This window comes from Pteronotus mesoamericanus, unplaced genomic scaffold (genome assembly GCF_021234165.1).
Source record: "Pteronotus mesoamericanus isolate MK-2021 breed Mesoamerican mustached bat unplaced genomic scaffold, CSHL_Meso_final contig_202, whole genome shotgun sequence".
NCBI lineage: Eukaryota > Metazoa > Chordata > Mammalia > Chiroptera > Mormoopidae > Pteronotus > Pteronotus mesoamericanus.
The window spans coordinates 1,631,439-1,698,665 of NW_026555086.1; the positions used below are offsets into that span (position 1 = coordinate 1,631,439).

Below are 67,227 nucleotides of genomic sequence, written 5' to 3' on the forward strand. Positions count from 1 at the left end.
GTGCCAGCGCCGGTGCTCACAGGAGCCATGGGGGAAATTTCCAGCACAAAGACCATGTGCCCGAGAGCGAGGGGAACGGTGCGGCAAGCTTCAGAAGTGATCAAAATGTCCTCCCGCAAAGTCGCGGCCTAACAAATGTTCGCAGGTGCGCGCACAATAGCGATCAGCCCGGATGGGCGACTATAGAATTCCGCTTCCGCTCGTGGCAGACACGAGTGCAGGGCATAATTTTCTGGAAATTGTCATTCTTGTCGGGTAGGGAGGCTCGTTCTTCCCGCAGGCAGAAACACACAGCGCTGCTGTCCTGGGCGCTCCCGCCCGCACCCCGGCCTGCTGGCACCCTGCCTCCCTCCGGGGACCCCGGGGTGGGGGTGACCCCGTGGTCACAGAGACACTTAAATCTCCCATTCCCGTGGGGAGAAGCAAGCAATCAACGGGGGGCAAAGGGAAGGAGGGAGCCACAGTGACTGAGGGGGTGACGAGCAAGGCCCCCGGGGAGGTGACCTGGGTGCCGAGCAGCTGGAAGAGGGCCAGCTGGGAGGGGCCTGCCCCACAGGGCCAGCGGGGTCAGCGGCATTCCCTTCGAGCTAAGTGGGAGGCCTGGAGGTGAAGCAAGCTGCTCATTTCTAGATAAGAGCGCAGGCCAGAGAGGCCGCAGCCCGGGGAGGAGGGGAGAGAGCAGAGGCCCCTGCCGGGCACAGCCTCGGGGCAGGAGAAGGCACTGGACGGCTGCGGGCAAGGGACAGACAGGGCAGGTTTCTTGCGGGATCCCCCGGCCCTCTGCTCCTTGAGCGCCGCCTCACTGGTGCCTCCGGGGGTGAGAGTGGGGGGCTCTGGCCGGCGGCCACCTCCTCTCCTGCTGGAACTCGAGGAGGCCAGCCCCTCCCCACCGGGCACAGTGGTGCCCCTCCCAGGAAGGACCCACATTCACCAGATTCATTCCGACAAGAGGGACCGCAACTGAGTCCACAGGCTCCAGGGAAGCCGGAGACAACACTGACCAACCATCTGCTCTTGCTTTAAAACGGTTTCGGACTTCAGGCCTGGCTGGCTCCAGGGGCTTAAACGAGATCGACGGGAGCCTCTCTCCGTCCCTGCTTTTCCGTGTTGGCTCCCTCCTCAGGCACATGGTCCCCAGGTGGGATCCGGTCAGAGCCCACCCTGGTCTCTCCACACTGTGAAGGGGCAGCAGGTGGCAGGCAAAGGGAGTGGCCCTCTTACCACGACGACACCCAGGAGGCACAAAGGGACACACTGGAACCCAACCCCGCACATTCAGAAATGATTTAAACGTCATTTTTGCAGGCCCTGCGCAGCTCTCACTGGCAGCAGCGGGCGCCACAGGGGGCACAGCTGGCGAAGCCGGAGGCCCGCTCCTCCAGGGGCCTGCGCGGCCGCCGCCCATCCGCGCTGAGCTTGGGGCGCAGCCCCTCCTTGCGGGGGGCCGAGGCGCACGGTTCAGGGCGCAGGGCGCAGGAGCATGAGACAGGGCCTGCGGCGGGCCGCCTGAGGAGGCCAGAGCTCCCACCTTTCTCCCGGAATGTCTGGAATCTGGGGCAGAGGCGCGGGGGCGGTCCCTTCCGCAGACGGTCCTCTCCTTCCCATCTGCGAAATGGGGGCGGCGCGCACCTCCCGCGCACCCCGGCGCTGCGGCGATCCCACGCCGGGTGCGCAGAGCGTCGCTCCCAGAGGCCCCGCGGACGGCCAAGGTGCTATGGCCGTCACTATAGACCCATTTTAGACCCTGAAACTGGATGAACGCAGGCGGGCTGCAGGCCGGGAGGGCGCCTTCTTCCTGGGGAGCGATTTGGGCGGGTGGAGGCATCTTATGGAGCCTCAAACCCCGCCGAGGGACCAGGCCCCACGGAAGCCTTCCGGAGCAGAGCTGTGCGGGGCCAGGAAGCCTTTGATTACCTACATCTGTTTTTGTGGAAACTTCTGGGAGGCTCAGAGGGGAAAGGAAGTGTAAACAGCCAGACTGGATGGTAAAAAGCCGCGGCGGCGCGGCGGCGCAGCGGCGCGGCCGCCCAGCGGCCCGCGGCCCGCGCGGAGTTACTACGTGATGTGAACGTCCTGAGAGCGGGGTCAGGGCTTTATGCCCCGCGGTTCTGCGCAATTAAAGAAAGATCCCCCTTAAGTGCGGCTTAATTGGCTCCTGTAATTGGCAAGCAGCGTTGCCTCTGGCCTCCTGGGAAGTGGGAGGGGCGGTTTGCGGAGGCCGGTTCCCCTCTCGGCAGAAGCCCCGAGGCCACGAGATGGTGGGAGTCCACGCAGGCCCCCTCGGCGACCGTCGGCCTCCTGTTTTCTGCGCCCCCGCCCCCCCCCCCCCCCGCCTGCGTGCAGGTCCCTGGCTCTGAGCAGCGGGGCTGCGCCCTCGCTCCTGGCTGCGTCTTCCTGCGTGGCTCGGTCCCGGTTGGGCACCGTGGGACACTTGCTCTTTGCCTCCAGATGAACCAGGACCTCACCGGCCCTGACATCGCGGTCGGGGCGTGGCAGATCTGGCCAAAGCCACCCCGCACCCCATCTACCGTGCTGGGAGCCTCTGGACAGTGCTGACTGGGAGGGCCCCTTTTCCTGAGGCACCATGCCAGCTAGCAGAGCCCGGGTCCTGGTGCCGGACATGGGTCACGCTGTCCACAGCGCAGCCACACCCACGTATCTGTCCCCCAACTCTGCGCTGCACCACCCCTCCGTGGTGGTCTCTCCGGTCCCTGTGGCTGAGCTGAGCCGGGCCCGCCCCTCAGAGCCACTGCAAAGGCCGCCTCCCCTCCAGGCCCCTCCTGCTGGGCTTGGCCTGTTGCCCGCCTTCCTTTGGGGACGCGTAACCCCCTCACCGCCCCCAGACGCACTATCTTGGGGGGGGGATTGCTCCGCCCTTGCTGGGCAGAGGCTGCCCCAGCAGGGTGGACACCCGAGCCTGAGTCCCGGGCTATCCTGATAGAGCAGCTGCACAGAGTCGCGGTCCTTGGACGGGGAGCTAGGCTGTGAGGGCCCAGGGCCCGGGCGGAGGGGCCGGCATTCGGAGAGTGAGGGAACTGCCAAGACCCGGGGGTCCGGCTGCAGAGGCTGGTCCTGGCCCTGAGATCCCTCCGCCGCCAAGACCCTACCCGGCGACTGGCGGGTGTTGCAAGCGCGGCCTGTGCTTGGCTGGCAGTGCCCACGGGCGGGGGGAAAGGCGGAACGAAGGTGTAGGAGAGGGGGCCGCAGAGGCGCAGCCCGCAGCAGCTCCAGCCCCCTCTGCTCCCTTCCGACAGGTGCAGGACAGGAACGGACCTTGGGCAAAAGCCCGCAGAATCTTCTCCGGACGTCGGGGACCAGCTGCCACCCTCCCGTGGCCATCCCTCGAGGCTGTGGCCGTGGGCCTGTGAGGCGGCCCTGGGAGGCGGGGGCTGTGACTCCCGATGCGGGGCAGGGGCGGCTCCCAGGGCCACTGGGTCCCCAGCCTCTCTGCTCCCCGATCTGTCTCCCGGGAGGGCGCAGCAGGAGCGGCGCGCCGGCGGCCGCGGGCGCGGTGAGGCCGGTGCCCTGGGCGCTAGGGCAGGAAGGAGGGGCTGGCGGTGCCCGCGGTGCCGAGGCCTGGGCCCTCCGGAGCCGGATCAGGCTGTCTCCCCGATGCCTCTGCGCCTCCCAGCTGCGAGCGCTCCTGCCTCACGGTCCCCATCACCACGGCCCAGCGAAGTCTCCTCTGAACTGAGCCCAGGGGGGCGAGTGGCGGCTGCACACGCCTATCCCCACCTTTAGGAGGCAGGGGTCCCTCTTACAGGTTTCTGCCTGTTCACACGCGAGGACCCCTCCTCTCTACCGATCCTGCACCCCAAGGCACAGCTGGGGCCCTGGTCAGAAAGCCCCTCTGGGGGACCGTCAGCGGCCCTGACACTGGGCACCAGCCTGGGACCTGGAGGCCACTAGGGACACGGGGACATCGCTTCCTGCTTGGCCGCAGAAGCAGCCCGGCCCCGCCCCTGTGGGCTGGGTTGGATGGAGTCTGCGGAAATTATAGTCTGAGCAATATGTTGAAAAGTGTCCAATTGTGTCTACAATGTCTCAGAGGTCCTCATCGCTACCCAGGGTGTGAGAGCTCCGCTCTAGGTCCCAGGAGCCTGCAGGGGCCTCCCCGACCCAGGTCTGAAAGAGCTGCCTGCGGAGGCGGGGCCTAGGGCCCTGTGCGCGGGGACCCCCGTCTGCGCCCTGCTCCTGCTCCGGGAGGGCCGCGCTCCGGCCACGCGCCCCGCGCCTGCAAGGCAGACAGCACACTCCTGGCTGCCAGGGGCCCCGGAGGCACTGAGCCCGCCCCCGGGCGCCCTCCTCAGGCCTGGAAAGCCCGCGGGCAAGAACGGGCTGAAACGTACGTGCAGGTGAAGTAAGGTCTGCCTGTGCTGGGAGAGGGGACCCTGGCAGGGCCGCGACGCTCCCCTTCTAAGGACACCAGTCGCTGTGGGCGGGGCCGCCCTCACCCAGCATAACCTCGGCTTCACCTGGGGACATGGGCAGTGACCCTGCTTCCGAACAAGGTCACGGTTATAGGTATTGGGGTTAGGGCTTCCACACATCTTTTGGGGGACACAATTCCAGTCCCCGCATCTCCAGGCCAGGAGCCTTCCCCGCGGCCTAGGGAGGCGACGGGGTCGGCCTCACGTTTACCCAGCCAAGCCGGGATGGCGTTGGTGTCGCAGCCAGCCGAGCCGGAGCCACGGACACTGAAAATGCGCATGCCTGGAGGCCAGCGTGGAGGGGCCGCACCTCCCGGCCTGGAGAGATGACGCCGAAGGCAGGGCGCAAGGGACTTTCCCTGCAGGCACATCCATGTGTGTGGAGGCACACACGGGCAGGGGGTGGGACAGACGCCCCCAAAGACACCAGTGTCAGGACGAGGGCCTTCGGCCTCACCCGTGGAGTTTCTGTGCTACTACGTGGTGAACAACTTGATAAAAAACTTCTCGCCCGCACCGGCCAAGGTGGCTCCCAGCTCAGGCTCCTTCCCCCCCTGGCCTCCTACGAAGGGGGTCCGGGAACAGCTCCAAGGCCCAGGGCAGTGCAGAGGCGGCAGGACGGGGTGGGCAAGAGGGCTGGGTGCCCTGGAGGGGGCCCTGTTTTTCCCAGCGGGTCCCCGTGCGCGCTGGGAGCGGAGGAGAAAGCCCGTGCCCGTGCTGCTCTCGGAAGGTGCCGCGCGTGTCGCTGCTTCCAAGCGAGCCGCCGGGAGTCCATCACCGTGGTCTGCGGGTGGCCGCGTCGTGTTGGTTTGGGAGCTGTCACTCATGTGCCGGTCATGACTCTGGTGGAAGAGGCTGTTTTTAAACCGCCCGAAGTGGCTAAACGTCCCCTCCGTTACGGGAAAGCGGAAACCTAATCTGTCACCCATGTGCCGGCTGTCCCAGTACTTCCTGGAGGTGACGCCTCGGTGAATGGGGACATGGAGCTGGCCTCCAGCCTGCGCCAAGCCAGGCCCTTTGGACTGGGCTGTGGGGGTCCCTGCAGACGGGGAGGAGTGGAGGGACATGTGGGGACACCCTCCAAACCGTGTCCTCCTGGGTCCGGGGGCGCCTTCCGGACGTAGGCGTGCTTCGCTGAGTCACTGGCCGTCAGTCACGGATTCCAGCTCTTCCCAGAGGTCAGTCTCGCGGCGGATTCCCTGGGGAGCAGCCCCCACCCATGGGTGGCCTGGGAGGGTTCCTCCAGTTACTCATTAACGTAAAACGGGACCCAGTTAGCGCCCTCATTGCTGAGGACAGCACCGAAGGTTTCGGAGCTCAGGGCCAGACACAGGGGCACAGGGACAGAGACCAAGTGTGCGTTTCTCGCCCCAGGGCAGCGTCACAGAACACGGGCTCGGGGGCCTGCTGGCATCGCTCTGCGGGGTGGTTGGTTAGAAAGGACACGGAAGCCCACCTCGTGACGGGCATGTCCCTCTCCACCGTCCCAGCCCGCGGGACACAGTTCCCCCGCTGGGCACACAGTTCCTCACAAGTCCCTCGCTGGTTCGGCGCTGATGTCCCGGTCACAGGGAACCACTCGCTGCAACAAGGAGGCCATAGGAAGACCTCCGAGCTTTCTCCCGGGTCAATGGAATGGACCTGCCGGGCTGAGAGCGCGGTTACCAGGTGTAAATATACCGCCAGGGACAGCAAAGAGGCATAGTTCACGCCGCCAGCCCAGGGGGCATTCTCCCCACCCTCTCGAAGCCTTTTTACATTTTCCCTTTCTTCTCACCCAGTCTCTGCGGTTACTTCGTATCCACGCCTCGGCCCCTCCAGGCTCTCTGCTGGGTTCTGGGCGGACGTCGGTCCGAGGGCTCCGCACCGAGGCCACACTGCGATGAAGGCTGCTTCCCCGAGGGGGTGGCGTGCGGGGAGGAGGCAGCCGGGGCTGGGCGGGGGCGGAGCTGGGGCGCTGGGGGTGCTGGGACCCGCTGGGAAGCCAGAGCAGAGCAAGCACGCGTGCATGGAGGCCGGGGGCCCGTGGGGCCTTGCAAGCTGTGCTGGGGCCCCAGGGCCCCCCGAAAGATTCTGAGCCAACAGGGTCAGGGGCTCACAAAGCCACGCGCCACCAAGAGAGTGGCCGGCTGCGGTCTCCGGGAGGCAGGCTGGGCAGCTTGCGGCCAGGTGGGCACCTGGCCGTGGCTGCCAAAGCCACGGAATCCCGTCGTGCAGACGAGGAGCTCACTAGGTCTTTGACTGTGACCTCCAGCTTCCCACCTGCGGTCTCAGAACTTTTGGAAAGTTCTGCGTGGGCCTGCTCTGTCTCCTGGGTCCTCGGGCCGCCCCTCTGTTCTGACGCCACAGCCGCCCCTCACACGGTCAGGCTCAGCCCCCGGAGCACTCCCCGCCACGCGCCGTGGGGACCTCACACCAGCCCCGCCGGAGGGTCTGTCCTTCTCCTTCCTCAGCCGTCCCAGTGGACGCTCAGAGGGAGGCGCCCATCCCAGGCCAGGTCAGGCGGCCGGTGAGCTGCGGCCGGTGGGAATTCCTCGGCCGCATCCTTCCTGGGCCGGGTGCTCGGTTGCACCCCAATGCGCCTGCTCTCGGACTTGCGACCCCCAGTCCTCTGCTCACCGTGTCTGAGCCTCCATTTGCTCATCTGTGGTGTGGGGATAATGCCCCCCATCCTCCCATCTTGGAGTGCCCTTTGGGGCCTGAGAAAGCACCCTGAAAATAGCCCTGCGCTGTGCCCGAGAGAGCACCCCCTTAGCGTGCATTTAGGGGGGTTCTGTTCCTGCTGTACCTGTTGCAAACCCAGGAGACCTGGCAGGGACCCAACGGTGCTCCTGCCTCGTCCTCTCCCTCCCTACGTCCCTCAGAGTCGGGCATGCGGGGAAAGGCTGCGTTCTCCAAGGGCAATTTTTCTCTGAACCACGGAAGCTTTGCAACCACCAGATGAAGAAGAGAAAGTGCATGACGATTTCTCAGAGCATGTTCCTGTCCCTGGGTTAGAACCTCACGCATGAGGATGAGCGTGTGTTGTGTGTGTTTTTAATCCCGCTATCATGAGCAGCAGGTAGCAAAATGTTGATCTTCGATGTGTCAGTAAAACAGCATACATTTGAATCCTGGCTTTTCCTGCCATCTGCAGCGTTTGACACTGTTTTTCATACCAGCTTATTACATTTCTTGTACAAACATACTTTTGGATGTCTCTGTTGGTTTATGCTATAGTTGCTCTGGTATTTGTGTTAAAATAGCATTTTAAAAACTCTAAAATATTGCTATGTATTCCGTCCTTGATTCTGTGCCACTTGACAAGCTCGGGAGCCACGCCCCTCCCAAGGCCCAAGTTGCCGAGTGTGGGCCTCTGGGGAGGGCGGCGCTGCAGGCCGCGCTGGCGCAGCCAGGGCGGCGTGGGACGGGGCGGGCCGGGCGCTTCGAGGCGCTGGCCTCAGGCACTCCTTCAGCAGGTCTTCGTATTACTCAGCGTTATTTTTAACCCCCCTCGGGGGAAAAACAAAGACAACATGGTGGGTCTTCACAGAGCTAAACGTGCTCCGTGTAAAACCCGTGAATTCTGGCCTCCTTCCTTTTTCTGTCTCCAACTTTCTGTTCTTTGGTGATTGAAAGGGACGGCGGACCATCGGATTTTTTTCTTCTAGATCAGCTTTCCTTGGGAAAATCCTAAATTCTCCAGTTGGGTTTCTTGGGGGAGGGGCAATTTTACTGGTCTGCAAAATCCACACACCTGGGGCCCACTTGCGCCAAGCCGGGGGCGCTGCGCTTCCCGACTGGCCCGAAGGCGCACTCTGCACACCCAGCAGTCGCGGGGGCTGGAGCTGGGGCGGGATCGGGGGCGGGGGCCCTCCCGGCGGGGGGCGGCTCTGCGGCAGCCGGCTGGCGTGCGGACGAGGCCTTCTGCCACTCTACGGAAATCTGTGCGCACCGCCACAGATGGGAGAAGGAGCCAATATTCAAATTGGAGGCTGTTTTGCTAACACGTTAAAGATTAACGTGCTTTTACTGGCTGCCGCATACTGTGGCAAGATGGGTTTCTTTCTAAAAAAGAACAAGGAGAAAGAGAAGCAGCCTGTGTAGGGCCAGTGGGGGGGCTGGCAGCGGGTGCTGGGCAGCCCCTCGCCACCTCCTCTTGTCCCCACTGGAGCCCAAGCGAGCCCAGGGCTCTGAAACGCAGCCCATCTCCAGCTCCAGCGCCCTTGCCCTGAGTGCGCAGAGACTCGGCCCGCCTACGGGCCTCTGCGCAGCCGGTGCCCCTTCGTGCTGGCTGTAGGTTCCTGTCCCTTTTCTAAAGACTCAGACCGCCTTGGCCTGGAGATTCAGTTGGTTGGAGCGTCGTCTCGTACACCAAAATGTTACAGGTTCGATTCCTGGTCACCACTAAGTTGCTGGTTTGATCCCTGGTCTGGGTGCACATAGAAGGCAACTGATCAATGTTTCTTTCTCACATCGATGTTTCTCTTTCTCTCTCTCTCTCCCCCTTCCTCTCGCTCTAAAATCAATTGAAAACATGTCGTCTGGTGAAGATTAAAGAAATCTTAAAAAAAAAGAAAAAGGGACTCAGACCATGCTGGCTGGGTAGCTCCGTTGGTTAGAGTGTCCAACCACCAAAGTTGCTGTTCTGGTTTGATTCCTGGTCAGAGCACACACAAGAATCAACCAAGGAATGCATCGCTAAGTGGAACTCAGCCCAAATACAAATATATGTATATGTCTGATACATATACGCACAGCCACGTGTAATGACTGCGTGAGCCACGACGTATCACAGGCCAACACGGTGCTCAGCGCCTCCCTGAGCAGCCTTGCTGAACCCCCCAGGGGACACTCCAATTATCCTCGTTTCTCGGAAGCGGAAACCGAGGCACAGAGAGATGAAGTAACCTGCCTGAGGCCCCGCGGCCAGGAAGGGGCTTTGAGTGCAGGCAGAGGGACTTCTACGGCTAAGCTCAGCACCTCCTCCACAGCCAACAAGTCCCTCCCTCCCCTGGGGTACAGCCCAGCCAGCTTGCACCTGGGGACAGAGCAGGGGTTCTGCGGGTCTTTGTGGGTTGAAATGGGCTCTTTGAGGGGTCTAATTGCACTTTTTGCAAAATGGGGCAAAAGGTGGAAACCTGGGCAGGGAGGTTGAGCCCCTAACAGGAGTGGCTGCAGAAAGCCTGGTGGGCAGAACTCACCGCCCCCCAGCGCAGAGCGAGCGGGACCGCCCCAGGTCTGCGGTTCCTGTTTCTTCTAAGAGCAGCCTCAGGGCCGGGCGCCCTCTGATGGCCAGTGGCAGTAGTGCAGCCAGCTGAGCCCTGGGGCGTTCGGCGCAAGGAGAGAGGAGACGCAGGGCCGGCACCCTGTGAAAAAGGGCCTCTGGTGGGGCCCGAGGTGGGCACTTGCCCTTGTTCAGGGCTGCTCAGGGAGGACTGAGGCCGCCGACGACCTCCTCCCCCGTGCCCTCTGGGGGCAAGGGCCAGTGGCGACCCATAACACAGGCTGGTCTAGGACAGGGCCCCTGAGGGTGGCTTTCTAGTTTACTGACGCTGAATGAGGACCATTCCTCCGAGATTCCAGAACAGCGGTATCTGCAAGAGGCCTCCCACCCATGCCCTGGAGGCAGCCACGCTGGCGGCCAGGAACTGGCGGATCTGGCTCAGCCGCGTTCTGCTGCACCACCGCACCCGCCCCCGCCCCCGCCCCAGGCAGGCTTTATGCAAACGGAGCCTTGCTTTCCTTATCTGTGAGCTGGGCACAGTGGTGATCTCAGAGGTTGGGGGCGCAGATTCCAGGGGGCCCCTGTCCCCAGGGTGATCCTGATCATGTGCCAGGCTGGTCCGGAAAGGAGGGACTTCACCGGTGGGCACAGGGGGCCCGAAGGGGCCGCACGAGGGAAGGGCTCCGCAGGAGGCAGCCAGGGACCCCACCGAGCCCCAGCCAGGGCCTGGAGCCCGCGCCCTGGGCTCCCACTGCGCCCCCGTCCCCCTCACATACCCCACGACGGCCAGCATCAGCGAGCTTTGCCCAACACTCGCCTCTGGGCCAAGACTGGGAGCGTCCCTGCGGCCAGCGGGCTGCCGGCACGTGGTCGGGTTCAAGGACCTGCTGACTGAGCAGTGACCCTCAAGAATCACCTGGCCAAGCCCCTGCCCCCGGGGCCCCTGCAGGGACCCCCGCCCCCCTCAGGTCTCGGGCCCTCCCCTGGGGCAAGAGCACAGCCAGCAGCGGCTGTGTCCTGCGCCCAAGTGTGTCCGCTGTGACCCAGCCGGAGACGCTTCCGTGAGATGCGTCCTGCCTCCGCAGCCTGGGCGGGGAGGGCCGGGAGGCAGGGAGCCCTGGGCAGAGCTCGGGGCCTGGAGTTCCTCCTGCGCGCGGGCCGTCCGGCCGCCCTCTCGCCACCCTCCCCTTTACCCTGCGTCGTCCCGCTTATGTGTGGGCACCCTGGGCATGTCCAGGGCTGACCCTTGGCCCCACGCGCGTGGCCTCGGCTGGCCCTGGGCTTCCCTGCCGGACACGGCTGAGCTCGGGGTCCCTGTGCAGCAGGGTGCGGTCCTCGCTCCCCCCGCCCCCGCCTCTGCCCCCCAGACAGCCCGCGTGCCCCTCCCCAGCTGTGGGAGACAAACCTGCCTCCAGACGCGGCCCAACGCGCCCCCCACCGGGGAAAGCCACGCCCCTCCCCGCCCCAGGACGGCTGGCCTGGGCCTCTGCGCCCCGGCCCCTCTCCGTGTGCAGCCCCAGCCCGCGGGCCGGCCCCTCCCTGCCCCCATCAGCAGGAGGGGCTGGGCCCTCTGCCCGTGAACTTGCTTCTGTCGCAACTGTCCCCAGCGTCCTGGCTGGCACCCCGGACCCTCCCCCCCGGCCATGCCCAGTCAGTCCCTGGGTCAGCAGATGCCGGCTTCTCCATCTCACCGAGGTCCGCTGCAGGAGCCCGGCTGCCCGCCCCCGCCCCCGCCCCCGCCCTCAGAGTCTGGCTCCCTCGGGCCCAGCAGGGCTGCAGCCTCCCCCTGCCGCCCACAGCCCTGAGTGCTGGCCGGGACCCTGGCCAGGGGGCCGCCCCAGGCCCCTGGAACCAGGAGCCGTCCCAGGGCCGGGGCGGGTGGGGACAGGTGTCAGACCCCCGGCAGCCAGGCATGCAGGGCTGCCACTGGGCAGACGGGCTCTCCGGGACCCAGGCCGGGGCCCGACCAGAGAGCTGGGGAGCCCCACGCTGAGCGCTGTGGGAAGCGGCTTCGCTTTGATTGCAGCATTTGTTGGTTTTTTTCTTTTTAACGTTCAAGCTGTCAGAAAAGTATGTTTGCTGAATCGGGATGTTTGTTTTGGGTTGTTCTCTGGAACAAGATGGAAAGCAGCGGAAATAACTGTTCTGCGAAGCCAGGGTGGTAGGTGGCACACGGCAGGGTGGCCGGAGCACCCGGGGTGACATATGCCTGGCTTGAGGGACCCGGTGCTTAGAGCATGCCACCCCCACCCCGCCCGGCCCCGAACCTGCCCTTGACGGGGCCTCACAACCAGGGCCGATGGGGGGCAGCGTGGGGCTGGGCAAAGCCGGCCCTGGGATGTCGCCGGGCCCGGCCCCCGGCGGCTCCCCACCATCCCTCCGCCTGCTCGGTGTGGCGCTGTGCTGTTGACCGGGAGGCGGACCGGGAGACTTAGGAGAACACAAGAAACAAGACGAGGTGCGTGTGGACCAAGATGTGGCTACTTCAGCCAGCGAAGGGGCCGTGGGCAGGGGGGCACTCCGAGCTCGGTGCGCGGGAGGCGGCTTCTGCGCGGGAGGCCCGTGGCCGTGAGCTGTGCTGCTCCGGACCCACAGCCTCGCACCTGCCCCGACGGCCCCCGACCCTGCTGGGCGTGTCCTGTGTCCCCAGGAGGTGAAGGGAGGCAGGGGTGCTCTGAGAGGACAGGCGGGGGCGGTGGACAGACGCGACCCCTGACTGAGGGCCGCAGAGCCCGGGCCCGGCCCAGAGCTCCAGGGCGACCGCGATGCTGGGGGACCGCGGGCCTCCTGGGAAGGGGACCCGACTCTGGTTCCTTTGTCTCTGAAAATGGGACATTTCCTGGGGCGTGTGTGTCATCCTTCCGCGCTGAGGTCCCCAGGTCCCCTTCCTGCTTCATTGCTGGCTAACTCGACGGGACCTTCAGAGCCCCCTGCGCCCTGTAGGGAACGGCTGGTCCCAGAAATGGCAGGAGGGAAAGAGGGGGAGGTGCCGGCCCCGAGCCCGGGGTCCCCCGGCTCTCCCAGCAGCGCAGGGGCCTCCGGAACCTGAGTGTGCGGATGCGCAAGGTCCCCAGGCAGGTCTGAGGACACACAGGTCTCTCCCAGGGCTCGGAGGGCCCTGGTCCAGGAGACATCCACCTGGGCCCCCCAGGGTCAAAACACCCACATCCACCAAAAGACACGGAGCAATAGGTCAGCCCCTAAGGTCCCCATGGGCTCCCTGGGAGACTGTGCACAAGGGCCAGCCCTGAATGAAGGGGCGGGGCCGGAGGGGCTGGAGAGGGAGGGGTCCTGCCTTGGCTCCAGTGAAGCAGGAAGAGGCTCCTCTGTGTTGTGATTTCCGATCTGGACACGTGGGGGCCCTGCAACCCCAGGACCCAGAGCAGAGCCTGCCTGTCCACGCGGCCCCTGGCCTGTTGTTTCCTGGAAGCAGGCCTCCCATTTCCTAAGAGCCTGGAGTAGCGGCAAACAGTCTCCTACCCGAGAGAGTTGTTCTGACTTCATTGTTCCAAAGGTCGATTCCTCCTCCGGTCGTCTCCCCACAGACACGCCAGGCCCTGGAGTTGTTTCGTTTCTTTCGTCCTCTGGCTGCTCCATCTTTCTGCCTCATCCGTCCCGTGAGTAGAAGTGGGTGGCCTCCAGGGGTGGCCTTGGAGGCCAGGGGTGTGGACTGGCACCAGGATGTGGCCAGGAGCCGCCACGTCTGGGGGTCTGCGGGGTCCCCGCTCTCCAGGCGCGAGGCACCCGTTCCCCCCGCCCCTCCGGGCCCAGCCTGCACGTGGCTAATCGCCCCACAGCCAGGACCCGACTCCCCGCTCGGGGTCCAGGGCGGGCCGGGCGGGTGTGAGGGCAGCGTGGGGGCCGAGTCCTGTGTCCCCTCCCTGGCTTGGCCTGAGCCCGGACCTCCTGCCACCCGAGAGGACTCAGGCTGGGCCTTCCCACACTCTGCCAGGCTTCGCGTCACTTGGGATGAACGGGGACACTTCTTACTCTGTCCCAGTCGGAGTCACGGAGATGGCAGAGGAGACGGGTTCCGTCGGCTCCGCTGCTTCTATTTGCTTAGGAAGTGACCGCAGTCCTGCTTTCTCAGTGACAGGGAGCTTGTCACATGACGGTGGGCTGTCCCTCATGCACCCAGTGGAGCAGGGTGCTCTCCCCAAAACGGGGACCGGCCCGCAGCGCTCTGGGGTGACTGGCGGTACCGTTGGAAATACGCTAACGCACCTGAACGTCTCCCCCGAAAGGCTCCCTCTGCGGCTGCCAGGATGCCCGTCGCGATGCAAGACGTCATGAGGATGCTGTGCTCCATTTCGGAGAAGAAGAAAATGTTAGTGGCTGTTGAGCCCTCTAACAGGTGTCGCCGACTTGCTATAGGTGGGGCCATCTTGGGTGCCTTGCTCGGCGGTCCCCCAGGACTCGCCGTTGGTAAGTGCCGTGCCTCGCAGGGGCCGCCGGCCTGGCGGCTGAGGAACAAAGGCCTCCCGTCCCAGACACCTCAGAGCGGCCTGTGTGCTGCGTGAGGAGCTTCTATGAAATGATCTTTGTGTACAAACCGCGTCCCGGGGAAAACACACGCCTCTGAGGCTGAGTCTCAGACGCCCAGGGCGCTCTGGACAGGGCTGCGCCAGGGATGTGTCTTGCGCCCCGGGTGGTCCCCCTGCCCCGCCATCACCGGCCTCCTCAGGAGGGGCGGCCACCGGGGGCACCCACTGCCTGGCCGGCTCGCACGAGCTGCCCAGAGGGCTGTCCCCGTTCCCAAGCCACACAGTGGATGCGGGAGAAGCGGCCGCCTCCGCCCACAGCATCCCCTGCCCCTGTCTCAGCAGCTGCCCCCGTGTGGGAGGCCGTTTCCGGCACCGACTGAAGTCTGGCTGATGTCCCTGGTCCCTGGGAGGGAGGGGGACGCTGCGGCCTCTGCACTAGGAACAGGGGCGTGTCGCGGGGGTGGGGGCGGCGCAACCTCGGGCTCGGGCAGCGTCCAGAACCGCGGGCGGGCGGTGGCTCCAGCTGTGGGCAGGGCGGGCTGCGGCCTGGCGCGGGGAGGGGCCCGCGGCGGACCCTGCCGCCGCGGGGCCCCGGCGAAGGGGCGGCCTGGCCCGCGGGCTCAGCAGAGATTCGGGACGGGCCGCCCTGGGTGCCGGGCAGCCCCGGCCGGGCGCCTCCTTTCACAGGAGCTTTTTCCTTGGATCGGTGTCAGACTGACAGGGAAGTCAGAGAGACGGTGGACAGAGGTCCCCTGTTCTGTCTCCTGGTGCCGGGATATCCGTCCCAGCCGGAGGCCGGCGCTGTCCCGGCACCGTTCTCTCTTCCCTGGACTTCAGGTCCATGGTTTTATCCGCTTTCTCGTTCCGGACCCTCTCCTGTCCCAGGGTCCCGCCTGCACTGTCGCATGGCCTTTGGTACCGCGCGTCCTTGGTCCCGGGGTCTGGGACGGTCTCTCGGACCTCGCGGGCGTTCACGGCCTCGGGAGGGTGGAGGGGGGGCGGCCAGGGGCTGCGTGGACGCCTGTCTGCCCGGGTGTGGCTGCGGCCTGTCTCAACACGGGCCCGCGCGGCAGATCTCGGCCCAGGACCTGCAGGGCGAGCTCCCTGGCCGTCGCTGCGCGTCAGGGACACAGACGTCCCCGGCATCTCCACGGTGATGTGCCCCTCGGCCACCGGGTTCAGGTCGCATTTGCCCGGTGTCCCCGCCGTGATGTCAGCGCCGCGTCTGATGTTCTCTGCTCTCTCAACAAGAGTCACTACGTCCCGCAGGCTGCCGCTCCCAAGGACAGCAGTTATACACAGGGCCCGGCTCACTGAGCCTTCTTTGTCTTCCAGGGGGCACCCTCGGGGGGCTCTTAGGGAAGGCGATGACGGATGACCCCTTTAAGCCCGTCCATAAGATCCTACTGGTATTGTCCCAAGACCAGCGGAGGAAGCTGTTTGATAGAGTCAAGGCCATTATCTGGAACCTGCGTTGGATAAACAACATGGAGCTGATGGAGCTGGTCATGCGCAGTGAGAGTCTCCAGCAGCAGCTGGCGGACATGCTGGTGGATTTCCTCAAGACGGAGCTCACGGTCGACGTGCAGTTTGGGGACCACCTCCTTGGGGCGGGGGTCCCACGGGACTGACGGGGGCTGGGGCGGCCGCAGCGCCGTGTGCCCCTTACACCTGCGATGCTCAGCCTTTTCACCGCGTGACACACGCAAAAAAACCACGGAAACTCGGGGGCACTGCAGAAAATAAATTCTAATTTCTGCTGACCTGACACACAAAAGAGGTGTACTTTTGGTTCACTCGCACCCGCCGCCTACTGTTGTGTTGTCTGTTGTCATTTTTTTACTGCCCATCTAAGGGAAAGAAGGTCAGTGCCCCGACTGAATAGTTACCTGTCCCATATTTTAAACTTTCTCGCGGCGCAGCAGGTGAAACTCCCCTCCTAGGGCGGCCCGGCGCCTCCTGCGGGAGAGGCCCAGGGGGGCCGCTTCGTGGTCCGGAAATTACGGACGAGGACGTCGTGCGGCGTGGCCGCGGGGGGCTGGTTTCCGAGCCCACCCTCCAGACGTGGAGTCCGGGGAGGTCACGGCGCTCGGCCGCTCGTCTATGAAGGCGACTTCTGACCCAGCACGCGTCGCGGGACTCGGCGCCCCCCCAGGCCCAGGGGCTCGGGGCCTGGCAGCCAGAGCCCCGGCATCATGGGGAGCCCTGAGGGCGCCCCGTCCCGCAGCCCGTTCCCGGGGGCCCCTGAGAGGGAGAGGCCAAGTGCACGCGGCCCTTCTGCCTCCCGCCTGCACCTCACTGTCCCAGCCGGGTTCCGCTTTTTAAGTTGTCGGCTTTCAGGAGAGGGCGCCATTGCTCTCTGTGGACGCGTCGGGTCACAGGCCATGGGAGAAGGTCGCACCGGAACCTTCCCACGCACTCCGAACCACAGCGGCCCTGGGCTCCAACAGGGTGCCTTTTCTGCACAGCCCCTCCCCCGCACTCCTGGCCGGTGACACAAACCCGCAGACTTGTCCCCTTCCTAAGGTAGGGGGCAAGGGGCAAGTTATAGGGTCAATGGCATCTTTAAAAGTATATATTATTTACTTATTTTTAGAGAGAGGGGAAGGGACGGAGAAGGAGAGGGAGAGAAACACTGAGGAGAGAGAGACATCGAATCGTTGCCTCTGGTTTGTACCCCAACTGGAGACCAAACGCAGGCTTGAGCCCTGACTGGGAATGTAACCTGCAAACTTCCACTCGGCAGACGATGCCCAACCCGCTGAGATCACCACGTGCGCCCCCACCGCGGCCAGGGCTGTGACATGCGGTCTTTAGGGCCGGTCCCTCCCAGGGAAGTTGTAGGGAAGCAGGTGTCCACGTTTTTCAGGCTGCAGTTCTGTTCGCTGCAGACTCCTTCCCGCGAGGCAGCGCTGCCCGGTGGTCTCCCAGCGACAGGGCGAGGCCCCTCGGGGCGCCCTCCCCCGGGAGCAGGCGGCGGCGCCTGCAATGACTGAGGGCACTGGAAGGCGGGGCGCCCGAGGGAGAGGATATGGGGGGAGGCTTTGGTTCCATCCCTTGTGGGAGCGTGGACGCTGCTCCTGCGTCCCGACCACTCTCTGGACACTGGGTTCTGCCTGGAGACACTGAGATGCGTGGAACGCGGAAACGGGGAGGGCTGGCAGGGGGCTCTGTGGGCCGCTGCTGACGTCGGTGCAGCATCCAGGCGGCACTCGACAGAGGCTTGCACTCGGGGTCGTTGGGGGTGACACCAAGGCCCCTGGCTGCCTGGGGCCACTGTAAGGGCAACACACAGCCCCTCCCGGGCGTCGGTCCCTGCACCTGCCGGGCGGTGGGCGGCAGGGCGTCTGAGAGCAGGAGAGAGGCCGACCTAGGGCGGGGCGGGGCGGGGCGCAGGGGGCGGCCCGCGGGGGGCTGCCGCGGGGCGGGGCCCGGTGGGGGGTGCCGGACTCCATGCTCAGGGTCAGGAGGGGCGGGCAGGGCCCGGGCCGCTCTCCGCCCGGGGGAGCACCGTCCACCCGCATTGGCCAGGCGGCCTGGGGGGCCGCTTCCTCCTCCCGCAGACGCTCCCCGCGGTTGCACGCCACGTGTCTAACCTGCGGAGCTGGCAGCGAGGCCGCGGATTTCCTCCCAGGCGCCCGTCTGCCTCGCTGCTGGAGCGTCGGCGCGAGGTCAAACGCTCGGTTGACCTCGGGTGCCCCTCGTGAAATCCAGAGCGGGGGGCGCCTGAGGTCAGCCCTGTGTTTCCTGTCTCCCGAAACGGTTTGCAAATGCGTATCGCACGCCATTACCATTTTTCTGTTTCTAATGATGAATCAAAAATGTATCTCCCATTCATCGACTTTAAAGGGAATAGCTTTCCCTTGTGTAACGACGCGCGCCCAGTGGAGTCCCCGTGGGCCCGTAAGTCCAAGCCTTTACAAGCTTTCCCCTCAGGACACTGGTGACAGAAATGGCTGGAGAGCAAAGTGACTTATTTAATAGGGTTATTCCTTTAACTGGTCTGATAACCATTCCTGTTCACAGTTTGGTTTGGGGGGGACGAGGGAGTTCTGACTCATTTACCAGATCTATTTCTACGGCAGATGTTTATGTAAAAGTTTCCCCGGAAACGCGGTTGAGTGTGACGCGTGGGCCATGCGGGCTCGCTCCTGGGTGTCAAGCAGAGGCTCCGCGCGGCGCTCACAGGGGCCAGAGGGGCCCTTAGGGGCAGCGGCCGGCGGGAGGAGGCCCGGGGAGCCCATGAGTGGGCAACGCTTTCCTAAACACCAAAGTAAGGGGGCAGGAGCCACAGGGCTGGAGCGGGCAGGAAGGGCAGGAGAGGAGGGGGGACGGGAGGGAGGCAAGAAAGAGAATGAAAGAAAGAGAGAGAGAGAAAGAAAGAGAGAGAGAGAGAGGGAAAGAGAACATCTCAATAGCATCCCCCAGGCGGCTGGGCAAACTGATGGTCAAGGGGTCTGTGGGCCAGGCCGGTGGAGCCGCGCTCGCGTGTGTCCGTCCTGCCCGTGGCTCTGGGCGGTGTCGCAGGGAACACCGCCAGGCCCAGCTGGCACGGGCGAGGGTGAGAAGCGCTGAAGTTTTAGCAGTTCGGGTTTATTTTTAGGCATTTAGGGGTATCTTTAGCTTCCCAGGAAATGAGTCCATCAGGAAGCTCGTATATGAAATATTCAGAACGGGAAAATTCGGGACAGAAATCTGAGGCCCCGGCCCAGGCCCTGCCCTCCTGCCCGTGCGGACGGGCCGCGGCTGGCCTCTAACACCTGCCTTCCTCTGCTCGCGCCTGAGGGGCAGCGGCCGAGGCTGGGAGACCTTCCAGGAGCTGGGAGCCATGGGTGGCCCCGCAGGCGCGGTCTGCACCGCGTGTGGCTTCGGAGGGAAGGAGGGGGGAGTCTGGCGGGGTCTTGGGACTCTGAGGTCCAGAGGGAGGCCTTGCCCAGCTAGGCCCCGAGGCCGGGGAGGGGAGGGGACTCCCTCGCTGGGCCCCATGTCGGCCAGCTCACCCGTTCACACAGAGCGTTCACTGGCCCCGGAGCCTGGCGCCCGGCACCGTGGAGCCAACCTACCCCTTGCCTGCATCTGCCCGTCAGGCTGGCAAAGCCTTCATAACACACTTACTCATAGAGGCATGCGACGGCCGTGTGCTGGCTTTGGGGCGACGCACCGTTTCCTAACCGCGCTCAGTATCTGCCCTCACGGTGGGCTCCCCGGCTTGGGGAGATGAGCAGGCCGATGGGGACACGGTGGGACACGCGTGTCGCCAGCCAGCGCTGTCAGGTCCTGGGGAGGCCGGAGCCCTTAGAAGCACCCCCTGCCTTTTCTCCTGAGACCCTGGGGTGGGCACCAGGTGGGGGCTCCGTGTCTCTCTGCTGAAAGGTCAGTGACTGGCCCAGGGAGGCGGGCGGGTGCAGGGCGGTGCCCGCGGCACAGGCGTGGGAGCGGGGCCGCCGACACTCCTGGCCAGGCCGGAGTCTGCGGCCCTTCCTGGTGGCCCGGGACGAGGCGTGCCGGTCTGCGGGGCCCCGGTGCCTCTTCCGCCTTCCGTGCCGCTGTGACCTCCACGTAGCCCAAGGCCCCGGCTCCTGAGCTGGGTGGCCTCCTGGGCAGTAAGGTGGCTGGCTTCCTGTCCACGTGGACAGGGGTCTGGGACACGGCCCAAGTCCTCTTGGCAGCAGGAGTGTGAGGCTTGCAAGTGCGTGCAGCCTTCCGCGTGGAAAAGCTCCGTGAGCAGAGGCCGCAGGGGGGCCAGCGCCCGGAGGAGGCTCTTGACTCCTGGCCTTCCCAGCCCCCACGGGTCTCAACCACGCACCTCTAGGGCGGCGCCGCGGTGGGGCCGTAGTAGGGAGGCCTCTCCATGTTCCAAAGACAAGCTCCAATGTCTGTATCTCTACCTCCATCCCTCCATCCACCATCCATCCATCATCCACCCATCCGTCCATCTACCCATCCATTTATCCGCTCACCCACCCATCCGTACAGCACCTGTCCATCCATCCATCCACCATCCATCCATCCATTCATCCATTATGCATCCATCCATCCGTCCATTTTCTTTCTTTCATCTATTACCTATCTGTCTGTCAGCCTATCTGTCTCTCTCTTCCCTCCAATATCTATCATATCACCTTATTTTGTTTTCATCCGTTCCTGTACTGTTACCTGAAGGACCCTCTTTGTCCCGGCGGCCGCCTCTCCTGAGCCGGAAGCTCGCTCTGTGGCCGCCGCCGTGAGAGCGGGCAGCACCCGTGGCAGGAGCCTGGCGGCGTCTGAGGAACGAAGGCGATCGAAGGACACCTCCCTGCGGAGACGGCCTCGCCGAGCAGGGGGCGGGGACGGGGAGCGGAGGCTCCGGCCTGTGGGGCCCTGAGCAGGAGCGGTGGTCGCCCCACCTCGCCCTCGCCTGCAAAGATGCTTCTCCTAAATTATTCTGAGGACTCCTCCCTGAAAAAAATCTCGTTGAGGTCTCAGCGTTGGTGGGGGTGGCTTCGAAAACTTGTTGTCGTCACGGTTGCCGGATTCTTTCCTGCGTGGGGCCCAGAGGACAGGCCGGGGCCGTGCAGGCTGCCTGCGCCGACGGCGGCGCCCCACACTCGCCTCTGCTCCCCGCTCCCCCCGGACACGGCTCCTGCCCAGCGGCTGGCCTGCACTCCCGGGAGAGTGCCCAGCTTTCCGGGGGGGGGGGCGCCCTTTCTCCCTCTCCACCCTCGCCCTTTGGGTGGGTCCACTTGTCACTCCACCGGGGAGAGGGGAGGCCCCAGGACTGGAGCTGAGCCATCTCGGCGCGAGGGGCATGAGCAGGGGCCACGACGCCACAAAGGCGGCCCCATGGCAAGGGGCCCGGGGCTGGGGGGCCAGTCCCGGCAGCCACCAACCCCCATGCCCAGCCCCGCGCCCCGGGACCTCCTCCCTGCACAGCCGCCGGCCCCGGGCGCTGCGCAGACACCTCCACCTGTGGGTCTGGAGCTCAGGGCGCCTGGCTGGCCGATCCTCAGGAAGGAGACACCTCGCCACGGGCGTCAGGGGCCTTTCGGTGCCTGAGAACTCCGGTGGCCTTGGTCACATGCCCACGGGGCCTTGCCAGAGCTGGGACACGGCTGTGAGGTGTCCCGAGACCCCCAGAGGTGCCGAGGTGCACAGTCCAGAGAGCCCGACAGTGAAAAGGGGGTGCTGGGGTGGCCGGAAGCCGGCCGAGCCACCCTAAGCCCTTGGGCCGCACTGACCTGCCAGCCAGGCTGTTGCAGGGGCCCGAGAGAGGCCGGGGACGGAGAGGTGGGCCCTGGGGCCCAGCTGCGGCCGTGCCCATCTGCTCCGAAGGCAGCGAGGACACCTTCACCCAGGCACAAGCGTGTCTGCACGTGCCGGGGCGCGGAGGGCAAGCCTTCTAAGAGCAAACTTGTCACCCATAAGAGGCGGGCAAATATTTTCAGATTAAACGACACGCCTGGGTCCGGAACCGCGCGCGAGCCTCCGGCGTGCTGTGCCCTCCTCTGGCCTTGTTCCGCCGCGGGGGCGCCCCCGCGCACTCGGACCGCCCCTCTGAACCCCGGACAGGGCCGTGCGCCTTGTCCTCGCACGCTTACAGCATGCAGGGCCCGGGACACCCGGTGCCGGGGACTCGCTGCAGCGGGCGGCAGGCGGGGTGGCCCGAGGGGCTTCCGTCTCCCGCCCGGAAGCCCCCGCGGGCCTGAGCAGCCTGCGGCCGCCTCGACAGCCACCGCCCGCCTTGCCCACGCATCCTGGTGCTGGCTTCTCCTCTCTCCCCATCACTGTCTCTGGCTCCTGAGACCCCCTTGCCAACGAGCGACCTTGGCCCCGGTTTTTTCCTCAGGCTCCACCTTGGGGGAAGCCCCCGGGTCATGCTGGCGTCTGCAGCCCCCGACTTCCCTGGAAAACCCCAGAGTAGACGCGTCGGGCATCCGCCTGCATCAGCCCCGGAAGGGCACGGGCACGGATTCCGAGTGTGTGACACACGCAGCGTCCCTCCCGCGCGCCCGCGTTCCGGTACTCGGGGCCGGTCCTGAGACCCCGCGCCGCCGCGGGGAGCGGCTCCGGAATAACAGCGGCGTCCTAGCGGAAGCGGCGAAGGCGCGGGTGGTTCGTTCCCTCGGGGCAGCGCTCACCCAGCGCCACGCTCTGACTGTGGGAAGGAGAACTCAGCTCTGCCCGGGGCCACGGTCCGGGATTTCCTGACCTCCAGCGCCCCCTCGTGTTGGCTTCGGTGCGCATCCCGAGCGCAGCCCTCAGGCCTGAAATGCCGCCGCCGTGGGGAGCACCAGGGGCAGAGAGGGCTGGTTTCAGGAGCGGCTCCTCTCGCGGCGTTTTCGCGGGAGGAATCTGCGCCCCCTATGGGTCTAGAACAAAGCGCTGCGTGTCATGCCTCGTGTGTCCACCAGCAAATGACTGTGGAGCCTCTGGGTGGCCCGGTGCATAGCGTGAGGTTTCCCGGGACACGCACGGATTCCCACAGGCCAGCGGGGGCACAGGGGGTCAGGCCAGGGTCCAGCAGGCCTGCTGTGCAGGGAGATGGCCGCCGTGTGCTCAGCCCCACGTGGGAGGCTCAGGGCAGACACGGAGAGCGCGGGCTCTGTTTATAGCGGCCCCCGCCCCCGCCATGAGGGACGTCAGGGCACCTGCGCGGCCTCACGTGGTGTCCGCATGGCTCCCGAAATAAAAGGTGCCGCGGCCTTGAACCGGGCTCTCCGTGGCGGTGGGTGGAGGCTCCAGCCCCCGCCGGCAGGCGGCCGCCTGGGGGCGCTGCCCGGAGACTCACAGGCAGGGGAAGGCGCTGCTTTGGGTGAAGTTCTGCAAGGAGGTAGTAAGGGCAAAATCTGGATTTTAAATGATGGGAAGGAAAAAAGGTGTGAGCTGAGCACCAGGCTCTGCGGAGGACGAGGGGAGCTGTTCTGTTTCTGTCCGAGACATTGAGTGCAACCCCCTCCAGAGCGCCCTCTGCGCGCCGCCCTCCGCATGCCCCCGAGAAGCCCTCCTTCAGAGCCGACCGTCTCCGCAGCCCCCGGCCGCCCGCAGCGCGCCCGACGGGCTACCTGTGTCGTGGGGGTGCGTGTCGCACCGACAGGCCTGGAAAGAGCCTCACTCATGATCGGTGTGTTTCCTCAAGATGCCGTTTTCTTTGTCTTGCAGGCATGGCTGTATGTCTATATATGGCAAGAATGAAAAATGGCTCTTAACACCCTGGCTGGTGTGGCTCCGTGGACTGAGCGCCGGCCTGAGAACGGAAAGGTCGTCGGTTCGATTCCCAGTCAGGGCGCAGGCCTGGGTTGCAGGCCAGGTCCCCAGTGCGGGGGGTGCGGGAGGCAACCGATTGATGTTTCTCTCACATCGACGTTTCTCTCCTTCTCTTTTTCTCTCCCTTCCCCTCTCTCTAAGATGAAATAACTAAAATCTTTTTAAAAAAGAAAAACTGCTATTACAAAAACCCCCAGAAAATGTGCACAAGCACACAGGCGCCCTGGTCACACGGAAGGGAATGTTGCAGAACTCACGTTGGAATCACAGTGACTAGAGCAAACCTTCACACTCGCTGCTTCCCTCCTCTGAGGAGAAGGGGCGCCTGCCTAACACGTGCCCATTGCCCTCAGAGGGACGGGGGACCCTCTGCCCTCCCAGCGCCCAGGACGTGTCCCGCCATCAGAGCTTCGGGACTCTCAGCGGGGAGAGCATTTGATCAGGAACACGTGGAAACAGCGCGTCACCACAGCGGGGGCTCTGGTGGCACCGCCTGCTGGGTGGCTAGTGTCCCATGCTTCCAGGTCCCGCGACCCTTGCGGCGTGTGAAGGTCAACTGGACCTCAGGCTGGACCTCACGTCCGGGACTGGAGGCCCGCCCGCGCCCCGAGGGGGCCTCCCTAAACCATCGTACCGGACGCATGACGCAGGTGTGGCCAGCCGGGCTCTGAGGCCAGGGCGCCGACCAAGAACAACCCCAGCCCTCACCGCCCCCCACCGCCCCGCGGGGCTGCCATCCGAAACGGGACGTCACCTGGTCCGACGGCACGCGAAGGCTCCAGCTCTCTGTCGTCCCTCTCGCTGCTGTCGTCGATTCCTTCTTACAGTAAAGATGGTCCGCCTCAGTGGCTACAGGGGCTCTGGGACTCTCCTCAGCAACAGCAACCGAGGGGACGCCGCGCTGTGGGCCGCATCGGGCGCTCCCCAATGCACATGCAGAGGCCCTGGCGCCACTGCTCCCCGCACGCACGGAGGAGACGCGGCCGCGCCTGCGGACCGAGGAGACGGGCCTCCGGGCGGGACCCGCCGCTGCCCGCACCTCGACCTTGGACGTCCAGCCTCCAGAACCGCGAGAAATAGACGTCTGTCCTCGGAGCCTCCAGCCTGTGGTTTCTGTTACGGCTGCTGAGCCGGCTAACGCATGCCAATAGGGAGAGAACACTCTAGACTGGCATTTTCAAAAGGTGTGTGCACCACAAGCTAACAACACGTGAGCACGTACGGGGCGGGGGGAGGGGGGAATGGCTCAGCCACAGGCTGCACCGGCAAAGGAAACACTCTCATTGGACGAAATCTCCAACAGTCCAGAGTTCAACTCTCCCGCCCTCCAAAACCCCACCCAAACCCCAAAACGGCACTAAACTAAACACTACTCGGGAGAAAGAATTCCCAGCCTACGAGCAATTTGAAACGAAAACTTCAGAATCATAAAAGTGACTCTCCCGCAATTTTCTGTAATAAAACATCTATTATACCGATACGGCAATACAATAAAAGTCCTATTGTTCCAGAAACAGTGTTATGACGGAAAAGGGATAATTATAGAAATACTTGGGTGAGAATGACATGTTCCACAGAACCACAGAAAATCATTCTCCGAATAGAAATAAGTCTTCTCGGTACTGAGAGGTCTTCAGCAAGACCTGAAATAGAGGACAAGGTGGATTTTTCTTTTACGTGCTTTATAGCAGCCTAGCCTTGCGGAGCCGCTCGGGGCCACCTGTCACCTGGCTCCAGGCCCGCCTGGCTCTCAGCTCCACACTCGACTTGGAATCCTAAACTCTCACCTTAGACCTTGAAGTGGAGCATTCCTATATTCTCCCAATAAACGGATTTAGGGCGAATCTCAGTTCTACCGAGTTCCTGCTGTGCATTCTAACTTAGAATGTCTAGTTTTTTGGCCCCGGCTGGTCCGGCTCAGTGGCCTCAGCACCGGCCTGCAAACCAAAGGGTGGCCAATTCAATTCCCAGTCAGGGCACAGGCTGGGTTGTGGGCCAGGTCCCCGGTAGGGGGCGCACAAGAGACAACCACACGCGGATGTTTCTCGCCCTCCTTCTCTTCTCTCTAAAAATAAATAAATAAAAATTTAACTAAAAAAAAAAAAAAAAAGAATGTCTAACTTTTCGCACTGCTGACCTGGCACCTCCGGCAGAAGTCGTGCCTGTCGCCGGCGGGGCTGCAGCGGACGCCCCTCCCCCAGGGTCCCACGGGCGCACCCACCCTCCTCCTCGCTGGGTGTTCGCCTGAGCCTGGCTGCAGAGACCTCGGCCTGACCGACCCTCCTGTGGCTGCTGAGGACGCTGAGGCTTGTCTGCGGGGTGGCAGGGGCCAGGGGATCCTTCTGGCAGCCGCGCTGAGAACACACTGATTTTACTCGGCCTGCTTATTTGATGCGGCGCTGGGGAAACGGATGAAAATTAGAGAGGGGTAGGGGCCCGAGGGCCCGCGAGCCCTCTGTGGTCCCCACGGCTGACTTTGGGGCCCGGGAGGAGGCGCCGCAGCACGGAGGGCGGCTGGGAAAATGACAACAGTGACGGCGAGGAGGCTGGCAGCACCCCCGCACCCGCCACAGCCCGGAGAATCCTCCGCGTGGGGCCGAGTGACAGCTGGAGGGGCGGGAGGGCCGTCTGCCGATATTTGACGGGTGTGAACGCCATTGCAGACTCGGAAGGACCGTGGTGGAGCCCAGGAAGGGCTCACTGCCGGTCCCAAAGCTGCCTTGTCCCTCACCACCAGGTTCAGAATTAGCAGGTGAAAGGTGGGCGGCGCCCCGGCCAGGCTGCCGCTTGGTCGCGCGCAGGCTCGGGCAACCGTCCCGCGGCCGCCCCCCGGTTCCCGGCGTCCCGGGTGGAGCCGCGTCACCCCAAAAGCTATGATGCGGTCCTGACCCCGGGTGCTTGTGCCTGTGACCTTACTTGGAAACAGGGCCTTTGCAGAAGTGATCTAGTGGAGACCGTGCGACTGCGTCCTTGTAAGAAGAGGGCCTTTGGGCACACGCACAGGCCCTCGGGGAGGGCAAGGGCTCACGGCAGGGCTGGCTTGCAGCGGCGAGCCCAGGAGGGCCGAGGACGGACGGACGCCCCAGGCGCTGGGAGAGGCAGGCGGGGGTCTCCCCCGGGCCCTGCCGACGCCCTAGACGTCTCGTCTCCAGAGCGGGGGACAGCCAGGCTCGGTGTGCAGCGCCCAGTGTGCGTTCCGGTTACGGGGCCCAACAAACCGATGCCTGGCACACGCCCTGCGGGGTGCTGAACACGTGACAGGCGAAAGAAGCGGCGTGTGTCGGGGGCTGCGACGGGGGACAAGGGGGTGTGGCCTCAGAGGCCCTTGGGACGGGGGCCCTGGGCCCAGGGCGTGGGGTCTCTGGCCACCGGCCCCTGGCTCTGTGGCTACGGGGCTGCGTGCGAGGCTGGGTCAGGATTCCAGGAATCGGTAAGTGCTCGGCTCTGGTGCCTCCTTAGAGGTGATTTAAAATAAAAAAAGAGCGCTGACCGTAACATCCCAGTTTTCAAAACATCACGGAGTGTCCTCGTGTACTCTCGTTCGGAGGCTGCAGGGGCGTGCGTGTGCGTGGCCTGCACCCAGGGCGCGCGGCCCTGGGTCTGGGCACGTGAGGGGCGGGCGCGCACTTGGCCTCGGGGAAGCGGCGCGCAGGGTGCTGCGCTCAGGGCCCGACTGAGCTCCGGCTCCCGCTGCCGCCGAGAACACAGCCCGGCGCTCCGGGGGTGCCGGCCCGGGGAGGGTGGGGCGCCCTGGGAGGGTCGGGGGGCGTCGGGGCTCCTGGCCCTGCGGACGTGCAGGCTCGCGTCTGGGGCTTCAGGGCCCCTGGTCGCTTTCACACCCCACGGGGTGCACAGGAGCACTTTGGATTCCTGCAGGCCGCCTCCTCCGACCTTCGGGGCAGTCCTGGACCCCGGGGACCCGCTGCCACTCCCCAGGGAGGGGCCCAGGCAGAGAGGATGAACGGCGTCTGCAGGCCACCCGGCCAGACCTTCCTCAGCGCCGCGAGCACCAGGGCGGCATGGGCCGTGTGCAGGGGCCCCACAGGGCACCTTGTCCAGGAGCCCCAGGCCGGAGACTCCGCTGCCAGGGGAGGGACGTGTTGCCTGGTGCCGCACGGCGGGGCTTCGGTGCGCGCGCGCCTCGTGGCTTCAGACCTGACCGGGTGAAGGTTTGCGTGACTTCTTACAGCGGCCTTCTCTGGAGGGCTGGACCTTGACCTTGTATCTGTCCCTCCTGTGTCTTCCAGTCGGCCCAGTCCCCGCCTTCCGGCCCCGGGGCGGGAGGGAGTGGGCTGCTCTGTAATGTGCCACCAGGGGGCGCTGTCTGCCGAGAGGCAGAACCTCTCCGGGCCCCAAGCCTGGGACACCCCGAGACCCTGGGAAGTGGGTCAGCGTGAGCTCTTGACAGTCCCCCAAGCAGCAGGAAAAAGGGGGGGTTGTTCCACGATAGCAGGGGCCCCCCCGTGACTACGTAAGGCCCTTGTCACAAGGGGGCCAGGGAAACAAAAAGAACAAGTGGTGGCCAAGAGCACAAAGCTTCAGGCACGGACGAACGACATGTGACTTTTGGAGACTGCAACTGCATCCTGCCTGCAGCCGAGGCTGCGGTCTCGTGCACACCCGGGGGGAAGCCTTACGTTCCGTGGGCGTCACACACATGCGCACTTGAAAAGGTAATATTGGGGCAGGAGGGCACACCCGGAGGGGACACATGTACCCGTGGCCTTGACGGTGGCCATGACTTCAGAGGTGGACACTACCCCAAAACAGATCGGGTCGCGCACAGCAAACGTACACAGCGGTTAGCGTGTCCGTCCAACCTCAGGGCAGAGGTTAAGACCTCTGTTACACGGCAGGGTCACGCGCCCCTGGCCGAGGGGGATACGTCCCCAGAAGCACATTGTCAGGGGGTTGGTCATTGAGCAGACGCCACAGAGCACGGTTGGCCTGTGCCACACACCTGTCGAGCCTGTGAGTGTGCCGGACAGACAGGCAACTGTAACCCCACGGCAGTGTGTGGGTGCCCACACACAGCTGGCCACAGCAAAGGTCCAGGAAATGTACGGTATAAAGGGTTTAAAACGTGGGACGCTGGTCGCAAGCAAGGGCTTCAGAGCCAGGTGGGCCGGGGTGGAGCCCGGACGCTGACATGCGCCACCTGCGGCCTCGGGCTCTGATCTGAAATGGGGGTGACATCGGGGCCCGCCCCCAGGGTCGCTGCTGGGCTTCATGGGGTGCCGTGGAGGCCCCCGGAGGGCTTCTGCAGACTTGCGGTGGTTTGAGGCCAGCCCCCGTGGGTGTGGGCGTGTGGGGGCTCCACGTGCCCCTCTGTAGTGCCAGGGACCCTCGCCTGCAGGGTCATGACCCCTGAGATGGAAAGAGCTTTGTCACGCGCTCCGCGGCCGCTGCCCGGGTCGCGAGACAGGGACGCCTCAGCCAGCCCTGACTGGACAGGCACAGACGGCTCGCCCCCACCCCGCCCCCCGCCAGGCCCCAAACGAGCCGGCGGGACCGCGGGTCGCGCAGCACTCCTTCGGGCCTGGCGTTCCAAGCAGTCCATGTATCGGCGAACTGGGGGTCTGGGGGGTCCTGTGAGCCCACACTCCTGGGGCCCCCTGCATCCCTCAGGCCCCCAACGCCAGCTTTGCCCTGGAACGCGAGGAGGAAGCCCGCCTTGGCCTTCACACTGCCCTTCCCCCAATCAGCAGCCCCCCCACCGCTCCCCTGCCCCTCTCCCCCCGTGCCCCGCCATGGGCGCAGCCAGAGGCCCAGGTGTCTGCTGGGGACAGCTGCTACTGGACCGGGGCCTGCACTGTCACCGAACCCTAATTCAGCCTTTCCCTCCCGAGGCCCCGAGCTCTCCCTGCGGGGCTACGGGAGGGCGTGGGTCCCTGGTCCGAGGGTCCACGGGCCAAAGGGAGACAGGGGCTCCGTGTGGGTGGGGGAAGGGCAGGGGCGGCCTTGGGTGACCAGATTGACCTAAAGGCTCCATGGGGGCTGGTGGGAGAGGCTCCCGCCCTGCACAGCACCCTCTCACGAGGCGGGAGGCCAGGGGCCTGAGCGTGGTGGCCCTATCACCGCGACACTTGTGTGTGGATGAGTGTTGACCTCCGGGGGAGCGGAAGGGGCCCTCTTCCGGGGAAGACACGGGCTGAGTTCTGTCTGCACGTGGTCACCGTGGCTGGACCCCTGTGCAGGCGAGGGGCATGGAAGCAGGAGGTGTTTGGGGGCCCAGGACACCTGGAGTCGGAGCGGGGAGGGCGCAGCGAGTCCTCCCGTGGCCGGGGCGGCAGGCGGGGCCGGCCTAACCATGGCCTCTCAGACTCAAGCCCCGGCGGCCGAACAGACACACCTGGGGGCGCCTCTCGGCACTTTCTGAGCTGCAGAACCCGCGACAGACGCCCGGCGCTGTGTGCCCTGCACCCTCAGGGTCTTGCTGTCCCAAGCGAGCAAGAGGGCACCGGGGCCTTCTGTGGAAGGCGGGGGTCCCCCGCCACAAAGGCAGAGTCAGTGGGACCTTCAGAGCCCCCTGCACCCTGTAGGGAATGGCTGGTCCCAGAAATGGCAGGAGGGAAAGAGGGGGCGGTGCCGGCCCCGAGCCCGGGGTCCCCCGGCTCTCCCGGCAGCACAGGGGCCTCCGGAACCTGAGTGTGCGGATGCGCAAGGTCCCCAGGCAGGTCTGAGGACACACAGGTCTCTCCCAGGGCTCGGAGGGCCCTGGTCCAGGAGACATCCACCTGGGCCCCCCAGGGTCAAAACACCCACATCCACCAAAAGACACGGAGCAATAGGTCAGCCCCTAAGGTCCCCATGGGCTCCCTGGGAGACTGCACAAGGGCCAGCCCTGAATGAAGGGGCGGGGCCGGAGGGGCTGGAGAGGGAGGGGCCCCGCCTTGGCTCCAGTGAAGCAGGAAGAGGCTCCTCTGTGATCTGACTTCCCAGCCCCGCCACGTGGGGGCGCTGGAACCCCAGAACCCTGGACAGAACCTGTTTGTCCACCTCTCTCCTGCCTTATCATTTCCTGGGAGTTGTCTTTCCATTTCCCAGCAGCCAGGGAAAGCGGCAAACAGTCCCCTACCCGAGAGTTGTTCTGACTTCATTGTTCCAAAGGTCGATTCCTCCTCCGGTCGTCTCCCCGCAGACACGCCAGGCCCTGGAGTTGTTTCGTTTCTTTCGTCCTCTGGCTGCTCCATCTTTCTGCCTCATCCGTCCCGTGAGTAGAAGTGGGTGGCCTCCAGGGGTGGCCTTGGAGGCCAGGGGTGTGGACTGGCACCAGGATGTGGCCAGGAGCCGCCACGTCTGGGGGTCTGCGGGGTCCCCGCTCTCCAGGCGCGAGGCACCCGTTCCCCCCGCCTCTCCGGGCCCAGCCTGCGCACGGCTAATCGCCCCACAGCCAGGACCCGACTCCCCGCTCGGGGTCCAGGGCGGGCCGGGCGGGTGTGAGGGCAGCGTGGGGGCCGAGTCCTGTGTCCCCCTCCCTGGCTTGGCCTGAGCCCAGACCTCCTGCCACCCGAGAGGACTCAGGCTGGGCCTTCCCGCACTCTGCCAGGCTTCGCGTCACTTGGGATGAACGGGGACACTTCTTACTCTGTCCCAGTCGGAGTCACGGAGATGGCAGAGGAGACGGGTTCCGTCGGCTCCGCTGCTTCTATTTGCTTAGGAAGTGACCGCAGTCCTGCTTTCTCAGTGACAGGGAGCTTGTCACATGACGGTGGGCTGTCCCTCATGCACCCAGTGGAGCTGGGTGCTCTCCTGTTTAACACTCCTGAACCTCTCCCCGAAAGGCTTCCTCCAAGGGCCCCCAAGATGCCCTACCTGACGAGAGGGGACGCCATGAGGCTGCTGTGCACCATCGCAGATAAGAAGGAAATGAAAGCAGCCGTCCACCATGCATGGAAGGGAGCTGGTGTGGTGAGCACCGTGGCCTTCATTGGTGGCCTGCTCGGTGGTCCCCCAGGACTCGCCGTTGGTAAGTGCCGTGCCTCGCAGGGGCCGCCGGCCTGGCGGCTGAGGAACAAAAGCCTCCCATCCCAGACACCTCAGAGCGGCCTGTGTGCTGCGTGAGGAGCTTCTATGAAATGATCTTTGTGTACAAACCGCGTCCCGGGGAAAACACACGCCTCTGAGGCTGAGTCTCAGACGCCCAGGGCGCTCTGGACAGGGCTGCGCCAGGGATGTGTCTTGCGCCCCGGGTGGTCCCCCTGCCCCGCCATCACCGGCCTCCTCAGGAGGGGCGGCCACCGGGGGCACCCACTGCCTGGCCGGCTCGCACGAGCTGCCCAGAGGGGTGTCCCCGTTCCCAAGCCACACAGTGGATGCGGGAGAAGCGGCCGCCTCCGCCCACAGCATCCCCTGCCCCTGTCTCAGCAGCTGCCCCCGTGTGGGAGGCCGTTTCCGGCACCGACTGAAGTCCGGCTGATGTCCCTGGTCCCTGGGAGGGAGGGGGACGCTGCGGCCTCTGCACTAGGAACAGGGGCGTGTCGCGGGGGTGGGGGCGGCGCAACCTCGGGCTCGGGCAGCGTCCAGAACCGCGGGCGGGCGGTGGCTCCCGCTGTGGGCAGGGCGGGCTGCGGCCTGGCGCGGGGAGGGGCCCGCGGCGGACCCTGCCGCCGCGGGGCCCCGGCGAAGGGGCGGCCTGGCCCGCGGGCTCAGCAGAGATTCGGGACGGGCCGCCCTGGGTGCCGGGCCGCCCCGGCCGGGCGCCTCCTTTCACAGGAGCTTTTTCCTTGGATCGGTGTCAGACTGACAGGGAAGTCAGAGAGACGGTGGACAGAGGTCCCCTGTTCTGTCTCCTGGTGCCGGGATATCCGTCCCAGCCGGAGGCCGGCGCTGTCCCGGCACCGTTCTCTCTTCCCTGGACTTCAGGTCCATGGTTTTATCCGCTTTCACGTTCCGGACCCTCTCCTGCCCCAGGGTCCCGCCTGCGCTGTCGCATGGCCTTTGGTACCGCGCGTCCTTGGTCCCGGGGTCTGGGACGGTCTCTCGGACCTCGCGGGCGTTCACGGCCTCGGGAGGGTGGAGGGGGGGCGGCCAGGGGCTGCGTGGACGCCTGTCTGCCCGGGTGTGGCTGCGGCCTGTCTCAACACGGGCCCGCGCGGCAGATCTCGGCCCAGGACCTGCAGGGCGAGCTCCCTGGCCGTCGCTGCACGTCAGGGACACAGACGTCCCCGGCATCTCCACGGTGATGTGCCCCTCGGCCACCGGGTTCAGGTCGCGTCAGCCTGGTGTCCCCGCCGTGATGTCAGCGCCGCGTCTGCTGCCTCTGCTCTCTCGGGGTGCCTGCATCCAGCTCAGCCTCCGCTTTTAAATCCCTGAATGCTGACATTGTACAACCATGCGATGGTTAAAGGGTGCAAACCTGGCGCTCTGGGTGCCAGCCGCTGGCTGTCGTGGGGTGGCCTTGCCCTTTAGACAGGGACCCCGCAGTCCTAGTCACCACTGGCCCACTCAGCCCTTGTCACTCCTTTCAGTCACCTGCCCACCCCCTGAAGGCATTTGGCTTTCAGAGCCCATCTCCTGGTCGGTCTTCCTGCTGCAGATCTGCCCTGAACGAGTGTAAGGCAACTTTCTAGTGATGCGGGGCCCTCCAGTGTTTAAATAGCGCGTTGACTCTGATAACAAATGTGCATTTGAAGCCGTGGGTGTGCCCTTCGAGGGCAGCAGAAAGAGAACTAGCTGAATGCGTTACATTGGGTATCCATCGCCCTGGCGGGTGCGGCTCGGTGCGCTGGGCCTCGACCCCCGGAGCAAGAGGTCGCTGGTTTGATCCCGGCCGGGCCAGGGCACCTGCCTGAGGCGCAGGCCGGGTCCCCTGTCGCGGCCCGTGCGAGAGGCGACTGATCAATGTTTCTCTCTCCCATCGATGTTTCTGTCCCTGTCTCTCTCCCTCCCTTCCCCTCTCTCTCACATTAAATAAATCTTTAAAAAAGAAATACATTTTCCGCCATCACCATGCCGCTCTGGGGGGCTGTCCACAGGATGCGGCTTCAAGAGAGGAGGGGGTCTCCTTCCCCGTCCGCACGGCCCCTCCACTGTGGGGGCGCCCTGGAAACTTGCAACGTTTAGGGGCGAGGGGCGTGTGAGCCGCTCAGCGTAGGACACGGCCTGCTCCTGGGGCGGTCCTGGGAAGGGCGCTGGCCCCTCCGCGGCCCCTCCGCTGCAGAGAAGGTTGGCGCGGACGCGGGGAAACCTCCGGCCCAGGGAGAGCGCTTTCGTGAGCCCAGCTCTGCGGGGAGACGCCTCGCGCGGCCTCCAGGAGAGCGGGCCCGGCCCACGCCTGCCGGGGGGCGGCTGCCTGGCTCCGGGACGTCCGGCCACACCAGCCGTGCCCTCCGCGCAGCCGGGCGGCACTGAGTCGGCTGTGCCGGCTCGCCAGGGTGGCTATGGGCTCTCAGCGAGCTCAAGGCCATCGTGTGTGAGCCGGGCCCGGCTCACGGAACCTTCCGTGTCTTTTAGGGGGCACCGTCGGAGGGCTGGTGGCCTGGATGGTGAGTGAGCCCTTCAAGCCTGTCCCTGAGATCCTAATGGAGCTGTCACCCGCTGAGGAGCAGAAGCTGTTCAACGAGCTCAGGGGCATCCTGAAGAACTGGGGTTGGAGAGACATCGCAGACCTGACCGTGCAGGTCTTGAGCAACGAGAGGCTTCAGCAGCAGGTGGCTCGCATGCTCATGGACTTCCTCCAGACTCAGCTTAAGGCTAAGGTGCGGTGTGGCAGCTAGCCTCTGCGGCAGCGGGCCCACAGGAGCGACGGGGGCTGGGGCGGCCACAGCGCCGTGTGCCCCTTACACCTGCGATGCTCAGCCTTTTCACCGCGTGACACACGCAAAAAAACCACAGAAACTCTGGGGCACTGCAGAAAATAAATTCTAATTTCTGCTGACCTGACACACAAGAGGTGTACTTTTGGTTCACTCGCACCCGCCGCCTACTGTTGTGTTGTCTGTTGTCATTTTTTTACTGCCCATCTAAGGGAAAGAAGGTCAGTGCCCCGACTGAATAGTCACCTGTCCCATATTTTAAACTTTCTCGTGGCGCAGCAGGTGAAACTCCCCTCCTAGGGCGGCCCGGCGCCTCCTGCGGGAGAGGCCCAGGGGGGCCGCTTCGTGGTCCGGAAATTACGGATGAGGACGTCGTGCTGCGTGGCCACGGGGGGCGGGTTTCCAAGCCCACCCTCCAGACGTGGGGTCCGGGGAGGTCACGGCGCTCAGCCGCTCGTCTGTGAAGGCGACTTCTGACCCAGCACGCGTCGCGGGACTCGGCGCCCCCCGCGCCGGGCCCAGGGGCTCGGGGCCTGGCAGCCAGAGCCCCGGCATCATGGGGAGCCCTGAGGGCACCCCGTCCCGCAGCCCGTTCCCGGGGGCCCCTGAGAGGGAGAGGCCAAGTGCACGCGGCCCTTCTGCCTCCCGCCCGCACCTCACTGTCCCAGCCGGGTTCCGCTTTTTAAGTTGTCGGCTTTCAGGAGAGGGCGCCATTGCTCTCTGTGGACGCGTCGGGTCACACGCCCTGGGAGAAGGTCGCACCGGAACCTTCCCACGCACTGAGAACCACAGCGGCCCTGGGCTCCAATAGGGTGCCTTCTCTGCACAGCCCCTCCCCCGCACTCCTGGCCGGTGACACGAACATGGGGAGTCAACCCCTGTCAAAGGTAGGGAGCAACGGGGAGGGAACGGGGGCCGTGGTTTCTTTAAAAAATTTATTTTTAGAGAGAGGGGAAGCTACAGAGAAAAAGAGGAAGACAAATATTGATGTGAGAGGGAAGCATTTATCTGTCGCCTCCCGTATGTGCCCTGATAGAGACAGAACCCGCAACCGGACATGTACCTGCTCCTGGAACCGAACCGGTGACCTTTGGTTCAGTGCACTACCCACAAGCGTCACCCCCGCCCCCACCGCGGGCCAGGGCTGTGACACACGGTCTTTAGGGCCGGTCCCTCAAGGTGAAGTTGCTGGGAACAAAGTGGCAGCATTTTTCTGGGCGGTGGGCGGCAGGGCGTCTGAGAGCAGGAGAGAGGCCGACGGACCGCGGCTCCGGGCGGCGCGCAAGGGGCTGCCGTGGGGCGGGGCCCGGTGGGGGGCACCGAACTCCACGCTCAGGGTCAGGAGGGGCGGGCAGGGCCCAGGCCGCTCTCCGCCTGGGGGAGCACCGCCCACCTCCATTGGCCACGCGGCCGCGAGGTCCCCGCTTCTTCCTCCCGCAGACGCTCCCCGCGGTTGCACGCCACGTGTCTAACCTGCGGAGCTGGCAGCGAGGCCGCGGATTTCCTCTAAGACGCCCGCCGACTCGCCGCTGGTCCACCTCGCTCTGATATCCGGAGCGCCAGGCGCGCCCTAGGACAGTCAGCGTGTCCCATCTACCGAAACGGTTTGCAAATGCTCAGCTCGTGCCATTTCCACTTTTTGTTCCTGCCCAAAACCGGGGCAGTCATGCTTCCTGATACCTAACTATACTGCAAGGCCACGGTGATCAGAACAGCTTGGCACCGAGACAGAAAGAGGCGGGCAGACCGGCGGTGCACCCAGGGAGCCCCGCCATAAGCCCACACCTTTATTTCAGTCTCTTCCTGACGGAGAGATGGGAACATACCACAGGGTAAGACACTCTAGTGATACATGGTGTTTGAAAAACTGGACAGACATGTTCAAAAAAAAGAAACCAGGAGGAAGGACTCCTGGGCATAGACCACAGCGTGGTGGTGGCCGTGGGGAGGCAGGAGGAAGGGGGCTGAAAGGTGATGCACAAACATACACTAAAGATGAGGTTTAAAAACACGCACGCACAGAAGAAACTATACCTACCACCTTCTTACATGACATACAAGAATAAACTCACAGGATTAACTACTTACATGTAATTCTCAAAACCATAGAAATGCTAGAGACAATCATGGGCAGTAAAATCTCGAACATTTATTGCAACAACGCTTTTTCCTGCTGCGTCTCCTAGGGCAAGGGAACCAAAAGAAAAAATAGTGGGACCCCATCACATTCAAAAGCGTTTGCGTGACACCATGAAAAGACAGCCTGCTGAGTGGGGGAACATACTCGCCAACGACACAGCTGAGAAGGGGTTAATATCCAACATTTCTAAAGAACTCATACAACTCAACACCAAAAACACAAACAATCCAATTTAAAAAGGGGCAAAAGACCTAAATAGAGACTTCTCCAAAGAGGCCATACCGATGGCCAATAGACATGTGAAAAGATGCTCAACGTCACTAGTCATCAGAGAAATGAAAATTAAAACCACAGTGAGCCGTCACCTCACACCTGCCAGAGCGGCCGCCACCAACAGATCAGCAAACAGCAAGTGCCGGCGAGGACGCGGCCGTGGACGTGGAGAAAGAGGAAGAAGCCCCGTGCACGGGTGGGTAGAATGCCGATTCCTGCGGCCATGGTGGAGAGCGGGGTGGGGGGTCCTCAAAAAATTAAGAATGAAACTACCTTATGACCCAGCAATCCTACCTCTGGGGACGTATCTGAACAGACCCTAAACACTAGGTCAAAAGAACACAAGCGCCCCAATGCTCAGTGCAACGTGTCTGCAATCGCCAGACCTGGAAGCAGCCCAGGTGCCCTCACCAGACACGCGGATAAAAAAGCTGCGGTACATTTTCCTGCCCCGCCCATGTAGGGGGCCCTCGCCTGCAGGGTCATCCCCCCTGAGATGGAAAGCGCTTTGTCTGTCACGCGCTCCGCGGCCGCTGCCCGGGTCTCGAGACAGGGATGCCTCAGCCGGCCCTGACTGGACAGGCGCAGATGGCTCTCCCCCGCGCCAGGCCCCAAACGAGCCGGCGGGACCGCGGGTCGCGCAGCACTCCTTCGGGCCTGGCGTTCCAAGCAGTCCATGTATCGGCGAACTGGGGGTCTGGGGGGTCCTGTGAGCCCACACTCCTGGGGCCCCCTGCATCCCTCAGGCCCCCAACGCCAGCTTTGCCCTGGAACGCGAGGAGGAAGCCCGCCTTGGCCTTCACACTGCCCTTCCCCCAATCAGCAGCCCCCCCCCCCGCTCCCCGCCCCCCCCCCCGCCCCCGCGCCCCGCCACGGCGCAGCCAGAGGCCCGGGTGTCTGCTGGGGACACCTGCTACTGGACCGGGGCCTGCACTGTCAGCAAACGCTGATTCAGCCCTTCCCTCCCGAGGCCCCGAGCTCTCCCTGCGGGGCTATGAGAGAGCGTGGGTCCCTGGTCCGAGGGTCCACGGGCCAAAGGGAGACAAGGGGCGCCGCGTGGGTGGGGGAAGGGCAGGGGTGCCTTTGCGTGACCAGACTGATCCAAACGCCAACGGGGCCCTGTCGGAAGGTCGCGCGCCCAGCCCGGCGCCCTCCTGCGAGGCGGGTGGCCCGGGCCGGGGCCAAGGCCTGGGCGCGGGGGCAGGGCCGAGAACTCGGTTCTGCAGGGTCCCTCTCGGCGGCGACCCGGAAGGTCCCCGCGCCGCGCCGGAAGGCGGGGGGGCGGAGCCGGAGCTCTGGGCGCGGCCAGGACTGGGTGACCCTCCGGCTGAGGGGCGGGCGTCTCCAGTGTCCCCGGGAGAAGCTCAGGGGACAGGCGCGGCGGTGGGCCAGCCTACGGCAGGTGCGGGCCGGGAGGGGCGCGCGTCCCGATTGCGGGGTGGGACCTGTACTTGCGGGCCGACCGGAGCCGATGCGGCCGTTCATTCATTTTCCGGATGAAGACGGGAGTGCGGGGCGCGCCGGGAGGAAGCAGCAGCGGGAGGAGGCGAAGCGCGGTGCGACCCAGGCACCGGCCGGCCCTGCCCCCAGCGCCGCGCGCTCACCAGTGCCAACGCAGTCACCTCCGCCCTGGCCTGGGGTGCTGGGTGCCTGTGTTTTCACTTCCTTCACTGACCTCTGTGCGGGGTGGCGGGGGGTAGGGGAGGAGGTGTCAGCTCCCTCAGCAACCCACGTGCTGTGACCTCCCACCATCGCGTGGGCCTGTGGCATGTAGCGGGCAGGTCCCGGCGGGCCAGCTGCTGCCCTCAGCACACCCGGCCCTGGCGGGGGCAAGGCGGGGGCAAGGCGGGGCGTGGGGGCGTAGGCCCAGGTGCCGCTCCAGAGATGGTGAGGAACGGCTGTCAGCCATCTAGAAGGGGAGGTGGGGTTTGGGGGGCCTGGAAAAGACCCTTTGAGAAGGGTGAGACCGCCAGGAGGGGCAGGAGGCAGGGAGCCCCCCCGGGGGGGGGGGGGCGCGGGAAGGCGGGGCTGGGCCTTCTGACTTTCCAGAGAGGGGATGGGACCCGAGGCGGTGGGCCAGCTCCTGATTCTGAAGTTCCAGCCACTGTGAGCCTCAGAAGGAAAGGCCTTTCAACGTGACAGCCACAAGTGTTCCCCCGAGACCACCCAGGAGAGCTGTTTGGGAAGCGGGACTCAGGCAGAAGCCCCAAGAGCGCCCCCACTAGAGACAGGCGAGGGCATTTGCGAGGCAGAAGGGGGCAGCCCCATCCCCAGAAGGAGGGCCTGCCTCTGGGGGCAGGCGGCCTGACTGGGCAATGCCGGTTCTGCAGTGTTTTCACTTTCCAGTCCCCTCGCCCTCCGCCCTCCGCCCTCCGCCCTCCATCCAGGGTCGCAAGGACAGCTTCCTCGTCGCCTTCGCAAACAGTTCCTTGGGAAGCAGGGTTGTGGCTCCTTTGTCTGTTTCGCTTCCCCAGGCCAATCCGTTCAGCCCTCCCTTCCGGTTCAGAGTGGCTTTCGCCGCGCGTGTCCTGTGCCTGTGCCTGTGCCATCGGTGTGTGGACAGCCCTGGCCTCCGGGAGAACAGACGGGGCCTCTTCTGGGGAGGAGGCGGGCGCACGCCCTGCCTGCCCGCGGTCCCTGCGGCGTGGCCCCTGTGGAGCCCAGGGCTCTGGATGCCAGGAGGTGTTTGGGGACCCAGGACATCTGGGAGTCAGAGTGGGGACAGGCCCCGAGCCCGGGGTCCCCCGGCTCTCCGGGCAGCGCAGAGGCCTCTGGGACCTGAGTGTGCAGGCCCCTCCCAGCCCGCACCTGTCCCCAGGCAGGTCTGAGGGCACACAGGTCTCTCCCAGGGCTCGGAGGGCCCTGGTCCAGGAGACACCCACCTGGGCCCCCCAGGGTCAAAACACCCACATCCACCAAAAGACACGGAGCAATAGGTCAGCCCCTAAGGTCCCCATGGGCTCCCTGGGAGACTGTGCACAAGGGCCAGCCCTGAATGAAGGGGCGGGGCCGGAGGGGCTGGAGAGGGAGGGGTCCCGCCTTGGCTCCAGTGAAGCAGGAAGAGGCTCCTCTGTGTTGTGATTTCCAATCTGGCCAAGGGGGGGCCCTGCAACCCCAGGACCCAGAGCAGAGCCTGCCTGTCCACGCGGCCCCTGGCCTGTTGTTTCCTGGAAGCCGGCCTCCCATTTCCTAGGAGCCTGGAGTAGCGGCAAACAGTCTCCTACCCCAGAGAGTTGTTCTGACTTCATTGTTCCAAAGGTCGATTCCTCCTCCGGTCGTCTCCCCGCAGACACGCCAGGCCCTGGAGTTGTTTCGTTTCTTTCGTCCTCTGGCTGCTCCATCTTTCTGCCTCATCCGTCCCGTGAGTAGAAGTGGGTGGCCTCCAGGGGTGGCCTTGGAGGCCAGGGGTGTGGACTGGCACCAGGATGTGGCCAGGAGCCGCCACGTCTGGGGGTCTGCGGGGTCCCCGCTCTCCAGGCGCGAGGCACCCGTTCCCCCCGCCCCTCCGGGCCCAGCCTGCACGTGGCTAATCGCCCCACAGCCAGGACCCGACTCCCCGCTCGGGGTCCCAGGGCGTGCCGGGCGGGTGTGAGGGCAGCGTGGGGGCCGAGTCCTGTGTCCCCCTCCCTGGCTTGGCCTGAGCCCAGACCTCCTGCCACCCGAGAGGACTCAGGCTGGGCCTTCCCGCACTCTGCCAGGCTTCGCGTCACTTGGGATGAACGGGGACACTTCTTACTCTGTCCCAGTCGGAGTCACGGAGATGGCAGAGGAGACGGGTTCCGTCGGCTCCGCTGCTTCTATTTGCTTAGGAAGTGACCGCAGTCCTGCTTTCTCAGTGACAGGGAGCTTGTCACATGACGGTGGGCTGTCCCTCATGCACCCAGTGGAGCAGGGTGCTCTCCCCAAAACGGGGACCTGCCCGCAGCGCTCTGGGGTGACTGGCGGTACCGTTGGAAATACGCTAACGCACCTGAACGTCTCCCCCGAAAGGCTCCCTCCGCGGCTGCCAGGATGCCCGTCGCGATGAAAGACGTCATGAGGCTGCTGTGCTCCATTTCGGAGGAGAAGAAGATGAAAGCGGCCGTCAAACACTCAGGAAGGGGCGCTCTGGTCACTGGCGCTGTGGCCTTCGTTGGTGGCCTGTTCGGTGGTCCCCCAGGAATAGCCGTTGGTAAGTGCCGTGCCTCGCAGGGGCTGCCGGCCTGGCGGCTGCGGGACAAAGGCCTCCCGTCCCAGACACCTCAGAGCGGCCTGCGTGCTGCGTGAGGAGCTTCTGTGAAATGATCTTTGGGTACAGACCACGTCCCGGGGAAAACACACGCCTCTGAGGCTGAGTCTCAGACGCCCGGGGTGCTCTGGACAGGGCGTCCGTGTCCTGCAGAACTGGGGACACCCCGCCCCAGGGCTGTGTCCTGCAGTGTGAAGACCCCCGGGTAGCCCTGAGAGGTCCCCTCCCCATGGTGATGGCTCACCACTGGGAGCACCTGCTGCCTGGCCGGCTCACACGAGCGGTTCAGAGAGGGGTCCCGTTTCCAAGTCACACAGTCCAATGCAGGAGAGGCAGCCACCTGCTGCCTAGCAGGGGTGTCCTACCTTCTGGCGTCTCTGGGCCACACTGAAGGAAGGAGAGTTGTCTTGGGCCCCATATTAAATACATTGAGACACGTAATCACAAAAAAAACCTCATTATGTGTTCAGTAAATTTATGATTTTGTGTGGGCTGCATCCACAGCCGTCCTGGGTTGGACGCCCCTGATAGAGCGTCCCCTGCCCCCGTCTCAGCACCTGCTTCGTGTGGGATCCAGTTTCTGGCACCGACTGAAGTCTGGCTGGTTTTCCCTGGTCCCTCGGTGGGAGGGTGACATTGCATCCTCTGCACTGGGAACAGGGGGTTTCCCGGGGCGGGGGGCACGGCACAACCATGGGCTGTGACCAGAACTGCCAGCAGGGACCCGCACCGCCGCGGAGCAGAGCCGGCTATGGCCGCTGGTGAACGTGCCCATGCGTCATGATGGGGACGGGCTCTCAGCGAGCTCAAGGCCATCATTTATGAGCCGGGCGCGACTCACGGACCCTTCCTTGTCTTCTAGGGGGCACCGTTGGGGGGCTCCTGGGGGCTTGGATGACCAGTGGCCAGTTTCAGCCTGTCCCTCAGATCCTGATGGAGCTGTCGCCCGCTCAGCAGCAGAAGCTGCTCAATGAGTTCACGGCCATCGTCAGGGACCTGGATGGGACAGACGCGGTGCAGCTGGTGGCCCTGGTCATGGGCAGTGAGGCCCTGAAGCAGCGGCTGCTCACCATGCTGGTGGGCTACATCACCAAGGAGCTGGGGGCCGAGGTGCAGTATGGCGATTAGCCCGTTAGGGCAGCGGTGTCGCAGGAGGTGACTGGGAGCGGCGGGCCCCACCCCACCCCGTATCACCGTGGGCGGCCGTGCGCCTCCTGCGGGAGAGGCCCGGCGGAGCCCCTTTGTGGCCTGGAAATTATTATGGACGAGGACGGCACCACGCCGTGTGGCTTTTGTGGGGCCGGGTTTCCGAGCCCACCCTCCAGACGTGGGGTCCGGGGAGGTCACGGCGCTCAGCCGCTCGTCTGTGAAGGCGACTTCTGACCCAGCACGCGTCGCGGGACTCGGCGCCCCCCGCGCCGGGCCCAGGGGCTCGGGGCCTGGCAGCCAGAGCCCCGGCATCATGGGGAGCCCTGAGGGCGCCCCGTCCCGCAGCCCGTTCCCGGGGGCCCCTGAGAGGGAAAGGCCAAGTGCACGCGGCCCTTCTGCCTCCCGCCCGCACCTCACTGTCCCAGCCGGGTTCCGCTTTTTAAGTTGTCGGCTTTCAGGAGAGGGCGCCATTGCTCTCTGTGGACGCATCGGGTCACACGCCATGGGAGAAGGTCGCACCGGAACCTTCCCACGCACTGAGAACCACAGCGGCCCTGGGCTCCAACAGGGTGCCTTTTCTGCACAGCCCCTCCCCCGCACTCCTGCTCTGCCTCTCCTCCTCGGGAGCCAGCCCCTCCCCAAGGCAGGGAGCTCAGGGGAGGTGCGGTGTCGGTGGCTCCTGTGGCTCCAGGACAGAGGGCCCTGCGCACAGACCCCTGCCTCCCCCGCCGGCCGCCGTGAGGTAGGAGAGTGCCGGCGCCCGCGTCTCCGTGTGTGTGCAGAGCACCAGAGGCTGGGCCGACCCGGTGCTGAGGGAAGGCTGAGCCCGTGTCTCCAGGAGAAGCTGCTCACAGCCTTGTCGTGCCGCGCGCGCCGCGCCCCCGGCCAGACGGGCTGCCCGGATCATTTCTGCACCGCCTGGGGCCGGGCAGGGTGGCCTTAGAGAACGCTCCCGACTCGAGAAGGTGACCAGGAGTTATTCACAGGCGGGGTGACGCTCCGCCGGTCTCTGGGCTCCTGGGGTCCCACCCCGAGGTCCCACAGCTGCGACCACCGAAGTCCTCCATGGCCGGCCTGCCTCCCCCAGGGGAAGTGGCCCTGGGCAGCGGCCACCCCGTGGCTGAGTGATCTGGGCTCGACGCAGCCCGACGCCCTGAGCAAGCCCACTTTGACCAGCTGGGTCCTGGGGTCACTTGCATGGACTGTGGGCCTGAGGGCCGCCCAGACCTCACGTCCCTACTCCCTCAGGGGCAGAACAGACGTCCCTTGCTCTTCAGGCTCTCTCGGCTCCTGTGCCTTTAGTGTTTGTATTTCAGTATTTCCTTGTTACAAAAAAAATCCTTTTTTTAAAAAAAGTATATTTATTGATGATGCTATTACAGTTGTCCTGATTTTTCCCCTCTGCCCCCTCCACGCAGCACCCCCCTCCCTCAGGCAACCCCCAACCCTTGTTCACCGGCCGGGTGTGCAAGTTCTTTCGCTACTGCAACTTACGTCCCCTTGGCGACTCTGTAACTACCCATTTGTACTTCTTAATCCCCCTCCTCCCACCCATCTCCCCCTCCCCCTCCCATCTCTTCGTCTTTAACCTTTGGCATTTCAGTTACGATGTGTCCTGCCGTGGGCCTCTTTGCATCCATCTTGTTTGGGACTCTCTGAGCTTCCTGGTCATACATGTCTGTTTCCTTTGCCAAATTAAGGAAGTTTTCTTTCATTATTTTTTTCCAGTAAGCTTCCAATTTCTTGCTTTTTCTCCTTCTGGCGCCCCTATGATGCGAATGTGGGACCCCTTGAAATTCTCCCACAGGCTGCTTACACTATCCCCTTTTTTGGGGGGTTCTCTTTTCTCCTTGTTCTCATTGGTGGTTTTTTGCTTCCTCATGTTCCAAGTCATTGGTTTCATTCTCAGCTTCATCCACTCTCCTGTTGTTTCCCTGTAAATAGTTCTTTATTTCAGTTAGTGAATCCTTCGTTTCTGACCGGATCTTCTTTATGCTGCTGAGGTCCTCTCTTAAGTTCCTTGAGCAGCCTCATAACCCGTGTTTTGAGCTCTGCATCTCACAAATTGCTTACCTCCATTTCATTGAGCTCTTTTCTGGAGTTTTAATCTGTTCTTTCCTTTGGGCCATGTTTCTTTGTCTCCTCGTTTTGGCAGCCTCCCTGTGTTTGTTTCTATGTATTAGCTGAGCTGCTTTGACTCCCTGTCTTGGTCGTGTGGCCTAATGTAGCAGGTGTCCTGTAGGGTCCAGTGGCGCAGCCTCCCCCGTCACCCAAGCTGGGCACTCAGGGTGGGTCCTTAGTGTGGGCTGAGCACCCCCTCCTCTTGTAGTTGAGCCTTGGTTGCTGTTGGCAGGTCAATGGGAGGGATTGACCCAGGCCAGTCAGCTGCAAGGACTGGCTGTGACCACAGACCACCCGCCTCCGCCCCCCGTGGAGGACCCGCTGTGCAGGGGCAGGTGGCGGTGCTCCGACGTGGTCTGTAGCTGCCCACTGGGTGCGCTGGTCCTGGGGTTTCCTGGGTGGTGCAGGTCAAGGTCAGCCCCCTCCTGTGTGTTGCCTGGGGCCACCCCGCTTGAGCCGTAAAGCAGCTTGAGACGGCTGCTGCTTGTGCTGGGCTTGGGGATTCCCAGGTGAAGCCAAGCTGTGAATCTAGGCTGCTAGAGTGGGGCTGGGGCTCAGAGGCCAGCTGCGGCTTGTCTGAGAGGATTTAGGGAGCTGTGAAGTGTGAGCCAGGACCGTTCCTACGGAAAAGCAGCTCGGGTGGGGCCGTAAGCTGGTTGGGGCGGAGTCTTGGGATCTCCACGGTGAATCGAACAGTGTTAGCCACGTGGATGGACTCTTGGCTACAGTGCCACTCTGCTGGCTCAGTGCCGGGAGGGCCCAGAAAAGGGACGATGGCCTCTGCTCGCCTTGACCCCAGACACCTCAGCCTCCCTCTGCTCGCCACTGGAGGCCTACAAGCTGTCACTCAGGCGCCGGGGCCCAGAGGAAGTGAGTCTGAGTAGGTGGGCCTGTGTGTGGGTTCTTCAAGAGGAACTGCTTGGGGCTCCAGACGTTTCTTCCGCTGACTCAGTTCCCATTGGTCTTTGCAGCCAGAAGTTACGGGGATTATATTCTTGGCACTGGAACCCTGGGCTGGGGTCCTGATGTGGGGCTGGGACTCCTTGCCCCTGAGATCCCTCCCGAATTTTTATCTACCGCACGTGGATATAGGACCAGCCCGTTCTGCACCTGCGCCCCTCCTACCAGCCTGGATGGATGTGATTTCTTTAATTCCGTACTTGTCAGACTTCCATTCAACTCGATTTCTGTTGGTTCTGAGCAATGGTGGTTCTATATTTTAGCTGTAATTTTGCTGTGGTTGTGTGAGGAGGTGAGCCGTGTCGGCCTACCCCACCATCTTGACCAGAAGTCAGAAAAATATTCATTTATTTATTTTTGACGAGTCCACTCCCGCCCGGTAGAAAATCAGGCACGCACGTAGAAGGGCTTCCTCTTCCGCTGGCCCCGCCCGGCTGCGGCCCCTGCCCGCACGCAGCCCCTCCTCGCCGCGTCTCCTGCGACTGCTCTGATTTCAAAAAGCCTTTGAAAGGTATTCATTTCCTTTTATTCATCAATATTACCGCTGAAAACTTAAAGAAATCCAGCAGAGTATAATTAAATAAAAACTGCTACAAATTCCACCACCCAGACCACCATAGTTACACTTGGCATATTTTGTGCAAATCTTTTAATGCTACATGCGCGTGCGTGTGTGTGTGTGTGTGTGTGTGTTGTCTTTGCATTCTTGCCGTTCAGGCCCCTTCAGAGCCTGTTATCCATTCCCGCTGCTGGTGTAACTTAGCTTCTTGTTGGCCAGGAAAGGCTGTAACTTTGTTGCACTCGCCTTCCCAGGTCCTCACCCTGCATGAGTATTTTTGTGTTAATTTTCTGCTTGTAGTTTGGCTGAAGACAGGTGGTCTTTAGGATCGGTCCCCCAGAGTGAAATTGCTGGGCTAAGAAGTGGCCGTAGTTTGGGGTTTTTTTTAAGGTTTTATTTATTTATTTTTAGAGAGGGGAAAGGAGGGAGAAAGGGAAGAGAAACAGAGACGTGTGGTTGCCTCTTGCGCGCGCCCTACTGGGGACCAGGGGACTTGGCCTGCAACCCAGGCACGCACCCTGACCAGGAACCAGACTGGTGACCTTTTGGTTCTCAGGCTGGTGCTCAATCCACTGAGCCACGCCAGCCAGGGCAGGAGTTGCAGTATTTTTTAAGGCTGTTGGTATATTGGGTCAAGGTTCCTCCCCAGAGGCGAGGCTGACTGTTCATCTCCCAGCAACAGGGCCTCTCTGCGCATCCTCGCTCAGGAGGAGAAGGGTGCTAGGCCTTTCTTAACCAGATGGGTAATTACCAGTGTCTTGTTTGATTTGTTTTTCTTTGGATCGGAGTGGGGCTGGCTTAGAGGTAAACGCAGCCGAGAGACGCTGTCCAGTGCCTTTCGACCTGTCCCTGTGTCCCGGGCACCAACCAGACCGGGGCGCAGCCTCACCAGGGGCTATTTTGTGAGTTCCCCATGGGCCACGGCTGGGCTCCCCTGAAGCATCAGCAGGCCCCGAACAGACCGCCCGCCGCGTCTCCTGAGAGCCTCGTCGCGGAGAAAGCAGGCTGCACCTCGGAGCAACCACGCTCGGAGGCTGAGAAGTGCCAGGCCCGGGGAGACCAGACAGGACGGCCGGCGGCTTCCGGTGCCGGAGGAGGGGAGCCTGCCCTTCCTCAGCTGGGCACGCCTCTCTTTGCCCCTAGCAACCTCCTGTGTCCAGTTTGCCAAAATGCCCTCATTCTCTCCCAGCCGGGCCCCCACGGGGTCCCCGCCACGACCCAGGGGTCAGGGAACAGTGGCAGCCCGAGCCAAGCCAGCCGCTTGCTAGAATCTCCTTCCCCGAGGCCTGGCCGCCGCTGGTCCCGGAGGACAGGCGTCCGAGCAGAGGCGCTGAGGGGCAGGAGGGGCTGGAGGCAGGTTTCCTAGGCCGACCCAGCCCTGGGCGGGGCCGGGGCAGCTCCCACACCCCTGTGCCGCTGGAGACGCCGGGGGCTGGCATGCTGTTGGGTTACGTTGGGGGCGGGTGGCAGGCACCTGGGGCCCCCCATGCGTGGCCACCCGCTGCTGCTCGCTGGTGTGAAATAGCACAGACACACGCGTCGGTCTGAGCCCCTGTTCCTGGCCCAGCGTTCCGAAGCCCTGGAGTCCCTGGTGGCAGGAGTCTTTTGCCCTAAGGAGGACGCGCCGTGAACGCACCAGGAAGACCAGGCCATGACCAGGAGCACAGAGCTCTCCGCGGCGCCTTGTCCCCCAGAAACGGGAGGGGGGTGGTCTGGAGCCGGGGTGGGTGGCCAGCCACGACACGGGGGAAAAGCGTTGGCTTGCGCACAGGAGGGCCGCGTCGGGGCGGAGACGCAGGCGGTGGCCTGCCCGCGCAGGCGCGGTCCCGGCCTCCCGGCCCACTCCGTGGATGGGGCACCGGCTGTCAGGTGGGTGGGCTCCTTGCAAGGTGCAGACTGCAGAGGGCCCGGTGGCCGTGGAAGGTGGAGGTGAAACCCACGGGAGTCGCCGATCCAGGGTCTCTGTCGTTCCGCCCTGAGCTCAGGGTGGCAGCAGATAAGCAACTTCCCGGGGTTCCAAGGCCGGGGGCACGGCAGTCCCCCCGGGGCCTCTTGGCCGCATTCCCAGCAGCTCCCTTAGTCGCGCTTGTTTTATTTATTGTCTCCATTATCAGGCCCATAAAGCTGTCGCAAGCACGGGGTGCGGAGGGCCTCTGCAGAGGGCGCGGAAGCCCCCTGCCCCCCCCCTCGCCGGGTGGCTCTCTCCCTCGGAATGTCCGTCCCTGCCCTGTTCTGTACTTGATCATAAGCTTGTAAACGTGCTCCCAGAGTCCCCTGAGCTGTCTGTCCCAGCAAGCGAGCAAATGCCGGGCGGCCCGCAGGAACCCCCGTTGGTTTATAGCTGCCCAGCAGGAGTCCAGGTGCCAGCAGGGACTTGCCGTTGGCATCCGAAGCTGGGGGGTGGGGGCGCCAGTCTGGTGGGATGGAGCCCGCCCCCCCCCCGCCCCCGCACCCCGGGCCTGTGTGCACAGCAAGCAGTGTCAGAATGGGGCGGGTTTGTAGGACAGCCGGGGGCATCTCAGAGAATGGCCTGGTGACCAAGAAAACCCACCCCCTGCGTCAGCAGTGTGAGTGTGGTTGTGGTGTGCGTGTAATGCGACACCAGCGAGTGCTGCTCGTACACGCCCCCTACTGACGGCCGCAGGGGTGTAGGGGGGGGGTCGACAGCCACACCCCCTCCGACGCAAGGAGGGCGTGGTCCTGCAGCGCTGGTCAGGGCGCGGTGCAGCGCAGCTCTTAGGCGTCCCGGGCCGGATCCGCCCCCAGAAGGCGGCCGTCCCCGCAGCACCGCAGAGCCCCTCACTGCCGTGGTGCCCACCCGTCCGCGCCGTGGCCCTGCCGCCCGCGCCAGGCCCGCCTCCCTTGTCCTGTCGTCGTGCGCACCTGGGCCGGGGACGCCTTCATCTTTTCTCCGTGGGAATTGCTTTACTGCAAGGTTTCCTGAAGTGGAATTTGTTGGCTGGAAAGAATATACAACTTTATGGTTCCTAGGACTTTTTTCCTTTAAATCAACCTCCCGAAAGTCCATCTTCAGCGGGGCGTGCGTGTCTGTGTGTGTATGTGCACATGTATATGCATGTGCATGCGTGTGTGTGCACATTGCTCTCCCACAGCCCTGCCTGTGCCGGGTTCGACCGTCGGTGCTCATTTGTACGAGCTCATTGGCAGGTGACAGGTCCCCCCGATGTTGTCCTTGTGTTTGTGTCATTGCCAGCGCCAACGGCCGGGCGCTTCTGGCAGGACCCCGAAGTGGCCGCTCCAGGGGTTGAAATTTCCCCTTGTTATTGCCCAGAATTGTCTGGCTCCGTGTGCCCGGCCTGCGCTCTCCCTCCCAGCTGGCCTTTCTGTGGTCAGCACGGGAACGTTCCAGAACCAGCCGGGCTCCTCCTCGAGATGGCGGAGCCAGCAGGAGACAGAGGCCAGCTTCAGAGAGATGCTTCTGCGGGGTGGCCCGTGGGGGAGTGCGGGGGGGGGCAGGACCTGGCCTGACCCTTGAGCCGAGCTGCCGCTGCGGCCCCTGCAGGGCGGGAGGAGTCGGGGCCCGGCAGCGCCTCCCCTTCCTGGCCCCAGCTTTCCTCTGTCCACTGGGGCCCTCGTTCCTCCCAGGGCACGTGCCCAGTCCCTGGCGCTTATCCCGCTTCCTGGCGCACCTCTGCCATCCCGGGACGTTTCCCAGAAGAGCCAAGGCAGCCCCGGCGAGCAGCCAAGGACAGCGAGGCCCGGAGGCTCCCCGCCTCAGCCCCCCGCACACAGCCCAGCAGGGGCCAAGGGCACCGTGCGGAAGGTGCCCTGCCGGTCCCCTGTGCCGCCGCGCGGCTGAGCCGAACACATGGGCTCCACTCCCAGGGCCTGAGCACTCGCTGCTGCTCTGCCTGGAAGGCCCCTCCCTGCAGAGCATAGCCCCCCCACGTCACCCTCAGCACCCCCACCGCCGCACGGACCAGAACCGGCGCCGGCGCTCCGTGCCCGCCCATCTCCCGCTACGCTGTCTGCTCCTGCGGAGCTAGGGCCGCTTGGGTCTCCCTCACACCTGTGTCCCCGGCTCCTGGCACGGCATTCAGCAAGCTCGGCCCCTCGGCCCCTTGGTCCTTCCCTGACACCTGGGGGCCTCGGGAAGCAGCAGCCCCGGTGGGGACGAGGGGAGCAGGTCTTGGGGTCCCCAGGGTGGGAGGATGGGGCAGCCTGCCTGCCCGCTGGGTCCTGTGCTCAGCGCCCCTGGGCAGGCACCTGCAGGGAAGGCTGGCAGTGCCCGGGGCTGGCTGCGGGCCGCCCCACACTGCCCTGCACCAGGCACGGGCGGTCTGGGGAGGAGGCTGTGACCAGGAGGTCAGGGGCCGGGGCTGGGCACCCGTTGTCCCAGCACCATCCCTGGGGCAAAGGGAGGGACCGCCTGGCCTCTCTTGAGGAAGCGGCCCCTCGCCCCGTGACCTGTCCCGCCCGGAGCCCTCTGCCCAGCAGAGCCAGCCCAGACCAGTCTGTGTGGCCCAGGGAGGCCAAGGCTGGTAAACAAGCCGGTCACTCCCGGGCGCCTGGCCCCTGTGCCCAGGGCCTCAGGCAGGCCTGAGGGCCTGGCTCTTCGCCCGCGCCCCCCACCCCCGGCCCCACGGGGATGGCTCCCCGCCACCAGCAGGCTGGAGCCTGGCCTTGCTGCCCCGGGAACCAGGCCCGACCCCAAGTCACTCCTGCTGGCTGGCTGCGGCCCCTGTTCTGCCACAGCGGGCTCCGGCCAGGGCCGGCCAGGGGATGGGCGAAGGCCGCGGCGCGCGCTGGAGGCTGTCCTGGAGGGCCCACGACTCTGGCCAGGCCCGGGCGGGGCCAGCTTCCAGCTCTGGCCCAACACACACTCCTGCACGGCCCCCCACCCCTCCCTCGCACTCAGGGGCGCCAACCCCTGGGGCGGCCGGGCACAGCTCCGCGCTTCCTTTACTCGCCCTCCACCAACTCAACGAGTTAGCAGGTGCCGGGGTCGGGGTCGTGACGGGGCGCGCGCACCTGCGCCCCGCGTGCCACTGGGTTCCGGCAACGCCAGGCTGGCGGACAGTCGCTGACACCTGCCGCAGCGTGGCATCAGCTTCCGCGCAAGTGGCGTCTGAGGAACCCTGTGCTTTCCAGCCACACCAGTCAGCGAACTTTCTTTTTATTATTAAGCCAGTCTGGGTGAGGCTTCTGGTACCTGAAGTGAGAGTCCTAACAGAAAACGCTGCTTTCCCTGCCCAGGGCGGGAGGGGGGCGTCCTGAGAGAGGCGTCAGCCCTCTGGACACCCGGGAAGAGGCGAGGCAGGGCGCGGGGCCTTGGCAGGCTGCAGTCCCCACCTGCGGGCGCCCACGGCGTGCTGGTCTGTGGCTGGCTCTGGGTGAGCCCACGGGCACAGCTGACTGGCCAGGTGGGCATTGGTGAGGCGGGGACCGAGCCTGGGGCTCCTGAAGGCCTCCCAGGGGCCACACCATCCCCGGGCGGTGCCCTTGTCTGGGGTCAAGGCCTCCGAGATGAGAGGCCCTCCCGTTGGTCCTGTCCTCCCGCTGGTCCCTGAAGGCGCCTGGCTGGTGCTCACTCTCGGAGCTCCAGCTCACAGGGTTAGCTAAGGCCTTCGTTCCCAGGGGGCCTATGTGATTCGGGCTTGCTAAAGGGAAAGACAATTACCGGCAGTGGAAAGGACAGATGCCAATAACCAGAAAAGAGCCACTCCCACTGCCTCCCGCCCCCGCCCCCCCCCCGCCGGCGGGGGGTCAGGTCCTGGGGGCGGGGCGCCCGGCAGCTGGGGGACTCCGCACCCCGAGGCTGTGTGACAGGGCAGTGAGCAGCGAGCCGGCCCTTGGCCTGCCGCCGGGGTCAGCTGTGGAAGGAGGACCAGGAGACGCCCGAGTCGTAGAACCTCACGCGGCTGGGCCAGTCGCCATCCCCGCTGCCCTCCCGGTCCTCGTCCGAGTCCTCGTCGTCGCCGCTGGACGCTCCGCAGCCGGCGCTGGGCGGGGACCCCGCACCCTGGCCCTCGCCCTCCTCCTCCTCTTCCTCCCTGCGCTTCTGGGCGGCCAGCTGGCGGTAGCAGAGGCTGCAGACGCGCAGGGGCTTGGGGGACAGGCGCGGCAGCAGGAAGCGCGCGCGGGAGCACTCGGCGCAGACCACGAAGCCGCACTGGCGGCAGTGGTGGCGCCGCGTGAGCGCCGAGAAGCGCGTCTGCGTGCAGCGCATGCAGATGTCGGTGGCCTTGTCGGGGATCCAGGGCGCCGCGTGCTCCGTGCTGGGCGGCCGGCCCGTGGCCAGCAGCTGCCGCCGCACGCACTCCTCGATGTGGCTGATCCACTCCTGGCGCTCCGTGGCCGAGGCGGCCGACACCACGAAGGACTTCTTGGCGGTCCTGATCATCCAGCGGTTCTTGGCCTGCAGGGTCTCCGGCAGCGGCTCCAGCGTCACCTCCTCCAGCGGGATGATGTGCTGGCTGCGGTACTTGCGCTTGCTGAGCACGATGCTGCCGTAGACCAGGATGTCGCTGAACAGGAAGAAGATGCGGGGCTTGGCCTTCTTGCGGCACTCCTTGGTCAGCACGCCCTCGCCCAGCAGCACGCGGCCCGGCAGCGCCAGCGGCTGCCCCGACGCCCCGAAGCAGCTCTCCACTTCGGCGATGCGCTGGCTGTTGATCTCGGTGTTGGCCAGGTGCTCCACCATCTTCTCCGGCGGCTGCAGGGGAGGGGCGCACGCAGGCGTGGGCGTGGTGCGGGGGCGGGACCACGCCGCTGCCCCTGTCCTGTACCCCACTCCGACCCTCAGACAAGGAGTGCCTGGGACGCAGGTGTGTCCCCAGGGAGAGGGATGCGTGGGGCCAGCCAGGGAGCAGAAGGCAGCGATGAAAATGTGCAAGCACACAACGCCGCTGTGGGTTAGCGGGAACATCCACCCCCTGGGGAGCCTTGGAAGACGGGGTAGAACGCCCCCAAACGCTCTCCACCCAAGGGACAAGGATGCTGAGCCCCAGCTCCCACCAGGGGCTCCCAGCGCATGGTGGCCTGCCCCAGGTGGACGCACCAGACAACAGGGCATCCGCACCATCTCCCAAGCCACAGCATCCCAGACCCCGCAGCCCTCGCTGAGCCCTCAGCCTAGTGGCCACCGCTGTCACCTCAGGTGCTGTGTGCCAACAGCTTCCTCCATGTTGCGCACAGCACACCTCACAGAGGTGCCTTTGTGGGCCCAGCAGGGAGAACCCCTGGGTGGGAGGGAAACTCAGGCTCCGCTTGTAAGTCGGGGGCCCGGGTCTTGCACCCCAGGAGACCGGGCTGCCTTTGCCCCCAAGGGTGAGACCCAGGCTGTCCTCCGCAGCCACGCACGAGGCATTGGTGGCCCTGGACCTCCTGTGGCCACCTGCCCCGCCCACACACACTCCCGATGCGGCTCTGAGGAGCCTCACCTGCCCGCGTGCTCCCCTGCCTGCTCACCGGACGCACCTCCTCCCAGCACGTCTGGCGGCTCTTCTCCGTGACTGGAACTACCATCCCCCCAGTTTGTCTGCGCCCCAAGTCTAGGACTCGCCCTGGACTCTCCTCTTCCCTGGGCCCCAACGTCTTCCTCTGCCCAGGCAAGCGCTACAAGCCGTCCCACATCCAGCCCAAGTCCGCCGACGTCCTGGCACGGCCTCCATGTGGGACCCACAGCCCGGCGCCACCCTGCTGCGCCCTCCCTCCTGTGGCTTGGCTCAGGGTTCACGCCCCTCTCAGAAAGGGCCAGAAGGCCCTGCTCAGGCAGCCTGCCCCCCACCCCAGGGCCGATCCGCAAACGATGGCTGGAAGGCGGACCTGGCCCACAGCCTGCTTTTGTAAATAAAGTTTTATTGGGACACAGCCGCGCGTTCCCGTGCAATGGGCCACGGACGCTCTCCTGCTGCGGTGCAGAGCCAGGGGCGGTGGCAGAGGCCGCGGGGCCGCTGAGCCCCCCGAGGTGTTTTCTGCCTGGCCCTTCGCAGAAGAGTTTGCGGACCCCTCCTCCGGGACGTCGCCCCATTTTGGTTTACTGTCACAGGTAGTCCCTCGTCGGCCCACCTGACTTGCCTGTTTGCTCTCCCTCCCTCAGATCTCACCACCAGGCAGGCAGCGTTCTCTGCGGGGGCCTTGGTCCTTGGAAGGGGGTTGAGCACCCAGCACGGGCTTCGGAAGTGGCTCGTGGGAGCCTCTCTGAAGCACCCCAGCGCCCGCCACGTGTGACTCAGCTCTTACCTGTCAGAGGAAGTAGGTGAGAGCCGCCGCCGCTACCGCCACCGCCGGGGCACGCGCGCAGGCCCGCAGCACTCCGGTCTCACGCGCGGTGTTTCTGGGTCAGCGCTCTGGGGTTCGTCAGCCAGGCCACCTGTGGGGAGCGGGCCGTGGGGGCTGGGTGCATTGCACAAGCGGGGCTCAGCCCGCCACGCACCCCTCGCCTCCCGCAGACCACAAGGCTTCCTGGGAAGTGCCGCCCATGCCGCCTTACGTAACAACTGCTATTTTTAGGTTGCTGCGCCTGGCTGCGTGCTGCCAGCCCCGGTCACTGGTCCCTGCTGTGGACGGCCTGGCAACATTCCAGGGCCACCCCGGGGCCCCTGGGCTGGGTGCTGGGGCCCTGGGGTGGGCAGAGAGTGACACAGTGGGTCCACTCACGTAGTGAGTCACGCCCGCTGCCACCACCGCGCCCCCCCCCACGTAGGTGAGCGAGGACTGTCAGGGCGCCGGATGCCAAGAGGAAAAGCAACCCAGGGAACGGAGTACGGCGCGCCACGCACGCGGAAATGTCAACATTTAAGAAGCGTCGGACACCTCTAGCCCTGGCTGGTGCGGCTCAGTGGACAGAGCACCTGCCTGCAAACCAAAGGGCCGCCGGTTCGATTCCCCGTCAGCGAACAGGCCTGGGTTGCGGGCCAGGTCCCCAGCACGGGGCGCACAAGAGGCAACCACACGTGAATATTTCTCCCTCCCTTCCCCTCTCTAAAAATAAATAAAATCTTTTTTAAAAAATAAAAAAGTGTTGGACAACTCTATCTATAAATAAAGATGGACAGAACTTCACACCTGTGAGGGCTGCTACTAATCAAAGCAGGAAATGACAAGTGATGGCAGGGACGCGGGGCAGCGCGGACCCTCGTGCACTGTTGGTGGAAATTAACTGGCTGCAGCCACTGTGGAAAACAGCATGGAGTTTCCTCAAAAAGAAAGAAAGAAAGGAAAAGAAAGAAAGAAAGAACTGCCCAATGCTCCAGCCATCCCCTTCCAAAGAAGTAAAAGTGGGCCTCAAAATGCACACGTGAGAGCAGCGTCGCCAAACAGCCGAGGGGTGGAGGAAACCCAAGGGCCCGTCCACGGGGGAATGGGGAGCACAGCGTGGCCCATCCACATGGCGGAATATTACTCAGCCACCAAAAGGAAGGGAATCCTGACTCAGCTGCAGCGTGGGCGGGCCTGAAGGTACTCCGCTCCATGAAGTGAGCCGTCAGAGAGAGAGAAATACTGTGGATCCCGCCAATATGAGGCCTCTGGAGCAGTCAGATTCCCAGGAGCAGAGGGCAGAAGCTGGTTTTCTGGGGCGGCAGTGGCAGGGGAGGGGAGGAAGGCCCGCGGCTCAGGAACGGGGGGAACTCTGGAGGTCTGTTTCACAGCAACAGGAAACCAGCGCTACCGGACTGCACGCTTCAAAGTGGCTCAGATGGTTAAAACAAAAAAGGTGAGCAAAGCCAGGAGAAGGTGGCCTGGGGAGGAGGCCTGCATAGAGCCGGGGGGGGGGGGGGGGCGCGCAAACAGGGCTTTTATTTATAAATGGCAGCAGCATCAAACGGGACGGCACCCAACCAGCTGGTTCCGGGAGGTGGAGACGCGGGCTTCCTGGTCTTTCTTCCTTCTAAATGGAAGATTCTCAAACAGACACTCCTCACAGGACAATGTCTGGGTCGAGAGCTCTGAGCTCCACTGGGCAGGGCACTCTGCAGGCCTGGCATGGTCACCGGCGGGGCCTGGGCCACCCCCCGTGCCAGGCGCCCTGAGGAGGACAGCCACCTGTGTCCCCAGCCCTGCAGCTTCGGCGGGCGGGCGCGGGGCTGAGCCCCTCGGGCCGGCGAGCTCCGGAGGCCGGCCTGCCCGGCGCACCTGCCCGGTGCACCCGCCCGGCGCACCCGTGAGCAGAGGGCTGGGCGGTGTGGGCCCCGAGGAGCGAGGTGCCTGCTTGGGCAGGAGAGCCTGTGGGCTGGGACGGCCTTCAACACTGCCCCATCCCCACAGGGGGCACCAGGGCGCCCTGCACAAGACCCCCATGCCACTCTGTCCCCGGCCAGGGGTGTGCCGACTCCCTCCAGGCCTTGGTGGCCCAGGTGCGGCTACTGGTGGCAAAACATGGCCCAGGAAGGGGGGGGGCTACCTGTTGGTGAAGAAAGAGGCCTGGGCTCCCAGCGGCCCCCACGCCCTGCCTGGGGGCCTCCGGGGGTCTGCGCCCCTCTGCCCCGTGGGCCGGCAGTGGGTCCCAGGCTGGGGGAGGGGCCGGGCGGCAACATCCTCTCGGTGGCTCCCCTGACATCCGCCGCCCTCACCCCCAGGGCCATAGCTTCACACCCTGGTTTGACTTGACCCTGAGGTTTTTCTCAGTAAGCACAGCCCCGCCCCCCTTCCCCACACAGCGCCTGGGAAGCCTCCTCTCACTGTTCTCACCAGAGAAGCGAGCCTCCCTCCCTCAGCTCAGAGCGGGACAGAGCTGAGCCGTCCCCGCGACTCTTGGGGCCAGTCTGGGACCCTAGTGTGGTCCCCAGGCGCTGACCGAGGGTGGGCACGCCCGAGGGTCAGTGTCTGGGAGCAGGGACGCGGACAGACCTGCCTGGCTGGCAGGGTTTGGAAGTGCGGCTGCCCCCCGGGGCTGGGCCCCCCAACCCGTGTGACCCCGTCCTCCGAGCGGGGCCTGGGAGCTACACCCCCGGGGTGTCACTGGATTCTGTGCACGGCAGCTGCGGGGTCACATGTGACCCACAGCCGGCCTGACTCACTGCGGGGTTTTGTCAACGCAGCTTGGTGGGACACGGCCGTGTGCGGCGGGGGCTGGCTGGCAAAGCCTAGGGTGGCCTCGTGCTATCAGGGTTGCTCCTGCTCCAGGGACACCCTGACACCGTGGGCTGACGGGCGCTCTCCCCCTCCCCTCCTCCCCTCTCCGTCCCTCTCCCCCTCCCCTCCCCTCCCATACGGATTCCAGAGACTGGTCTGGGGCCCGTCCTGGGAGCCTGGGAAGCAGGGGCCGAAGGTGGCCCAGCCCCATCCATCCGTCAGTTACAGCTGGGGACACTGCTTGTCTGGGACGGCAGTCCCGGGCTGGTCATGGAGGGAGGGACTCGGGACTGGCTCCTGGCTGGGGCCGGCGGGTCCTTCACCAGCCCCTCGCGCCCCAGCCGGGCCCTCGCTGCCCCCGTGCCTGCCCGCGTCCCACCCCTGCCAGGCACCGTCTTATTGTGCTCCGTCCCGAGCTCCAACAGGGACGGAGGGAGAGGTCCATCAGTAACAGGCTTCCTGGCAGGAGGAGGGGACCAGAAAATGAACCGAGCAGGTAACGGGGGTGGTGGTCAGGCGAGACCTGGCGGCGAAGTGACCTGGCACCAACCTGGGCGCTGTGCAGGAGGCAGCCCTGCAAAGGCCCCGGAAGAATGTTCTGGGCCTAGGGCGCAGCTCAGGGGCGACCCTCAGAGGCCGCGAAGGAAGGAGGGGAAGGGGTTGGGCCAGACGGGCTGGCAGGGGCCGGCGGAGCAGGCCCCCAACCAGGGCGAGGATTTGAGTTTTTCTCCAAGTGCCCGGGGAGGGGGGACGAGTGGGGGGCACCATCCAAGGGCCCTGTGCCCGCGGAGCGCCTGCCTCTCAGCGTCTCAGCCGTGCCCAGCCCTGCGCACCCCCGAAGGCCCCCCCTGTGAAAAGAGCTGGAATAAGGAAAACAGACCGGGGTCGCCACCCACGGAGCGCTTGTAGCTCACCAGGCAAGCCCATGACGAGTATTATCTCACTTAATCCTCACAAAAGCCCCCTCGCGGAAGGCGCCCTTCCATCCTCACAGCCACTGCCCAAGGCCCGCGGCGTGGCCCGGCCGCCGAGAGCGGCTGAAGGCCGCCCTCGACCACAGGCCGAACCCGAAGGCCAGACGCAGGCCCCTCTGCAAATGCCTCATGTCTGCCTGCTCCCCCTGAGGCCGCCTGGGCAGGCCCCTTAGCTCAGCTGCGCTGCCTGCCTGCCTTGGCAGCCCCAGGGCTGACGTGTGGGGGGACACAGGCCGCAGTCCGTCACCGCTTGGCCCGTGCAGACCCGAGTGGAAATGATGCACCAGGAACACTGAGCCCAGCAGCGACCCCCCTCCCTCCCTCCCCGCTCCCGCCTCTTTCCTGTGCGCAGACAACAGCTTGCGCAGATCAAGCTTTCGGACCCGGGACCCCCTTTCCCCACCTGCGAGGGGCTGCGGGCCGCTCTCCCCCGCACAGCTGGCTCTTGCCGGGCTCGCGGGGCGGGAAAGGGAAGGGTTTTCCAGGGATTCCCGGCTGGGCAGGCACAGCCGTTCTGGGTCTGCCTCGACTACTTGTTCTGCGCTACGGGGACGTGGGGAGAGGGGGAGCAGCCCTGCTTCCTTTGACAACTCCCACCCGAAGTCCCCAACTCTGCGGCTTCAGGGACCAGGCGGCTCCCACCTGGGAAGCCAGCGGGGCCGAGGCCGCCGGCAAAGCGCTGCCCTCCCCCACCCCCCCGCCCCGCCCCGCCCCGCCGCGCTGCTCCTCTGCGCTCCCGGGGGCCGCTGTCCCTGCCCACGGCCCCAGCCGCCACGGACGGGGACTCAGGAGCGAGGCCCCGACGGCGGGGGGAAGCCAGGCCTCGCCGAACCTTCCCCGGACGGCGGGTGCGAGGAGATCCGTGCAGCCCACGGGCGCCTGCGACCCTCCTCCGCTCACACGTTGCGCGTCCCAGGGACCCTGCCTCGACCCGGTGCCCGCTCACCTGCGGTCACCCGCTCTTCCCGGAGCCTCTGCAGCCCCACCAGCCGGCAGCGAGCGCCCTGCCCGGCGCCTCCGCTCCGGGTCAAGAGTCCGACCGGCGCTGGCTGCGCGCCTGTCCCTCCCGCGCCCCGCGGCGCGGGCAGTGGGGGCGGCCGGCGGAAGGCCCGCCTGCCCGCGCGTCCCAGCCCGGCCCGGGAGTCCCTTACCTCCTCGGCCCCGCGCCCCGCGCTCCCGCACTCCCGCACCGTGTCCCGCGTCCCGCTCGCGGCCACTGCCCAGCCCCGCCCCGCCCCCGCCGCGTTCCAACTCTCCCCGACACGCCCCTCGCGGCGGCTCCGCCAATCGGGGCCCTGGCGCGCGGGCGGGGGCGGGGCCAGGACGCCCAGCGCTGCGAGCCCGAGTGCCCGAGAAATGCGCGCGGGCGGAGCGGCCCGAGCCTGAGCGCGTGGGCCGTGCGCGCGCGGCGGTCGGCTCCCGCGCAAGCTCCTCACGCCGAACGGCCTCAGCCGGTTCCCCCGGCGCCGCCTCACCCGGCACCCTGGCCGCCGTCACCGCACGCGGAGGTGGTCCGGGCCCGGCCGGGCGGCGGGCCCCCCGCCCCTCAGCAACCCGAAGGTTATTAATCATAATAAAACCCAGCAGCGTTTTCTCTATTTTAAACTTTTTATAGTGGCAACTGTCAAACACACGCAGGAGGAGAGCCGGGTTTACTGGACACGGGGCGCCCCTCGCCGGCGCCAGCAAGGCAGCGGGTCGTGCACCTCCCGTCCCGCGCGCGGGGACGCCGGAGGGCCGCGCCGAGGCTCGTCACTCGGCGCGGCCTGCCAGCCTCCCGCGGGCCTTCCCCCGGCAGCGCTGGCGCGGGTCTCTCCGGTTCCTCTCCACCTTGACGTCGCGCCCGCCTCGGGGGCTGCCCTTCCTGTCCCCAGATCTTCCCATGGCTGCATTTGTGGCACCTGGCGCTCAGCTCATACTGTCACTCCTCAGGGAGCCCCTGCCTGCCCCACCACCTCGCCCTGTGCCGTTATTTTGTGACGCATCGCTCCCTCCCCGAAGGCACCTTGGTCCTGACTGGGCTGGGAGGCGCGGGCTGGGCTGTGGTCACCCGGCCCATCGTTCGCCTGCGGGGCTGAGACCTGCGCCGGGCTCTTAGGCCCTGAACAGGTGCGGTTTGCGCGGCCACGCGGGGCAGACTCCGGGGAACTGCGAGGACGAGACCGGGCTGGCTCGGCCACGTCAGAGCCGCTGGGCCAGCAGCCAGGCAGGAGATGGCGCAGGAGAAGGAGCCGGCGCCGGGGTGCAGGCCCTGGGAGGTGCGAGCTGCGCCCCGCTCTCCTGGGGGGTGTGGGCAGAGGCTGCGAGGGGCCCCGGGGGCGGGGCGCGCCTGTCCCCGTGGAGTGGGGCCGGGACACGGGCTGAGAAGGGCAGGGGCAGGGGCGCGTGAAGAGACGGGAGAGAGGCGCAGAGGGAAGCGCGGCTGGTGGAGGGGATGCAAGTGGGGCCGCCCTGCCGCCCAGGGGTCTTGGAGGCGCACACCCCAGCAGTGACGTCTCCGGACTCCCACGGTCCTCAGGTCTGTGACCGTCATTGCCATGGACCGACAGTGTTTTCGGAGCAGCCAACGATGCCACGGCCTCACAATGGCATTTAAACCTTTCTTCATAAAATGCGTTGCCAAGATTTCATAGTGAGGGGGCTCACAGAGAAATCGCGACTTCTAGCCCTGGCCTGGCTCAGAGGACTGAGTGGCGGCCTGCACACCAAAGGGCTGCGGGTTCGATTCCCAGTCCAGACCCAGGCCTGGGGTGCGGGCCAGGTCCCCAGTGCAGGGCGCGCGAGAGGCAACTGCACGTGGGTGTTTCTCTCCCTCTCTTTCTCCCTCTCTTCCTTCCCCCCCCCCCCGGCTCTAAAAATAAATAAATACATTTTTTTTTTTTAAATCAGGACTTCCATCTCCTGTGGATCGCCAGGCGCAGCTGTGCCCTGCAGACAAGGCGCGCGCCCTCCATTCGCCGCGGTCCCCACCGCTCTCCGTCCTGTCCTCCTTGCTCAGTTTCCCACTCATGCCCCTGCCGTTGGAGAAACGTGCGCGTTCGCGAGTCCTGCTGGGAGCCAGGCCTCTGCACCGTCCCGGGGAGGAGACCCCTCTGCGTGGCCCACGGGCCCAGAGGCTGCACTATGACCATGGAGGTCAGTTGGGACATTGGGACCCTGGGAAGTGCCCCCCCAAGGGGACACATCTTTCTGTCTGCAGAGGGCTGGAGGGGCCTCGGAGCTGAGCTTTCAGGATCATGTTCCACGAGGGCCTCAGGACCCGAGCCCCACCCCCATAAGAGGGGGCTCCTCGGGGAAGGGGGTCCCGCCTTGGGTGAGCGGCCCCGGCCAGGGGGCTGGAAAGCCCTGCAGTCTGCATGGGCCCCCGGCACCCGCCTCTGCACCTGGCTCTGGGCAGGGGTCCAGGAAAACAGGAAAAGGAGGCCTTTCCACGATTCTGAAACCAGAGAGGTTGTTGGCCCTGAGAGACCCCAACTAGCCTCGTCTCGCTGCCAACCCGGGGCCCACTCAGGCCTCAGACTCTTCTTCTCTCCTTCCTTCCAGCTCTGCCGTCTTGGACGGAGCTCTGGAAAGCCCCTGGCGGCTGCCAAGCTCGACCATGCAGCTGCCTCGCGTCCCCACCGGGGCCCGCGTGGTTGGAGGAGCCCTGGGCACAGGGCCACGCTCCTCCGAGAAGAGGAAAAACTCGTGACTCAGGGACAGGCAGGAGTTGAATCAGCCAAGCCACAGGCTATGGAAAAAGTGAGGTCTCCCTGAGGCTTTTCTCATCCTCGGGTTCAGGAGGAAAAGCTGCCTCCCAGACTGTGTGAATCAGGGCTCAGCATGGCCAGGCGTTGGAAAACAAAAAGAAAGTTGGGAGAAACAAATAAAGAAAAGGAAACCGAGTCATTCTTTCTGTTTACAAGGAGCAGGTCCTGACCTTGATTCCAGATTGGTTCGATTCCTATGGTTCTCTGTGCTGCTTTCTGTCCTCAGGGGCGCGCCGGAGACACGGAGTCTCCCAGCTACGGCAACGGGGCCCCCGGGAAGGTTTCTCTTCCAACGGCCACGAAGACAGCTTTAAAGGGGGCGACCCTGAGGAGTTTGGAGACCATGATTTTGACAGCTCTGTCGGGCGTCTCGAGTCCTGGAGGGCCGGCGCGCTGGGCCTCCACGGGACCCCGTCCGCTCTCCACCTCACGGCCGTCCCACGCCCCGCCTCCTAGGTGTGTCAATATTGACTCCTGTCCGCCTGTGTGTCTGCCCATGTTTGTCATTCCAAGTCTGTGCGTCCTCTGCATGTTTGTGGGCACTGTGCGGCCTGCTCTCTGTCCCGGGTTCCCCCACGGGCCTCTGACTGGGCCAAAGGGGAAAAGGAGAACAATGGAGACAGAAACAGTGGCCTTTGAACAATGCTCCAGGTGGAGGGAGTCAGCGCTGCCACGGCCCGTCGCTGTGGGAACCGCTGGCAGAGCCCACCGGGGCTTGGCCTCTGCTGCCCCGAGCCTGGACATCCCCCCTCGAGGTGTCAGGCAGGAGCCATGACGGCACGTGGCCACCATCACAAACGTGCATGATCCTCGGTGGCTCACGCACACGTCTGTCAACAGTGCAGCGGGTAACACACAGAGATGCATCCGTACGAGAGGATGCTCCTTGGGACAAGACGATGCTGCTGCACAAAACGACATGCATCTCACAGGAATGGAAGTCAGGGAGGGAACGCTCAGGAGAGAAGCCAGACCCGGGAGGAACACGCCGTATTAGCTGAGGTTCAAAAAAGACAAAACGAACAAGCAGCGGTGGAAGCAGAACAGGGCTTCCCAGGGCGGGTCCCGGCAGGAGCGGAGGGGCAGCAGGGAGCCCTGGAGCGCGCCCCATGTCTCACGCGCCCTGCTTCTCTTGACGTGGGCAATGATGCCGCCTGTGTGCATGTGTACAAAACTGTCCCCTTTCCATGGGATCTGGGTGCTGTATTGTACGTACGTTATGCCTCAGTAAACAGTAAAAGTGAAAAAATCAGAGCTCAAGGGCTCTTCAAGGACCATAGCCCCCGCGCCCCATCAGCGGCCGGCAGTTGGGGGCTGGGGCTGGGTGGCCATCCGGGAGCTAAAGAAAATCACACCGAGGTGCCTATTGTGATGGGAGAGAGGGGAAAAGCCAGACAATTCTGCATCGTCCAGAACGCCCCGCCCCGTGTGTTCGGGAAGGGCCCTGGATGTCCCCCGGGGACTCCTGAGCGACTTCGACTTCCGAGCCCGGAGGCCAGGGGTCAGCTGCCCGCGCCCTTTCTCAAAGCCACGGGCGGGGATTTCACAGGTAAGTCAGTCTTCCCCTCCCCCAAACCCGGCAAGCGGAACCCTGAGAAGTAAAGATGGGTCTACACAAAGATTTACAATGACAACAATAATGAAACACAAAAACTTCTCATGCCAAATAAAGTGAAACAAAGCTAGGAAAACCAGACCCAACAAAGAGCCGGTCTAGGAATGGGAACAGCCTCACAGGTGCAAGAGCCCACCCAGGATCTTTCCCGAGGGGCAGCCGGAGCGAAGAGACGAGAGATTCCAGACGTGAGCCTAGTTCCTATGGCTGCCCTGACTCCCGGCCTCCACCCCAAAGCTGTTAGGGAGAAGGAACCATCGTGTGACCAAACCCTGGCGGGACAGCTCAGTGACACTTCCGACTGGAGACATGCCTGCCAGAGATGCGGACGCGAGGGCTGCCTTCTGCATCCCAGTGCCTCCAGGCGCCCGCGGGGGTGGACAGGTCCCCCGCCCCCGGCTCCGGTTTTCCTGGCCGGGATCCCAGCCGGAGAAGGTACAGAAGATGCATGTCCCCTTGCTCAAATTTCCTGCAGCCTGGAAGGCCAGCGGGATCCAGCCAACAGCCGACCGCTGCTGGGTCGGTGAACAGGGTGGGACAGCTCCGCGCGATACTTGGACTCCCTCCAAGCACGGTGGGAAACGAGCCTAGTCCCTAGAGCCCAGACTGTTCCTATTTCCTATTGAAGTCGGTACTGAGCTGCCCCCCCGGACCTGGGTGCCCCTCTGCACCCGCCTGTGGGCGCGAGCCTCTCATGGCACCAGCTGCCTTGCGCCCTGAGGGGGTCTGGCCCACGTGGAGGCTGGGGACTGTACCCCGCAGGGGCCTGGGGCCACAGCCAGGGCCCTGGGAGGACTGGGCCACGCACCTGCCGGTTCTTTTCTTCCTCATCTTCCCCAGCTCCGCTTGGTACCACGTGGGCCCACTCGACCTCTCTGGGAACTGGTTTTATCTTCCTTCGTCTACGATGAGGGGCCAGGACAGCCCAGGGCAGGTCACCGCTCCCCCCTTATCGAGAACAGATGGCTCCCGAAGACGGGAAGACTGCTGGTCACTGCAGCGTCTGCCAGACGCCCCGCGCTGCCCCGGGAGTGAGGCCGGCCTGGGCCTCCCGCAGGAGAGGAGGGGCCTCCCGGAGGGAGACGCCCTTGCATCGTTCCCGCCTGCTTCTTGGGTGAGACACACGACCCTGTGTACAGAGGCCGGTTAGTTTTGAAGACGTCAGCATCCATCCAGCTGGGTGGGCCGCCCACGGGTGCCCCATGTGAGCAGGGAAGGGGCAGGCGGGGGGCAGGCAGCCCGGGCCTGGGGCCTCCCTGGCAGCCAGAATTGGCGTTTTCATCTCCTCCCAGCAGCAAAGCGCTGCGCTTCCCTCCAGCCTGCAGGCTCCCTGGCCATGGGCCATGGGCGGCAGCCCAGGCCTGAGCGGTCACTCCGGGGAGCGGGCCTCAAGCCACGCCCCTGGCCGATGCGGGGCGCTCGGCTGGACCCAGCGCCCGCCCACCCCACACCCAGCAGTGACTTTACGAGGTGGCCGCCAGGCCCCAGTGAGTCTTACTGCTTAATTAAAAACGAATTCCCAAGTAATTAGTTAATTTATTTTTTGTTTTATTTTTTGTCTTCCCCTGAAAGCCCCAGCCGCAGTGAGGGGCAGGGAGAAACCCGGGGGGGGGGCGAGGAAGCGCAGGTTTCCGGCGCTGGCCGCCGTGTGGGGCCACCCCTGGCTCCCAGAGGTGCAGGAGCGCGGGGGCAGCGGGTCAGCCTGCAGGCAACGTTGCCCCTCAGCCCCTGACCTGGGCCTTCCAAAACGTCACCGCCTTGACTGGGGCCTTAACCTACCTGCCTGGGGCTGCGGGGTGGGGCGGGGGTCGCGGGGGGAAGGCGCTTTCTGCCGCCCGGCCCCGGGCCCAGCTTGCACCCTGCAAAGGTGCCGAGTGGGCCCGAGAGGGGCCTCCTGGGGGCGGGGCCTGGGCACCAGCGGCCCTGCCCTGCCCGCTGCTCCCGGGGCGACTCCGGCTGCTGCGTTTTCTCCCCGGGCCGGGCTGCCCCTGCTGCCTCCAGCAGGGGGTCGGCTCGGCCGCCGGCCCCAGGGTCAGGTCCGGTCCTGGGGAGTCTGCCCTGCCGCCAGGCCGCCCCCTGCGGCCCTCGTGAGTCCTGTCCCCACCACCCACTGGTGCGGGAGCTCACAGGGTGGGGCCGGGTGGGCCTGTGGCAACCACGCCCCGGTGACCGTATCACTGGCCTCTTGGTCCCTGGAGGTCCAGGGCAGAGACAGCCAAGACTCTGAGAGGTGGAGACGTTAAGATGACGAATTTAGTGACACGCCCATTTCTTAGGACTTCGGGGTTCTTTGCTTTACGTCCACGATCCTCGGGCAGCCAGCGCTAGGTCGCTCAGGCCACTGCGGGAAGGCCGGGGGGCCGGGCCAAGTCAACGCTCAGGGCCTGCGGGCCCCGCCCCCGATGGGCTCACGCATGAGAACACGCAGTGTGTTTCGAGTCCTGCGAGCTCTCAGCTGGCTCCCGGGGTCCACGGTGCCATCATCTGTGACGCCTCCCCCGCCCTGCCCCCCGCCCCACCGTCCTAGGTGCCGTCAGTCCTGGGGAACGGCTCCGTGGAGACAGACCCTCCTCTGTCACACGTCACGGCCTCTCCCGTGAACAGCGCAGCCGCCCAGGGCTGAGGGGCACGGGGCTGGCGGAGGGCGAGCAGCCCAGCCCTGCAGCGTGGGGGTGGGGCCACACGGGGGCGCGGGGGCCCGGGTCACAGAGGGTGGGTGAGGACCGCAGCCAGGGAGCGGGGACAACGAGGCAGGCGGAAAGGGGAGACGCCAGGACTCAGTGAACTCGAGAGACACGGCCTCCCAGGGGGCCTCTGGCTGACGTGAGTGGACACACGGGACCGGGACGGCTCACAGGGGAAGGCAGCCGTGGGGCAGTGCCAGTGGCACCGGTTTTCATCCCCTCGACACTCGGAGCAGCCGTGAGGGTCAGACGGTGGCTCTGGCCCGCGGGGGACACGCAAAGCCGACCAGGACATAGAGTGGCCGGCCCGCCGGGGACTCCAGCCCCGGCACCCCAGCCTGCCTCCACATCTGCCTACTCAGCGACGTTCGCCCTTCACAGCTCGGGAGAAATTACCAGGAGTGCTATTGACTCTAATTTTAATTTGTCTACCCCTCTTGTTAATGACGTCTATTTAAGACATCCATTAAAGGCCCATGAGGTTAATTAAATGGACAATTCCCATTCAGTTCTATTAGAACCCCCCTGATTAAATTAATATTATAGACATTTAACAGATGTCTTAATTAGGCATTATAGCTACGAAATGCAAACTAAATTAGAACTAAAGCCGTTGTCCAGAAAGAGGGCTTTTTATTGCTAATTTATGGCATTTTGAGGGATATTCTTGTTTACTCTTCAGAACCTGAGAGACAAGCCATGTGACACCCAGCACCCAGACCGCGCTGTCCCGAGGCCGCATCTGAAGCCGCTGCCCAGATGTCGAGCTCAAAGAGCCTTCAGACGCCACTGGAGTCCGCAGCCCCCAACATCAGTGAGTAACCAGCTGGGGTCTCCGAGGAGCAGAGGCTGCTTGGGCCCCACCCCGGGCTGCTGGCCGCCAGGACCGGCGTGGGTCACGTGCCCCTGCTACCTCCGCTCCGGGAAAACCTGGTCCAGTGTCACGGCCCCGCTGGAGAGAGGCGACAGCCAGGCCCGCACTGCAGGACAAGGTGAGTGTCCCCGAGAATCCCTCCTCCTGGCCCGTGGGTTAGAGCTCTCCCCACCCCCATGCTGGGTGCGGGACCGGCATGGAGCCGTAGCCCCACGTCCCTCCCACGCCCTCCGGCAGGGAGCCTCCCTGTGTGCCGGTGGGAGGTCCCCCCAGCCGGGCTGTCGCTGGCCCCAAACAAGGAGCTCGGCTGCCTGCAGAACAGAGGGGGGGCCTGGCAGCCCCGGGCTCCTGGTACGGGGACAGCAGCCGGGCCTAAGCTCTGGTCCGAGCAGGCCACGGCCCCCACGGTGAGAGAGCCTGGGGTCCAGTGGCTGTGCTGGGAGCGCTGGCAGAAGGCCCAAGCGCCCAGCGTGCGTGGCGGGCAGGCCGGCCGCGTCTGAGAGCGGGGGCCAGGCGGCGTCGGACGCACAGGGCCACTGAACCGGGACTGCGGAAGGCGCGACCCGCACAGGCTCACCGGCCCCGCCCCAGCGAGGACCGCGCAGCGGGGACCACAGCCCTAGCCCGGAGCCCAGGCCTACACACGCGCTTTATTATCACACACACAGCGTGGTCACCACAGGACGCTGAGAAACAGGGACACCAAGACCCAGCGCCCTGCCCCTCGGGCAGCGCTGGCCGCTG

General features: G+C 64.9%; 4 protein-coding genes across 4 annotated transcripts; 3 read left to right on the forward strand and 1 right to left on the reverse strand.

Moving 5' to 3' along the window:
- Positions 1-12,978: 12,978 nt before the first annotated feature.
- LOC129068120 (protein C19orf12 homolog) lies at positions 12,979-15,885 on the forward strand. Its single transcript, XM_054570234.1, has 3 exons — positions 12,979-13,253; positions 13,881-14,061; positions 15,456-15,885. The coding sequence occupies exons 2-3, from the start codon at positions 13,902-13,904 to the stop codon at positions 15,749-15,751; spliced, it is 456 nt and encodes a 151-aa protein (XP_054426209.1). The 5' UTR covers positions 12,979-13,253; positions 13,881-13,901; the 3' UTR covers positions 15,752-15,885.
- A 14,460-nt stretch (positions 15,886-30,345) lies between these two features.
- Positions 30,346-34,243, forward strand: LOC129068121 (protein C19orf12 homolog). The gene is made up of 3 exons (XM_054570235.1): positions 30,346-30,576; positions 31,148-31,332; positions 33,819-34,243. Exons 2-3 carry the CDS (start codon positions 31,170-31,172, stop codon positions 34,079-34,081), a joined length of 426 nt encoding a protein of 141 aa, XP_054426210.1. The 5' UTR covers positions 30,346-30,576; positions 31,148-31,169; the 3' UTR covers positions 34,082-34,243.
- Positions 34,244-40,529: 6,286 nt separating this feature from the next.
- LOC129068122 (protein C19orf12 homolog) lies at positions 40,530-43,279 on the forward strand. Its single transcript, XM_054570236.1, has 2 exons — positions 40,530-40,704; positions 41,624-43,279. The coding sequence occupies exons 1-2, from the start codon at positions 40,545-40,547 to the stop codon at positions 41,887-41,889; spliced, it is 426 nt and encodes a 141-aa protein (XP_054426211.1). The 5' UTR covers positions 40,530-40,544; the 3' UTR covers positions 41,890-43,279.
- An 8,048-nt stretch (positions 43,280-51,327) lies between these two features.
- On the reverse strand, positions 51,328-58,759 carry PLEKHF1 (pleckstrin homology and FYVE domain containing 1). The gene is made up of 3 exons (XM_054570289.1): positions 58,713-58,759; positions 53,756-53,885; positions 51,328-52,226 (listed from the first exon to the last, which is right to left on the reverse strand). Exon 3 carries the CDS (start codon positions 52,212-52,214, stop codon positions 51,381-51,383), a length of 834 nt encoding a protein of 277 aa, XP_054426264.1. The 5' UTR covers positions 52,215-52,226; positions 53,756-53,885; positions 58,713-58,759; the 3' UTR covers positions 51,328-51,380.
- Between the last annotated feature and the right edge of the window lie 8,468 nt (positions 58,760-67,227).

Bases quoted from the DNA above. Each gene is read 5' to 3' on its own strand.
- LOC129068120 (XM_054570234.1), top strand. From the start codon at position 13,902: ATGCCCGTCGCGATGCAAGACGTCATGAGGATGCTGTGCTCCATTTCG. The intron at 14,062-15,455 runs GTAAGTGCCGTG...TTTGTCTTCCAG, and splicing joins TCCCCCAGGACTCGCCGTTG to GGGGCACCCTCGGGGGGCTC.
- LOC129068121 (XM_054570235.1), top strand. From the start codon at position 31,170: ATGCCCTACCTGACGAGAGGGGACGCCATGAGGCTGCTGTGCACCATC. The intron at 31,333-33,818 runs GTAAGTGCCGTG...CGTGTCTTTTAG, and splicing joins TCCCCCAGGACTCGCCGTTG to GGGGCACCGTCGGAGGGCTG.
- LOC129068122 (XM_054570236.1), top strand. From the start codon at position 40,545: ATGCCCGTCGCGATGAAAGACGTCATGAGGCTGCTGTGCTCCATTTCG. The intron at 40,705-41,623 runs GTAAGTGCCGTG...CTTGTCTTCTAG, and splicing joins TCCCCCAGGAATAGCCGTTG to GGGGCACCGTTGGGGGGCTC.
- PLEKHF1 (XM_054570289.1), bottom strand. From the start codon at position 52,214: ATGGTGGAGCACCTGGCCAACACCGAGATCAACAGCCAGCGCATCGCC.